Here is a 72,089-nt window from a genome sequence, read left to right as displayed (position 1 = left end):
GCCGAGTTTGAGAGGCTTGGGAGAAAGGAAAACGAGGCCTTACAAGGGAGAGAGGCCCATAAAGAAGAAGAAAGGAAAACCCACAAGGAAAAGGAAGGAAGGGAGAAGATTCACGTGAGCGTTTGGTGAAGGAAGGAAGTCGCTTTCACCAAGTTGAATTGAGAACGTCCCTATCACCTTCTTCTTCTCTCTTTGTGTCTAACGGTCATATGACCTTCTTCTCCTATATTAATGTATAATCTCTCATATGTAAAACAATCACAATATTATCTAAAAGAAGAGAAACCGTTTTCCCTCTCTACTTGTGTTCTTGTTCATATCAACAATGTAGAGTGTTTAGGAGATTAGCGGTTAGAGGCTGCCCTTAAGGCAGCCTATTCTCTTCTCAAATCCACCTAAACTCTTCTTATTTACTGCTTTACTTAGCCTAGTTTACTGATTCTTAATCCTCCTTCTCCTAAGTACACAAACTCTAAGTGTTGTGATACTAGAAGAGGATAAGTCTCAAACTAGTGCTTCTCCTAGTTAGGATCCGCTTACTCTCTAGTATTTGGGGTCTATCTAGCTTGTTTATGGGGAGTTCATCACAAGTTGATGTTCTCTCCTCCCCCTTGAGAATGAGTTAGTTTGTTGTGGGTAAAGGGGGATTCATTCACCAAGTGTTTGTCTACCCTCTCTTGTGAGCTTTGTCTCATAAATCCCAACATCTTAAACTCTTATAATTAGTTAGTTGCATTGGATTAAGACACATTTTAACCCCATAAACACTAACATAGCTGTTTACAGCTTCTAAGTAATGTTTTCTTGGTTTTAGCCTGTTTTGGGACAAAATGGGTATAAGTGGCTTTTAAACTCTTCACACCTATCTCAAACTCTTATAATTAGTTAGTTGCATTGGATTAAGACACATTTTAACCCCAGAAACACTAACATAGCTGTTTACAACTTCTAAGCAATGTTTTCTTGGTTTTAGCCTGTTTTGGGACAAAATGGTTAAGTGGCTTTTAAACTCTCCACATCTATCTCAAACTCTTATAATTAGATAGTTGCATTGGATTAAGACTCATTTTAACCCCATAAACACTAACATAGCTGTTTACAGCTTCTAAGCAATGTTTTCTTGGTTTTAAGCTGTTTTGGGACAAAATGGTTATAAGTGGCTTTTAAACTCTCCACATCTATCTCAAACTCTTATACTTAGTTAGTTGCATTGGATTAAGACACATTTTAACCCCATAAACACTAACATAGCTGTTTACAGCTACTAAGCAATGTTTTCTTGGCTTTAGCCTGTTTTGGGACAAAATGGGTATAAGTGGCTTTTAAACTCTCCACATCTATCTTAAACTCTTATACTTAGTTAGTTGCATTGGATTAAGACACATTTTAACCCCATAAACACTAACATAGCTGTTTACAGCTACTAAGCAATGTTTTCTTGGCTTTAGCCTGTTTTGGGACAAAATGGGTATAAGTGGCTTTTAAACTCTCCACATCTATCTTAAACTCTTATAATTAGTTAGTTGCATTGGATTAAGACACATTTTAACCCCATAAACACTAACATAGCTGTTTACAGCTTCTAAGTAATGTTTTCTTGGTTTTAGCCTGTTTTGGGACAAAATGGGTATAAGTGGCTTTTAAACTCTCCACATCTATCTCAAACTCTTATAATTAGTTAGTTGCATTGGATTAAGACACATTTTAACCCCATAAACACTAACATAGCTGTTTACAGCTTCTAAGCAATGTTTTCTTGGTTTTAGCCTGTTTTGGGACAAAATGGTTAAGTGGCTTTTAAACTCTCCACATCTATCTCAAACTCTTATAATTAGATAGTTGCATTGGATTAAGACTCATTTTAACCCCATAAACACTAACATAGCTGTTTACAGCTTCTAAGCAATGTTTTCTTGGTTTTAAGCTGTTTTGGGACAAAATGGTTATAAGTGGCTTTTAAACTCTCCACATCTATCTCAAACTCTTATACTTAGTTAGTTGCATTGGATTAAGACACATTTTAACCCCATAAACACTAACATAGCTGTTTACAGCTACTAAGCAATGTTTTCTTGGATTTAGCCTGTTTTGGGACAAAATGGTTATAAGTGGCTTTTAAACTCTACACATCTATCTCAAACTCTTATAATTAGTTAGTTGCATTGGATTAAGACACATTTTAACCCCATAAACACTAACATAGCTGTTTACAGCTACTAAGCAATGTTTTCTTGCTGTTAGCCTGTTTTGGGACAAAATGGGTATAAGTGGCTTTTAAACTCTTCACATCTATCTCAAACTCTTATAATTAGTTAGTTGCATTGGAATAAGACACATTTTAACCACAAAAACACTAACATAGCTGTTTACAACTTCTAAGCAATGTTTTCTTGGTTTTAGCCTGTTTTGGGACAAAATGGGTATAAGTGGCTTTTAAACTCTCCACATCTATCACAAACTCTTATAATTAGTTAGTTGCATTGGATTAAGACACATTTTAACCCCATAAACACTAACATAGCTGTTTACAGCTTCTAAGCAATGTTTTCTTGGTTTTAACCTGTTTTGGGACAAAATGGTTATAAGTGGCTTTTAAACTCTCCACATCTATCTCAAACTCTTATACTTAGTTAGTTGCATTGGATTAAGACACATTTTAACCCCATAAACACTAACATAGCTGTTTACAGCTACTAAGCAATGTTTTCTTGGCTTTAGCCTGTTTTGGGACAAAATGGGTATAAGTGGCTTTTAAACTCTCCACATCTATCTTAAACTCTTATAATTAGTTAGTTGCATTGGATTAAGACACATTTTAACCCCATAAACACTAACATAGCTGTTTACAGCTTCTAAGTAATGTTTTCTTGGTTTTAGCCTGTTTTGGGACAAAATGGGTATAAGTGGCTTTTAAACTCTTCACACCTATCTCAAACTCTTATAATTAGTTAGTTGCATTGGATTAAGACACATTTTAACCCCAGAAACACTAACATAGCTGTTTACAACTTCTAAGCAATGGTTTCTTGGTTTTAACCTGTTTTGGGACAAAATGGTTATAAGTGGCTTTTAAACTCTCCACATCTATCTCAAACTCTTATACTTAGTTAGTTGCACTGGATTAAGACACATTTTAACCCCATAAACACTAACATAGCTGTTTACAGCTACTAAGCAATGTTTTCTTGCTGTTAGCCTGTTTTGGGACAAAATGGGTATAAGTGGCTTTTAAACTCTTCACATCTATCTCAAACTCTTATAATTAGTTAGTTGCATTGGATTACAGACACATTTTAACCCCATAAACACTAACATAGCTGTTTACAGGTACTAAGCAATGTTTTCTTGCTGTTAGCCTGTTTTGGGACAAAATGGGTATAAGTGGCTTTTAAACTCTTCACATCTATCTGAAACTCTTATAATTAGTTAGTTGCATTGGATTAAGATACATTTTAACCCCAGAAACACTAACATAGCTGTTTACAGCTACTAAGCAATGTTTTCTTGCTGTTAGCCTGTTTTGGGACAAAATGGGTATAAGTGGCTTTAAACTCTTCACATCTATCTAAAACATTCTTGAAATCAGTTTTTGATATTAAAGATCTTGGAGAGTTGAAATACTTTCTTGGGATAGAAGTTTATAGATCAAATGAAGGGTTATTGTTGTCTCAAAGAAAGTATGCTCTAGACTTATTGAGTGAAACAGGAAAACTAGGAGCTAAGGCAGTAACAACGCCCCTAGAAGAGAATTACAAGGATGGAGGACAGGGGGAGCTTGACACCGCTCCATTCGAGGACGTTAGCCTCTACCGGCGGCTTGTCGGTAAGCTCATTTATTTAACTATCACACGGCCTGACATTTGCTTTGCCGTGAACCAGGTAAGCCAGCATATGAAGAACCCCACCGTGCACCATTGGAACATGCTGACACGGATCCTCAAGTACATCAAGGGCTCACCCGGCCAAGGCATATGGATGGGACGCAACAAGAGCACTGAGTTGGTAGGCTACTGCGACGTTGACTATGCCGGAGATCGTGGGGACCGACGCTCAACCACAGGCTATTGCACGTTCCTTGGAGGGAACCTGGTCACATGGAAGAGCAAGAAGCAAACGGTCGTCTCACTCTCAAGTGCCGAATCCGAGTATAGAGCTATGAGGAAGCTAACGACGGAGCTAATGTGGCTGAAGATGTTACTCAAGGATCTTGGAATAGAATCAACAAAGCCGATCACCATGCACTGTGATAACGAAGCAGCCATTCATATAGCAACCAATTCAGTGTTCCATGAGCGGACCAAGCACATTGAAGTGGATTGCCATAAGGTCCGAGAACAAATCAAGCTTGGAGTTGTCTTACCTTGCCATACCGAAAGCAAAGAACAACTTGCAGACGTCCTGACTAAAGCTGCGAGCCCCCAAGTGTGTGAATACATCCATCCTAAGCTTGGCCTCCTAAACCTCACTCGGCCATGACTTGCTTTGTTTTGGCGCCTACACTCTTTTTCCCTTAAGTATAGTTTTCCCAAGAGGTTTTTCTATACTAAGGTTTTTAATGAGGTGGGTGCCTATGTTGTCAAGCTTGACTAGTTCCCCAAGTCAAGCTTGAGGGGGAGTATGAACCGGCACACACACTTGTCCGTACGACCGTACGGACGTCCGTACGACCAACCAACGGGCCATCCTCAAATAGAAGCCTTCATGAGCCCAATCCACCAAAGAGATCCTCCAACGGTCGCCATTCATCTCGATCCTTCCTTTGTAGCCGTTGGAGCAAGTTGTAAGAGAGAAGAGGAGATCACATGTTAGAATAAGGAGATGTCGCTTTCTCCTCATATTAGTGTGCATAGGATCCTAAGAGAATATCCTATTTGTATATGTCTTTAAATAGTTTGTAAGTATCATACTAATAGAAGTAAGAAAAGAGTTTAACTCTCTTTCTCCTCTCTACTCTTCTTTACACTCGCATACACTCTACACCTCTCACCCTTGACCGAATTCAAACTCTTTCTCTTTCTCAAATCTTTCTACCTTAAATCTTACACTAAGCAATGTTTTCTTGGTTTTAACCTGTTTTGGGACAAAATGGTTATAAGTGGCTTTTAAACTCTCCACATCTATCTCAAACTCTTATAATTAGTTAGTTGCATTGTATTAAGACACATTTTAACCCCATAAACACTAACATAGCTGTTTACAGCTTCTAAGCAATGTTTTCTTGGTTTTAACCTGTTTTGGGACAAAATGGTTATAAGTGGCTTTTAAACTCTCCACATCTATCTCAAACTCTTATAATTAGTTAGTTGCATTGGATTAAGACACATTTTAACCCCATAAACACTAACATAGCTGTTTACAACTTCTAAGCAATGTTTTCTTGGTTTTAGCCTGTTTTGGGACAAAATGGGTATAAGTGGCTTTTAAACTCTCCACATCTATCTCAAACTCTTATAATTAGTTAGTTGCATTAGATTAAGACACATTTTAACCCCATAAACACTAACATAGCTGTTTACAGCTACTAAGCAATGTTTTCTTGCTGTTAGCCTGTTTTGGGACAAAATGGGTATAAGTGGCTTTTAAACTCTTCACATCTATCTCAAACTCTTATAATTAGTTAGTTGCATTGGATTAAGACACATTTTAACCCCAGAAACACTAACATAGCTGTTTACAACTTCTAAGCAATGTTTTCTTGGTTTTAGCCTGTTTTGGGACAAAATGGGTATAAGTGGCTTTTAAACTCTCCACATCTATCTCAAACTCTTATAATTAGTTAGTTGCATTGGATTAAGACACATTTTAACCCCATAAACACTAATATAGCTGTTAACAGCTTCTAAGCAATGTTTTCTTGGTTTTAACCTGTTTTGGGACAAAATGGTTATAAGTGGCTTTTAAACTCTCCACATCTATCTCAAACTCTTATAATTAGTTAGTTGCATTGTATTAAGACACATTTTAACCCCATAAACACTAACATAGCTGTTTACAGCTTCTAAGCAATGTTTTCTTGGTTTTAACCTGTTTTGGGACAAAATGGTTATAAGTGGCTTTTAAACTCTCCACATCTATCTCAAACTCTTATAATTAGTTAGTTGCATTGTATTAAGACACATTTTAACCCCATAAACACTAACATAGCTGTTTACAGCTTCTAAGCAATGTTTTCTTGGTTTTAACCTGTTTTGGGACAAAATGGTTATAAGTGGCTTTTAAACTCTCCACATCTATCTCAAACTCTTATAATTAGTTAGTTGCATTAGATTAAGACACATTTTAACCCCATAAACACTAACATAGCTGTTTACAGCTACTAAGCAATGTTTTCTTGCTGTTAGCCTGTTTTGGGACAAAATGGGTATAAGTGGCTTTTAAACTCTTCACATCTATCTCAAACTCTTATAATTAGTTAGTTGCATTGGATTAAGACACATTTTAACCCCAGAAACACTAACATAGCTGTTTACAACTTCTAAGCAATGTTTTCTTGGTTTTAGCCTGTTTTGGGACAAAATGGGTATAAGTGGCTTTTAAACTCTCCACATCTATCTCAAACTCTTATAATTAGTTAGTTGCATTGGATTAAGACACATTTTAACCCCATAAACACTAATATAGCTGTTAACAGCTTCTAAGCAATGTTTTCTTGGTTTTAACCTGTTTTGGGACAAAATGGTTATAAGTGGCTTTTAAACTCTCCACATCTATCTCAAACTCTTATAATTAGTTAGTTGCATTGTATTAAGACACATTTTAACCCCATAAACACTAACATAGCTGTTTACAGCTTCTAAGCAATGTTTTCTTGGTTTTAACCTGTTTTGGGACAAAATGGTTATAAGTGGCTTTTAAACTCTCCACATCTATCTCAAACTCTTATAATTAGTTAGTTGCATTGGATTAAGACACATTTTAACCCCAGAAACACTAACATAGCTGTTTACAACTTCTAAGCAATGTTTTCTTGGTTTTAGCCTGTTTTGGGACAAAATGGGTATAAGTGGCTTTTAAACTCTCCACATCTATCTCAAACTCTTATAATTAGTTAGTTGCTTTGGATTAAGACACATTTTAACCCCATAAACACTAACATAGCTGTTAACAGCTTCTAAGCAATGTTTTCTTGGTTTTAACCTGTTTTGGGACAAAATGGTTATAAGTGGCTTTTAAACTCTCCACATCTATCTCAAACTCTTATAATTAGTTAGTTGCATTGTATTAAGACACATTTTAACCCCATAAACACTAACATAGCTGTTTACAGCTTCTAAGCAATGTTTTCTTGGTTTTAACCTGTTTTGGGACAAAATGGTTATAAGTGGCTTTTAAACTCTCCACATCTATCTCAAACTCTTATAATTAGTTAGTTGCATTGGATTAAGACACATTTTAACCCCATAAACACTAACATAGCTGTTTACAACTTCTAAGCAATGTTTTCTTGGTTTTAGCCTGTTTTGGGACAAAATGGGTATAAGTGGCTTTTAAACTCTCCACATCTATCTCAAACTCTTATAATTAGTTAGTTGCATTGGATTAAGACACATTTTAACCCCATAAACACTAACATAGCTGTTTACAGCTACTAAGCAATGTTTTCTTGCTGTTAGCTTGTTTTGGGACAAAATGGGTATAAGTGGCTTTTAAACTCTCCACATCTATCTCAAACTCTTATAATTAGTTCGTTGCATTGTATTAAGACACATTTTAACCCCAGAAACACTAACATAGCGGTTTACAACTTCTAAGCAATGTTTTCTTGGTTTTAGCCTCTTTTCGGACAAAATGGTTATAAGTGGCTTTTAAACTCTCCACATCTATCTCAAACTCTTATACTTAGTTAGTTGCATTGGATTAAGACACATTTTAACCCCATAAACACTAACATAGTTGTTTACAGCTTCTAAGCAATGTTTTCTTGGTTTTAGCCTGTTTTGGGACAAAATGGGTATAAGTGGCTTTTAAACTCTCCACATCTATCTCAAACTATCTCAAACTCTTATCATTAGTTAGTTGCATTGGATTAAGACACATTTTAATCCCAAAAACACTAACATAGCTGTTTACAGCTACTAAGCAATGTTTTCTTTGTTTTAGCCTCTATTGGGTTTAAAATGGGTATAAGTGGCTTTTAAACTCTCCACATCTATCTCAAACTCTTATAATTAGTTAGTTGCATTGGATTAAGACAAATTTTAACCCCATAAACACTAACATAGCTGTTTACAGCTTCTAAGCAATGTTTTCTTGATTTTAGCCTATTTTGGGACAAAATGGGTATAAGTGGCTTTTAAACTCTCCACATCTATCTCAAACTCTTATAATTAGTTAGTTGCATTGGATTAAGACACATTTTAACCCCATAAACACTAACATAGCTGTTTACAGCTTCTAAGCAATGTTTTCTTGGTTTTAACCTGTTTTGGGACAAAATGGTTATAAGTGGCTTTTAAACTCTCCACATCTATCTCAAACTCCTATACTTAGTTAGTTGCATTGGATTAAGACACATTTTAACCCCATAAACACTAACATAGCTGTTTACAGCTACTAAGCAATGTTTTCTTGCTGTTAGCCTGTTTTGGGACAAAATGGGTATAAGTGGCTTTTAAACTCTCCACATCTATCTCAAACTCTTATAATTAGTTAGTTGCATTGGATTAAGATACATTTTAACCCCATAAACACTAACATAGCTGTTTACAGCTACTAAGCAATGTTTTCTTGCTGTTAGCCTGTTTTGGGACAAAATGGGTATAAGTGGCTTTTAAACTCTCCACATCTATCTCAAACTCTTATAATTAGTTAGTTGCATTGGATTAAGATACATTTTAACCCCATAAACACTAACATAGCTGTTTACATCTACTAAGCAATGTTTTCTTGCTGTTAGCCTGTTTTGGGACAAAATGGGTATAAGTGGCTTTTAAACTCTCCACATCTATCTCAAACTCTTATAATTAGTTAGTTGCATTGGATTAAGACACATTTTAACCCCATAAACACTAACATAGCTGTTTACAACTTCTAAGCAATGTTTTCTTGGTTTTAGCCTGTTTTGGGACAAAATGGGTATAAGTGGCTTTTAAACTCTCCACATCTATCTCAAACTCTTATAATTAGTTAGTTGCATTGGATTAAGATACATTTTAACCCCATAAACACTAACATAGCTGTTAACAGCTTCTAAGCAATGTTTTCTTGGTTTTAACCTGTTTTGGGACAAAATGGTTATAAGTGGCTTTTAAACTCTCCACATTTATCTCAAACTCTTATAATTAGTTAGTTGCATTGTATTAAGACACATTTTAACCCCATAAACACTAACATAGCTGTTTACAGCTTCTAAGCAATGTTTTCTTGGTTTTAGCCTGTTTTGGGACAAAATGGTTATAAGTGGCCTTTAAACTCTCCACATCTATCTCAAACTCTTATAATTAGTTAGTTGCATTGGATTAAGATACATTTTAACCCCATAAACACTAACATAGCTGTTAACAGCTTCTAAGCAATGTTTTCTTGGTTTTAACCTGTTTTGGGACAAAATGGGTATAAGTGGCTTTTAAACTCTCCACATCTATCTCAAACTCTAATAATTAGTTAGTTGCATTGGATTAAGATACATTTTAACCCCATAAACACTAACATAGCTGTTTACAGCTACTAAGCAATGTTTTCTTGCTGTTAGCCTGTTTTGGGACAAAATGGGTATAAGTGGCTTTTAAACTCTTCACATCTATCTCAAACTCTTATAATTAGTTAGTTGCATTGGATTAAGACACATTTTAACCCCAGAAACACTAACATAGCTGTTTACAACTTCTAAGCAATGTTTTCTTGGTTTTAGCCTGTTTTGGGACAAAATGGGTATAAGTGGCTTTTAAACTCTCCACATCTATCTCAAACTCTTATAATTAGTTAGTTGCATTGGATTAAGACACATTTTAACCCCATAAACACTAATATAGCTGTTAACAGCTTCTAAGCAATGTTTTCTTGGTTTTAACCTGTTTTGGGACAAAATGGTTATAAGTGGCTTTTAAACTCTCCACATCTATCTCAAACTCTTATAATTAGTTAGTTGCATTGTATTAAGACACATTTTAACCCCATAAACACTAACTTAGCTGTTTACAGCTTCTAAGCAATGTTTTCTTGGTTTTAACCTGTTTTGGGACAAAATGGTTATAAGTGGCTTTTAAACTCTCCACATCTATCTCAAACTCTTATAATTAGTTAGTTGCATTGGATTAAGACACATTTTAACCCCAGAAACACTAACATAGCTGTTTACAACTTCTAAGCAATGTTTTCTTGGTTTTAGCCTGTTTTGGGACAAAATGGGTATAAGTGGCTTTTAAACTCTCCACATCTATCTCAAACTCTTATAATTAGTTAGTTGCTTTGGATTAAGACACATTTTAACCCCATAAACACTAACATAGCTGTTAACAGCTTCTAAGCAATGTTTTCTTGGTTTTAACCTGTTTTGGGACAAAATGGTTATAAGTGGCTTTTAAACTCTCCACATCTATCTCAAACTCTTATAATTAGTTAGTTGCATTGTATTAAGACACATTTTAACCCCATAAACACTAACATAGCTGTTTACAGCTTCTAAGCAATGTTTTCTTGGTTTTAACCTGTTTTGGGACAAAATGGTTATAAGTGGCTTTTAAACTCTCCACATCTATCTCAAACTCTTATAATTAGTTAGTTGCATTGGATTAAGACACATTTTAACCCCATAAACACTAACATAGCTGTTTACAACTTCTAAGCAATGTTTTCTTGGTTTTAGCCTGTTTTGGGACAAAATGGGTATAAGTGGCTTTTAAACTCTCCACATCTATCTCAAACTCTTATAATTAGTTAGTTGCATTGGATTAAGACACATTTTAACCCCATAAACACTAACATAGCTGTTTACAGCTACTAAGCAATGTTTTCTTGCTGTTAGCCTGTTTTGGGACAAAATGGGTATAAGTGGCTTTTAAACTCTCCACATCTATCTCAAACTCTTATAATTAGTTCGTTGCATTGTATTAAGACACATTTTAACCCCAGAAACACTAACATAGCGGTTTACAACTTCTAAGCAATGTTTTCTTGGTTTTAGCCTCTTTTCGGACAAAATGGTTATAAGTGGCTTTTAAACTCTCCACATCTATCTCAAACTCTTATACTTAGTTAGTTGCATTGGATTAAGACACATTTTAACCCCATAAACACTAACATAGTTGTTTACAGCTTCTAAGCAATGTTTTCTTGGTTTTAGCCTGTTTTGGGACAAAATGGGTATAAGTGGCTTTTAAACTCTCCACATCTATCTCAAACTATCTCAAACTCTTATCATTAGTTAGTTGCATTGGATTAAGACACATTTTAATCCCAAAAACACTAACATAGCTGTTTACAGCTACTAAGCAATGTTTTCTTTGTTTTAGCCTCTATTGGGTTTAAAATGGGTATAAGTGGCTTTTAAACTCTCCACATCTATCTCAAACTCTTATAATTAGTTAGTTGCATTGGATTAAGACACATTTTAACCCCATAAACACTAACATAGCTGTTTACATCTACTAAGCAATGTTTTCTTGCTGTTAGCCTGTTTTGGGACAAAATGGGTATAAGTGGCTTTTAAACTCTCCACATCTATCTCAAACTCTTATAATTAGTTAGTTGCATTGGATTAAGACACATTTTAACCCCATAAACACTAACATAGCTGTTTACAACTTCTAAGCAATGTTTTCTTGGTTTTAGCCTGTTTTGGGACAAAATGGGTATAAGTGGCTTTTAAACTCTCCACATCTATCTCAAACTCTTATAATTAGTTAGTTGCATTGGATTAAGATACATTTTAACCCCATAAACACTAACATAGCTGTTAACAGCTTCTAAGCAATGTTTTCTTGGTTTTAACCTGTTTTGGGACAAAATGGTTATAAGTGGCTTTTAAACTCTCCACATTTATCTCAAACTCTTATAATTAGTTAGTTGCATTGTATTAAGACACATTTTAACCCCATAAACACTAACATAGCTGTTTACAGCTTCTAAGCAATGTTTTCTTGGTTTTAGCCTGTTTTGGGACAAAATGGTTATAAGTGGCCTTTAAACTCTCCACATCTATCTCAAACTCTTATAATTAGTTAGTTGCATTGGATTAAGACACATTTTAACCCCATAAACACTAACATAGCTGTTTACAACTTCTAAGCAATGTTTTCTTGGTTTTAGCCTGTTTTGGGACAAAATGGGTATAAGTGGCTTTTAAACTCTCCACATCTATCTCAAACTATCTCAAACTCTTATCATTAGTTAGTTGCATTGGATTAAGACACATTTTAATCCCATAAACACTAACATAGCTGTTTACAGCTACTAAGCAATGTTTTCTTTGTTTTAGCCTCTATTGGGTTTAAAATGGGAATAAGTGGCTTTTAAACTCTCCACATCTATCTCAAACTCTTATAATTAGTTAGTTGCATTGGATTAAGACAAATTTTAACCCCATAAACACTAACATAGCTGTTTACAGCTTCTAAGCAATGTTTTCTTGATTTTAGCCTATTTTGGGACAAAATGGGTATAAGTGGCTTTTAAACTCTCCACATCTATCTCAAACTCTTATAATTAGTTAGTTGCATTGGATTAAGACACATTTTAACCCCATAAACACTAACATAGCTGTTTACAGCTTCTAAGCAATGTTTTCTTGGTTTTAACCTGTTTTGGGACAAAATGGTTATAAGTGGCTTTTAAACTCTCCACATCTATCTCAAACTCCTATACTTAGTTAGTTGCATTGGATTAAGACACATTTTAACCCCATAAACACTAACATAGCTGTTTACAGATACTAAGCAATGTTTTCTTGCTGTTAGCCTGTTTTGGGACAAAATGGGTATAAGTGGCTTTTAAACTCTCCACATCTATCTCAAACTCTTATAATTAGTTAGTTGCATTGGATTAAGATACATTTTAACCCCATAAACACTAACATAGCTGTTTACATCTACTAAGCAATGTTTTCTTGCTGTTAGCCTGTTTTGGGACAAAATGGGTATAAGTGGCTTTTAAACTCTCCACATCTATCTCAAACTCTTATAATTAGTTAGTTGCATTGGATTAAGACACATTTTAACCCCATAAACACTAACATAGCTGTTTACAACTTCTAAGCAATGTTTTCTTGGTTTTAGCCTATTTTGGGACAAAATGGGTATAAGTGGCTTTTAAACTCTCCACATCTATCTCAAACTCTTATAATTAGTTAGTTGCATTGGATTAAGATACATTTTAACCCCATAAACACTAACATAGCTGTTTACAACTTCTAAGCAATGTTTTCTTGGTTTTAGCCTGTTTTGGGACAAAATGGGTATACGTGGCTTTTAAACTCTCCACATCTATCTCAAACTCTTATAATTAGTTAGTTGCATTGGATTAAGACACATTTTAACCCCATAATCACTAACATAGCTGTTTACAGCTTCTAAGCAATGTTTTCTTGGTTTTAGCCTGTTTTGGGACAAAATGGTTATAAGTGGCTTTTAAACTCTCCACATCTATCTCAAACTCTTATAATTAGTTAGTTGCATTGTATTAAGACACATTTTAACCCCATAAACACTAACATAGCTGTTTACAGCTTCTAAGCAATGTTTTCTTGGTTTTACCCTGTTTTGGGACAAAATGGGTATAAGTGGCTTTTAAACTCTTCACATCTATCTCAAACTCTTATAATTAGTTAGTTGCATTGGATTAAGACACATTTTAACCCCAGAAACACTAACATAGCTGTTTACAACTTCTAAGCAATGTTTTCTTAGTTTTAGCCTGTTTTGGGACAAAATGGGTATAAGTGGCTTTTAAACTCTCCACATCTATCTCAAACTCTTATAATTAGTTAGTTGCATTGGATTAAGACACATTTTAACCCCATAAACACTAACATAGCTGTTTACAGATACTAAGCAATGTTTTCTTGCTGTTAGCCTGTTTTGGGACAAAATGGGTATAAGTGGCTTTTAAACTCTCCACATCTATCTCAAACTCTTATAATTAGTTAGTTGCATTGGATTAAGACACATTTTAACCCCATAAACACTAACATAGCTGTTTACAACTTCTAAGCAATGTTTTCTTGGTTTTAACCTGTTTTGGGACAAAATGGGTATAAGTGGCTTTTAAACTCTCCACATCTATCTCAAACTATCTCAAACTCTTATCATTAGTTAGTTGCATTGGATTAAGACACATTTTAATCCCATAAACACTAACATAGCTGTTTACAGCTACTAAGCAATGTTTTCTTTGTTTTAGCCTCTATTGGGTTTAAAATGGGAATAAGTGTTGGGATTTATGAGACAAAGCTCACAAGAGAGGGTAGACAAACACTTGGTGAATGAATCCCCCTTTACCCACAACAAACTAACTCATTCTCAAGGGGGAGGAGAGAACATCAACTTGTGATGAACTCCCCATAAACAAGCTAGATAGAACCCAAATACTAGAGAGTAAGCGGATCCTAACTAGGAGAAGCACTAGTTTGAGACTTATCCTCTTCTAGTATCACAACACTTAGAGTTTGTGTACTTAGGAGAAGGAGGATTAAGAATCAGTAATCTAGGCTAAGTAAAGCAGTAAATAAGAAGAGTTTAGGTGGATTTGGGAAGAGAATAGGCTGCCTTAAGGGCAGCCCCTAACCGCTAATCCTAAACTCTCTACATTGTTAATATGAAACAATAACACAAGTATAGAGAGGAAATCGGTTTCTCTTCTATTAGATAATATTGTGATTGTTTTACATATGAGAGATTATACATTAATATAGGAGAAGAAGGTCATATGACCGTTAGACACAAAGAGAGAAGAAGAAGGTGATAGGGACGTTCTCAATTCAACTTGGTGAAAGCGACTTCCTTCCTTCACCAAACGCTCACGTGAATCTTCTCCCTTCCTTCCTTTTCCTTGTGGGTTTTCCTTTCTTCTTCTTTATGGGCCTCTCTCCCTTGTAAGGCCTCGTTTTCCTTTCTCCCAAGCCTTTCAAACTCGGCCTCTCTATCTACTGGACCGAGCGTAGGCCTAAGGGCCGAGACCGTACGGACGGGCCTTCTCTTCATTGTACGGACGGGCCTGTACGGACGGGCCTGTACGGACGGGCCTTCTCTTCAATGTGTTCACGGCCTAACTGGCCGCTCACCGGACATGGGTCCGTTCACGGACACGGTACATGGTACCGGACACGGTACATGGCCTTACCGGCCTTTACATGGCCTTTCCGGCCTTTCTTCTCTTCTTCCAAGGCTCGGCCTTACCGGCCTCTCCTCTCTCTTCCTCCTTACTCTCTAATACTCCCCCGCACGCTTGATCTGCAGGGCACCATGGGGACCAAAGATCAAGGGTGGACTAGTGTCATCTACCTCATTAAAAACCTCAACAAAGAAAACCTCTTGGGATAAAACTTTGTTAAGGGAAAAAGAGTATAGACTCCACTATCCATGATGTCCCATTGATCTTGGTTTGTCAAGAACCAGCTCTCTCCTCTTCAGGCCTTTGAACCGCTACACTCCTTAGCCCTTCTTGCCTTGAACTCACTTCATATGATCTCTCCAAGCTTGCACTTCTCGAATTTTCTTTTGAGGCTCTCATAGTCTCCTTCACCCTTGAAACAAGTGATAAAGAAGAAAAGAATAAGTGTTTGCTATGAGGAATATCAAAGAAAATTCTAAAGAAAACTTTAAAAGAACATATTAAAGAGTAAAGACTAGTAATAGAGCTAAGATAATGAATTTAAGAAATTTAAATAGAGTAGAGTTTAGAGCACAGCCTTTATGGTGTTTTAATGGATAGGAAGGAGAGAGTTGATCACTGATGCGGTTTGGAATTCCTCCTTGAGACCGCTTCTCTAACCATGGTTTTAAACCCGGCTAGCTTTATTCGTCAGACTGACATATGCCCACTGAATCGGGCATAACTTTCGAACGGCTGCTCGGATTGGTATGATTCCACTTCCACTGGCAAGATGACTCTGTGGTCTCGAACTTTAATGAAGAACGCGGAAGCCGAATCGCAGTGGAAGGGTTTCTTCCGAGTCGATCTTTGAGACGCTTCGGCTGAGCTTTAAGTAAAGACTTTTGCTTGTGGCCGAGCAGAATCTGTGAGGTACGGTCTGAAGTCACTTGATCTCCCCCGTAACCTTTACTTGATGATGGGCTGAAACCTCATCACCTCAGTTGAAGCCTTGTGCATCACCGTTCTTGTGCACATCCAATCAACAGTTGAAACCTTGTGCATCACCTTTCCTAAAGACCATTGTGCACATCCGATCAACAACTTGGCACTAACACACATGCTCTTGGACTGATTCATCACCTTCCACCAGCTTAACAAAGACTTGGTGGCCCTTGGTTCTAACTCCAGGCATTGTGCTGCGCTCTCCTCATGGCTATCTTGTAGCCTTCAACCTCGCCACTTCTTCTCCTTGAGATAGTGAGCGAGCTCCACACAATCTTCAATGCTGAAACTGAAACCAAAAATCAATGGAACAGATTCTAAACAAGAGATTGTTAGAGATTAGAGTATAGAGAATAATACTGAAATTAAATAGAGAATTTAGAGAATTAATAAGAGTATATATGGAGAATAGAAAGTGAGAGTATAAGGGAGAGTAGAATAGAGAATCTGCTCAAGAGTTCTTATGGACAGAGTTTAACTCTGTTTTCTTGAGTTGAAAGAAGCTTTGACAGCCAAGAACATCCAAGAAGACAATCTCTTTTGGTGCTTTAATGGCTGAAACACAATGGACCTTATGGAAAATTAGTTTCTCCAAAGGTTTAACAACAAAACTCCTTGTAGAATCACTTAAACAAGTGTTCTTCAAGAGATTAAGGCTTTAGATCCACGAAGATAACATATAGAAGATGTTTTTCGTGGTCCCAAGCAAAGAAGAAACAACAAAAGCCTTTGGAACAGCCTATTGTCCAACGGTTAAAAGAATGCATCTTGGAACAGCTTTAGTCTAGTTGACCAAGCGGACATGAGATGCGAAAATTAAGATCTCTCTCTTCTTCAAGCTTGAATCTGGACACACCATAGGGCCAGAAACAAAACTTTCTCAACATTGAGAAGAAGAAGTAGCGATTTAGTAATTAAGCCTTTAAAGGAAATTTAACAAAAGCAAAATTAAACCTTTAGAGGAAAATTAACTAAATCCTAAGAGAACTAAATCCTAAGAATTTTGTGGCTCATACAAGCACACAAAAACGTGAATCCTTACCAAGAACAAAACCGATTTGCTCCTTGGTTCATCACCACCTCATTTAAACCCAAGCTTTCACCAAATCGGTAAGCCTAAAGATGAGGTTTTAAAATCGATTTCTTTCACACACTTGGTCTACAAATTCTAACAAGACAAGAGACCAAGCTTACTCAACAATGAGCTGCTAGAGAATCGATTTAACAACAAAAGCAAAATTAAAGCTTTAAAGAACTAAGCTAAGCGAATTAACACCTAAGCTAGGATTAAAACTTTAACTAAGCTAACTCCTAAGAAAACGACATTGAGAATGAGTTTGAATCACCAAGAACAGAACCTGCTCTGATACCAAGAACAGAAGCTGCTCTTTTAAACTCTCCACATCTATCTCAAACTCTTATAATTAGTTAGTTGCATTGGATTAAGACACATTTTAACCCCATAAACACTAACATAGCTGTTTACAGATACTAAGCAATGTTTTCTTGCTGTTAGCCTGTTTTGGGACAAAATGGGTATAAGTGGCTTTTAAACTCTCCACATCTATCTCAAACTCTTATAATTAGTTAGTTGCATTGGATTAAGACACATTTTAACCCCATAAACACTAACATAGCTGTTTACAACTTCTAAGCAATGTTTTCTTGGTTTTAACCTGTTTTGGGACAAAATGGGTATAAGTGGCTTTTAAACTCTCCACATCTATCTCAAACTATCTCAAACTCTTATCATTAGTTAGTTGCATTGGATTAAGACACATTTTAATCCCATAAACACTAACATAGCTGTTTACAGCTACTAAGCAATGTTTTCTTTGTTTTAGCCTCTATTGGGTTTAAAATGGGAATAAGTGTTGGGATTTATGAGACAAAGCTCACAAGAGAGGGTAGACAAACACTTGGTGAATGAATCCCCCTTTACCCACAACAAACTAACTCATTCTCAAGGGGGAGGAGAGAACATCAACTTGTGATGAACTCCCCATAAACAAGCTAGATAGAACCCAAATACTAGAGAGTAAGCGGATCCTAACTAGGAGAAGCACTAGTTTGAGACTTATCCTCTTCTAGTATCACAACACTTAGAGTTTGTGTACTTAGGAGAAGGAGGATTAAGAATCAGTAATCTAGGCTAAGTAAAGCAGTAAATAAGAAGAGTTTAGGTGGATTTGGGAAGAGAATAGGCTGCCTTAAGGGCAGCCCCTAACCGCTAATCCTAAACTCTCTACATTGTTAATATGAAACAATAACACAAGTATAGAGAGGAAATCGGTTTCTCTTCTATTAGATAATATTGTGATTGTTTTACATATGAGAGATTATACATTAATATAGGAGAAGAAGGTCATATGACCGTTAGACACAAAGAGAGAAGAAGAAGGTGATAGGGACGTTCTCAATTCAACTTGGTGAAAGCGACTTCCTTCCTTCACCAAACGCTCACGTGAATCTTCTCCCTTCCTTCCTTTTCCTTGTGGGTTTTCCTTTCTTCTTCTTTATGGGCCTCTCTCCCTTGTAAGGCCTCGTTTTCCTTTCTCCCAAGCCTTTCAAACTCGGCCTCTCTATCTACTGGACCGAGCGTAGGCCTAAGGGCCGAGACCGTACGGACGGGCCTTCTCTTCATTGTACGGACGGGCCTGTACGGACGGGCCTGTACGGACGGGCCTTCTCTTCAATGTGTTCACGGCCTAACTGGCCGCTCACCGGACATGGGTCCGTTCACGGACACGGTACATGGTACCGGACACGGTACATGGCCTTACCGGCCTTTACATGGCCTTTCCGGCCTTTCTTCTCTTCTTCCAAGGCTCGGCCTTACCGGCCTCTCCTCTCTCTTCCTCCTTACTCTCTAATAATAAGTGGCTTTTAAACTCTCCACATCTATCTCAAACTCTTATAATTAGTTAGTTGCATTGGATTAAGACAAATTTTAACCCCATAAACACTAACATAGCTGTTTACAGCTTCTAAGCAATGTTTTCTTGATTTTAGCCTATTTTGGGACAAAATGGGTATAAGTGGCTTTTAAACTCTCCACATCTATCTCAAACTCTTATAATTAGTTAGTTGCATTGGATTAAGACACATTTTAACCCCATAAACACTAACATAGCTGTTTACAGCTTCTAAGCAATGTTTTCTTGGTTTTAACCTGTTTTGGGACAAAATGGTTATAAGTGGCTTTTAAACTCTCCACATCTATCTCAAACTCCTATACTTAGTTAGTTGCATTGGATTAAGACACATTTTAACCCCATAAACACTAATATAGCTGTTTACAGATACTAAGCAATGTTTTCTTGCTGTTAGCCTGTTTTGGGACAAAATGGGTATAAGTGGCTTTTAAACTCTCCACATCTATCTCAAACTCTTATAATTAGTTAGTTGCATTGGATTAAGATACATTTTAACCCCATAAACACTAACATAGCTGTTTACATCTACTAAGCAATGTTTTCTTGCTGTTAGCCTGTTTTGGGACAAAATGGGTATAAGTGGCTTTTAAACTCTCCACATCTATCTCAAACTCTTATAATTAGTTAGTTGCATTGGATTAAGACACATTTTAACCCCATAAACACTAACATAGCTGTTTACAACTTCTAAGCAATGTTTTCTTGGTTTTAGCCTGTTTTGGGACAAAATGGGTATAAGTGGCTTTTAAACTCTCCACATCTATCTCAAACTCTTATAATTAGTTAGTTGCATTGGATTAAGATACATTTTAACCCCATAAACACTAACATAGCTGTTTACAACTTCTAAGCAATGTTTTCTTGGTTTTAGCCTGTTTTGGGACAAAATGGGTATAAGTGGCTTTTAAACTCTCCACATCTATCTCAAACTCTTATAATTAGTTAGTTGCATTGGATTAAGACACATTTTAACCCCATAATCACTAACATAGCTGTTTACAGCTTCTAAGCAATGTTTTCTTGGTTTTAGCCTGTTTTGGGACAAAATGGTTATAAGTGGCTTTTAAACTCTCCACATCTATCTCAAACTCTTATAATTAGTTAGTTGCATTGTATTAAGACACATTTTAACCCCATAAACACTAACATAGCTGTTTACAGCTTCTAAGCAATGTTTTCTTGGTTTTACCCTGTTTTGGGACAAAATGGTTATAAGTGGCTTTTAAACTCTCCACATCTATCTCAAACTCTTATAATTAGTTAGTTGCATTGGATTAAGACACATTTTAACCCCATAAACACTAACATAGCTGTTTACAGCTACTAAGCAATGTTTTCTTGCTGTTAGCCTGTTCTGGGACAAAATGGGTATAAGTGGCTTTTAAACTCTTCACATCTATCTCAAACTCTTATAATTAGTTAGTTGCATTGGATTAAGACACATTTTAACCCCAGAAACACTAACATAGCTGTTTACAACTTCTAAGCAATGTTTTCTTAGTTTTAGCCTGTTTTGGGACAAAATGGGTATAAGTGGCTTTTAAACTCTCCACATCTATCTCAAACTCTTATAATTAGTTAGTTGCATTGGATTAAGACACATTTTAACCCCATAAACACTAACATAGCTGTTTACAGCTACTAAGCAATGTTTTCTTGCTGTTAGCCTGTTTTGGGACAAAATGGGTATAAGTGGCTTTTAAGCTCTCCACATCTATCTCAAACTCTTATAATTAGTTCGTTGCATTGGATTAAGACACATTTTAACCCCAGAAACACTAACATAGCTGTTTACAACTTCTAAGCAATGTTTTCTTGGTTTTAGCCTGTTTTCGGACAAAATGGGTATAAGTGGCTTTTAAACTCTCCACATCTATCTCAAACTATCTCAAACTCTTATCATTAGTTAGTTGCATTGGATTAAGACATATTTTAACCCCATAAACACTAACATAGCTGTTTACAGCTTCTAAGCAATGTTTTCTTGGTTTTAACCTGTTTTGGGACAAAATGGTTATAAGTGGCTTTTAAACTCTCCACATCTATCTCAAACTCTTATACTTAGTTAGTTGCATTGGATTAAGACACATTTTAACCCCATAAACACTAACATAGCTGTTTACAGCTTCTAAGCAATGTTTTCTTGGTTTTAGCCTGTTTTGGGACAAAATAGTTATAAGTGGCTTTTAAACTCTCCACATCTATCTTAAACTCTTATACTTAGTTAGTTGCATTGGATTAAGACACATTTTAACCCCATAAACACTAACATAGCTGTTTACAGCTACTAAGCAATGTTTTCTTGCTGTTAGCCTGTTTTGGGAGAAAATGGGTATAAGTGGCTTTTAAACTCTTCACATCTATCTCAAACTCTTATAATTAGTTAGTTGCATTGGATTAAGATACATTTTAACCCCAGAAACACTAACATAGCTGTTTACAGCTTCTAAGCAATGTTTTCTTGATTTTAGCCTATTTTGGGACAAAATGGGTATAAGTGGCTTTTAAACTCTCCACATCTATCTCAAACTCTTATAATTAGTTAGTTGCATTGGATTAAGACACATTTTAACCCCATAAACACTAACATAGCTGTTTACAGCTTCTAAGCAATGTTTTCTTGGTTTTAGCCTGTTTTGGGACAAAATGGGTATAAGTGGCTTTTAAACTCTCCACATCTATCTCAAACTCTTATATTTAGTTAGTTGCATTGGATTAAGACACATTTTAATCCCATAAACACTAACATAGCTGTTTACAGCTACTAAGCAATGTTTTCTTTGTTTTAGCCTCTATTGGGTTTAAAATGGGAATAAGTGGCTTTTAAACTCTCCACATCTATCTCAAACTCTTATAATTAGTTAGTTGCATTGTATTAAGACACATTTTAACCCCATAAACACTAACATAGCTGTTTACAGCTTCTAAGCAATGTTTTCTTGGTTTTACCCTGTTTTGGGACAAAATGGTTATAAGTGGCTTTTAAACTCTCCACATCTATCTCAAACTCTTATAATTAGTTAGTTGCATTGGATTAAGACACATTTTAACCCCATAAACGCTAACATAGCTGTTTACAGCTACTAAGCAATGTTTTCTTGCTGTTAGCCTGTTCTGGGACAAAATGGGTATAAGTGGCTTTTAAACTCTTCACATCTATCTCAAACTCTTATAATTAGTTAGTTGCATTGGATTAAGACACATTTTAACCCCAGAAACACTAACATAGCTGTTTACAACTTCTAAGCAATGTTTTCTTAGTTTTAGCCTGTTTTGGGACAAAATGGGTATAAGTGGCTTTTAAACTCTCCACATCTATCTCAAACTCTTATAATTAGTTAGTTGCATTAGATTAAGATACATTTTAACCCCATAAACACTAACATAGCTGTTTACAACTTCTAAGCAATGTTTTCTTGGTTTTAGCCTGTTTTGGGACAAAATGGGTATAAGTGGCTTTTAAACTCTCCACATCTATCTCAAACTCTTATAATTAGTTAGTTGCATTGGATTAAGACACATTTTAACCCCATAATCACTAACATAGCTGTTTACAGCTTCTAAGCAATGTTTTCTTGGTTTTAGCCTGTTTTGGGACAAAATGGTTATAAGTGGCTTTTAAACTCTCCACATCTATCTCAAACTCTTATAATTAGTTAGTTGCATTGTATTAAGACACATTTTAACCCCATACACACTAACATAGCTGTTTACAGCTTCTAAGCAATGTTTTCTTGGTTTTACCCTGTTTTGGGACAAAATGGTTATAAGTGGCTTTTAAACTCTCCACATCTATCTCAAACTCTTATAATTAGTTAGTTGCATTGGATTAAGACACATTTTAACCCCATAAACACTAACATAGCTGTTTACAGCTACTAAGCAATGTTTTCTTGCTGTTAGCCTGTTCTGGGACAAAATGGGTATAAATGGCTTTTAAACTCTTCACATCTATCTCAAACTCTTATAATTAGTTAGTTGCATTGGATTAAGACACATTTTAACCCCAGAAACACTAACATAGCTGTTTACAACTTCTAAGCAATGTTTTCTTAGTTTTAGCCTGTTTTGGGACAAAATGGGTATAAGTGGCTTTTAAACTCTCCACATCTATCTCAAACTCTTATAATTAGTTAGTTGCATTGGATTAAGACACATTTTAACCCCATAAACACTAACATAGCTGTTTACAGCTACTAAGCAATGTTTTCTTGCTGTTAGCCTGTTTTGGGACAAAATGGGTATAAGTGGCTTTTAAACTCTCCACATCTATCTCAAACTCTTATAATTAGTTCGTTGCATTGGATTAAGACACATTTTAACCCCAGAAACACTAACATAGCTGTTTACAACTTCTAAGCAATGTTTTCTTGGTTTTAGCCTGTTTTCGGACAAAATGGGTATAAGTGGCTTTTAAACTCTCCACATCTATCTCAAACTATCTCAAACTCTTATCATTAGTTAGTTGCATTGGATTAAGACACATTTTAACCCCATAAACACTAACATAGCTGTTTAAAGCTTCTAAGCAATGTTTTATTTGTTTTAGCCTGTTTTGGGACAAAATGGTTATAAGTGGCTTTTAAACTCTCCACATCTATCTCAAACTCTTATACTTAGTTAGTTGCATTGGATTAAGACACATTTTAACCCCATAAACACTAACATAGCTGTTTACAGCTTCTAAGCAATGTTTTCTTGGTTTTAACCTGTTTTGGGACAAAATGGTTATAAGTGGCTTTTAAACTCTCCACATCTATCTCAAACTCTTATACTTAGTTAGTTGCATTGGATTAAGACACATTTTAACCCCATAAACACTAACATAGCTGTTTACAGCTTCTAAGCAATGTTTTCTTGGTTTTAGCCTGTTTTGGGACAAAATGGTTATAAGTGGCTTTTAAACTCTCCACATCTATCTTAAACTCTTATACTTAGTTAGTTGCATTGGATTAAGACACATTTTAACCCCATAAACACTAACATAGCTGTTTACAGCTACTAAGCAATGTTTTCTTGCTGTTAGCCTGTTTTGGGAGAAAATGGGTATAAGTGGCTTTTAAACTCTTCACATCTATCTCAAACTCTTATAATTAGTTAGTTGCATTGGATTAAGATACATTTTAACCCCAGAAACACTAACATAGCTGTTTACAGCTTCTAAGCAATGTTTTCTTGATTTTAGCCTATTTTGGGACAAAATGGGTATAAGTGGCTTTTAAACTCTCCACATCTATCTCAAACTCTTATAATTAGTTAGTTGCATTGGATTAAGACACATTTTAACCCCATAAACACTAACATAGCTGTTTACAGCTTCTAAGCAATGTTTTCTTGGTTTTAGCCTGTTTTGGGACAAAATGGGTATAAGTGGCTTTTAAACTCTCCACATCTATCTCAAACTCTTATATTTAGTTAGTTGCATTGGATTAAGACACATTTTAACCCCATAAACACTAACATAGCTGTTTACAGCTACTAAGCAATGTTTTCTTGCTGTTAGCCTGTTTTGGGACAAAATGGGTATAAGTGGCTTTTAAACTCTCCACATCTATCTCAAACTCTTATACTTAGTTAGTTGCATTGGATTAAGATACATTTTTACCCCATAAACACTAACATAGCTGTTTACAGCTTCTAAGCAATTTTTTCTTGGTTTTAGCCTGTTTTGGGACAAAATGGGTATAAGTGGCTTTTTAAACTTTCCACATCTATCTCAAACTCTTATAATTAGTTAGTTGCATTGGATTAAGACAAATTTTAACCCCATAAACACTAACATAGCTGTTTACAGCTTCTAAGCAATGTTTTCTTGATTTTAGCCTATTTTGGCACAAAATGGGTATAAGTGGCTTTTAAACTCTCCACATCTATCTCAAACTCTTATAATTAGTTAGTTGCATTGGATTAAGACACATTTTAACCCCATAAACACTAACATAGCTGTTTACAGCTTCTAAGCAATGTTTTCTTGGTTTTAGCCTGTTTTGGGACAAAATGGTTATAAGTGGCTTTTAAACTCTCCACATCTATCTTAAACTCTTATACTTAGTTAGTTGCATTGGATTAAGACACATTTTAACCCCATAAACACTAACATAGCTGTTTACAGCTACTAAGCAATGTTTTCTTGCTGTTAGCCTGTTTTGGGAGAAAATGGGTATAAGTGGCTTTTAAACTCTTCACATCTATCTCAAACTCTTATAATTAGTTAGTTGCATTGGATTAAGATACATTTTAACCCCAGAAACACTAACATAGCTGTTTACAGCTTCTAAGCAATGTTTTCTTGATTTTAGCCTATTTTGGGACAAAATGGGTATAAGTGGCTTTTAAACTCTCCACATCTATCTCAAACTCTTATAATTAGTTAGTTGCATTGGATTAAGACACATTTTAACCCCATAAACACTAACATAGCTGTTTACAGCTTCTAAGCAATGTTTTCTTGGTTTTAGCCTGTTTTGGGACAAAATGGGTATAAGTGGCTTTTAAACTCTCCACATCTATCTCAAACTCTTATATTTAGTTAGTTGCATTGGATTAAGACACATTTTAACCCCATAAACACTAACATAGCTGTTTACAGCTACTAAGCAATGTTTTCTTGCTGTTAGCCTGTTTTGGGACAAAATGGGTATAAGTGGCTTTTAAACTCTCCACATCTATCTCAAACTCTTATACTTAGTTAGTTGCATTGGATTAAGATACATTTTTACCCCATAAACACTAACATAGCTGTTTACAGCTTCTAAGCAATTTTTTCTTGGTTTTAGCCTGTTTTGGGACAAAATGGGTATAAGTGGCTTTTTAAACTTTCCACATCTATCTCAAACTCTTATAATTAGTTAGTTGCATTGGATTAAGACAAATTTTAACCCCATAAACACTAACATAGCTGTTTACAGCTTCTAAGCAATGTTTTCTTGATTTTAGCCTATTTTGGCACAAAATGGGTATAAGTGGCTTTTAAACTCTCCACATCTATCTCAAACTCTTATAATTAGTTAGTTGCATTGGATTAAGACACATTTTAACCCCATAAACACTAACATAGCTGTTTACAGCTTCTAAGCAATGTTTTCTTGGTTTTAACCTGTTTTGGGACAAAATGGTTATAAGTGGCTTTTAAACTCTCCACATCTATCTCAAACTCTTATACTTAGTTAGTTGCATTGGATTAAGACACATTTTAACCCCATAAACACTAACATAGCTATTTACAGCTACTAAGCAATGTTTTCTTGGTTTTAGCCTGTTTTGGGACAAAATGGTTATTAGTGGCTTTTAAACTCTCCACATCTATCTCAAACTCTTATAATTAGTTAGTTGCATTGGATTAAGACACATTTTAACCCCAGAAACACTAACATAGCTGTTTACAGCTTCTAAGCAATGTTTTCTTGGTTTTAACCTGTTTTGGGACAAAATGTTTATAAGTGGCTTTTAAACTCTCCACATCTATCTCAAACTCTTATACTTAGTTAGTTGCATTGGATTAAGACACATTTTAACCCCATAAACACTAACATAGCTGTTTACAGCTAGTAAGCAATGTTTTCTTGCTGTTAGCCTGTTTTGGGACAAAATGGGTATAAGTGGCTTTTAAACTCTTCACATCTATCTCAAACTCTTATAATTAGTTAGTTGCATTGGATTAAGACACATTTTAACCCCATAAACACTAACATAGCTGTTTACAGCTTCTAAGCAATGTTTTCTTGGTTTTAACCTGTTTTGGGACAAAATGGTTATAAGTGGCTTTTAAACTCTCCACATCTCTCTCAAACTCTTATACTTAGATAGTTGCATTGGATTAAGACACATTTTAACCCCATAAACACTAACATAGCTGTTTACAGCTACTAAGCAATGTTTTCTTGCTGTTAGCCTGTTTTGGGACGAAATGGGTATAAGTGGCTTGTAAACTCTTCACATCTATCTCAAACTCTTATAATTAGTTAGTTGCATTGGATTAAGACACATTTTAACCCCTGAAACACTAACATAGCTGTTTACAACTTCTAAGCAATGTTTTCTTGGTTTTAGCCTAATTTGGGACAAAATGGGTATAAGTGGCTTTTAAACTCTCCACATATATCTCAAACTCATATAATTAGTTAGTTGCAATGGATTAAGACACATTTTAACCCCATAAACACTAACATAGCTGTTTACAGCTTCTAAGCAATGTTTTCTTGGTTTTAACCTGTTTTGGGACAAAATGGTTATAAGTGGCTTTTAAACTCTCCACATCTATCTCAAACTCTTATACTTAGTTAGTTGCATTGGATTAAGACCCATTTTAACCCCATAAACACTAACATAGCTATTTACAGCTACTAAGCAATGTTTTCTTGGTTTTAGCCTGTTTTGGGACAAAATGGTTATTAGTGGCTTTTAAACTCTCCACATCTATCTCAAACTCTTATAATTAGTTAGTTGCATTGGATTAAGACACATTTTAACCCCATAAACACTAACATAGCTGTTTACAGCTTCTAAGCAATGTTTTCTTGGTTTTAGCCTGTTTTGGGACAAAATGGGTATAAGTGGCTTTTAAACTCTCCACATCTATCTCAAACTCTTATAATTAGTTAGTTGCATTGGATTAAGACACATTTTAACCCCATAAACACTAACATAGCTTTTTACAGCTACTAAGCAATGTTTTCTTGCTGTTAGCCTGTTTTGGGACAAAATGGGTATAAGTGGCTTTTAAACTCTCCACATCTATCTCAAACTCTTATAATTAGTTAGTTGCATTGGATTAAGACACATTTTAACCCCATAAACACTAACATAGCTGTTTACAGCTTCTAAGCAATCTTTTCTTGGTTTTAACCTATTTTGGGACAAAATGGTTATAAGTGGATTTTAAACTCTCCACATCTATCTCAAACTCTTATACTTAGTTAGTTGCATTGGATTAAGACACATTTTAACCCCATAAACACTAACATAGCTTTTTACAGCTTCTAAGCAATGTTTTCTTGGTTTTAGCCTGTTTTGGGACAAAATGGTTATAAGTGGCTTTTAAACTCTCCACATCTATCTCAAACTCTTATACTTAGTTAGTTGCATTGGATTAAGACACATTTTAACCCCATAAACACTAACATAGCTGTTTACAGCTACTAAGCAATGTTTTCTTGCTGTTAGCCTGTTTTGGGACAAAATGGGTATAAGTGGCTTTTAAACTCTTCACATCAATCTAAAACTCTTATAATTAGTTAGTTGCATTGGATTAAGACACATTTTAACCCCAGAAACACTAACATAGCTGCTTACAACTTCTAAGCAATGTTTTCTTGGTTTTAGCCTGTTTTGGGACAAAATGGGTATAAGTGGCTTTTAAACTCTCCACATCTATCTCAAACTCTTATAATTAGTTAGTTGCATTGGATTAAGACACATTTTAACCCCATAAACACTAACATAGCTGTTTACAGCTTCTAAGCAATGTTTTCTTGGTTTTAACCTGTTTTGGGACAAAATGGGTATAAGTGGCTTTTAAACTCTCCACATCTATCTCAAACTCTTATAATTAGTTAGTTGCATTGGATTAAGACACATTTTAACCCCATAAACACTAACATAGCTGTTTACAGCTACTAAGCAATGTTTTCTTGCTCTTAGCCTGTTTTGGGACAAAATGGGTATAAGTGGCTTTTAAACTCTTCACATCTATCTCAAACTCTTATAATTAGTTAGTTGCATTGGATTAAGACACATTTTAACCCCAGAAACACTAACATAGCTGTTTACAACTTCTAAGCAATGTTTTCTTGGTTTTAGCCTGTTTTGGGACAAAATGGGTATAAGTGGCTTTTAAACTCTCCACATCTATCACAAACTCTTATAATTAGTTAGTTGCATTGGATTAAGACACATTTTAACCCCATAAACACTAACATAGCTATTTACAGCTTCTAAGCAATGTTTTCTTGGTTTTAGCCTGTTTTGGGACAAAATGGGTATAAGTGGCTTTTAAACTCTCCACATCTATCACAAACTCTTATAATTAGTTAGTTGCATTGGATTAAGACACATTTTAACCCCCTAAACACTAACATAGCTGTTTACAGCTTCTAAGCAATGTTTTCTTGGTTTTAACCTGTTTTGGGACAAAATGGGTATAAGTGGCTTTTAAACTCTCCACATCTATCTCAAACTCTTATAATTAGTTAGTTGCATTGGATTAAGACACATTTTAACCCCATAAACACTAACATAGCTGTTTACAGCTTCTAAGCAATGTTTTCTTGGTTTTAGCCTGTTTTGGGACAAAATGGGTATAAGTGGCTTTTAAACTCTTCACATCGATCTTAAACTCTTATAATTAGTTAGTTGCATTGGATTAAGACACATTTTAACCCCATAAACACTAACATAGCTGTTTACAACTTCTAAGCAATGTTTTCTTGGTTTTAGCCTGTTTTGGGACAAAATGGGTATAAGTGGCTTTTAAACTCTTCACATCTATCTCAAACTCTTATAATTAGTTAGTTGCATTGGATTAAGACACATTTTAACCCCAGAAACACTAACATAGCTGTTTACAACTTCTAAGCAAGTTTTTCTTGGTTTTAACCTGTTTTGGGACAAAATGGTTATAAGTGGCTTTTAAACTCTCCACGTCTATCTCAAACTCTTATACTTAGTTAGTTGCATTGGATTAAGACACAGTTTAACCCCATAAACACTAAAATAGCTGTTTACAGCTACTAAGCAATGTTTTCTTGCTGTTAGCCTGTTTTGGGACAAAATGGGTATAAGTGGCTTTTAAACTCTTCACATCAATCTCAAACTCTTATAATTAGTTAGTTGCATTGGATTAAGACACATTTTAACCCCAGAAAGACTAACATAGCTGTTTACAACTTCTAAGCAATGTTTTCTTGGTTTTAGCCTGTTTTGGGACAAAATGGGTATAAGTGGCTTTTAAATTCTCCACATCTATCTCAAACTCTTATAATTAGTTAGTTGCATTGGATTAAGACACATTTTAACCCCATAAACACTAACATAGCTGTTTACAGCTTCTAAGCAATGTTTTCTTGCTGTTAGCCTGTTTTGGGACAAAATTGGTATAAGTGGCTTTTAAACTCTCCACATCTATCTCAAACTCTTATACTTAGTTAGTTGCATTGGATTAAGACACATTTTAACCCCATAAACACTAACATAGCTGTTTACAGCTACTAAGCAATGTTTTCTTGCTGTTAGCCTGTTTTGGGACAAAATGGGTATAAAACATTGCTTAGTAGTTAGTTGTGGAGAGTTTAAGATAGATGTGGAGAGTTTAAAAGCCACTTATAACCATTTTGTCCCAAAACAGGCTAAAACCAAGAAAACATTGCTTAGAAGCTGTAAACAGCTATGTTAGTGTTTATGGGGTTAAAATGTGTCTTAATCCAATGCAACTAACTAATTATAAGAGTTTGAGATAGATGTGGAGAGTTTAAAAGCCACTTATACCCATTTTGTCCCAAAACAGGCTAAAACCAAGAAAACATTGCTTAGAAGTTGTAAACAGCTATGTTAGTGTTTCTGGGGTTATAATGTGTCTTAATCCAATGCAACTAACTAATTATAAGAGTTTGAGATAGATGTGAAGAGTTTAAAAGCCACTTATACCCATTTTGTCCCAAAACAGGCTAACAGCAAGAAAACATTGCTTAGTAGCTGTAAACAGCTATGTTAGTGTTTATGGGGTTAAAATGTGTCTTAATCCAATGCAACTAACTAATTATAAGAGTTTGAGATAGATGTGGAGAGTTTAAAAGCCACTTATACCCATTTTGTCCCAAAACAGGCTAACAGCAAGAAAACATTGCTTAGTAGCTGTAAACAGCTATGTTAGTGTTTATGGGGTTAAAATGTGTCTTAATCCAATGCAACTAACTAAGTATAAGACTTTGAGATAGATGTGGAGAGTTTAAAAGCCACTTATAACCATTTTGTCCCAAAACAGGCTAAAACCAAGAAAACATTGCTTAGAAGCTGTAAAAAGCTATGTTAGTGTTTATGGGGTTAAAATGTGTCTTAATCCAATGCAACTAACTAAGTATAAGAGTTTGAGATAGATGTGGAGAGTTTAAAAGCCACTTATAACCATTTTGTCCCAAAATAGGTTAAAACCAAGAAAACATTGCTTAGAAGCTGTAAACAGCTATGTTAGTGTTTATGGGGTTAAAATGTGTCTTAATCCAATGCAACTAACTAATTATAAGAGTTTGAGATAGATGTGGAGAGTTTAAAAGCCACTTATACCCATTTTGTCCCAAAACAGGCTAACGGCAAGAAAACATTGCTTAGTAGCTGTAAAAAGCTATGATAGTGTTTATGGGGGTTAAAATGTGTCTTAATCCAATGCAACTAACTAATTATAAGAGTTTGAGATAGATGTGGAGAGTTTAAAAGCCACTTATACCCATTTTGTCCCAAAACAGGCTAAAACCAAGAAAACATTGCTTAGAAGCTGTAAACAGCTATGTTAGTGTTTATGGGGTTAAAATGTGTCTTAATCCAATGCAACTAACTAATTATAAGAGTTTGAGATAGATGTGGAGAGTTTAAAAGCCACTAATAACCATTTTGTCCCAAAACAGGCTAAAACCAAGAAAACATTGCTTAGTAGCTGTAAATAGCTATGTTAGTGTTTATGGGGTTAAAATGTGTCTTAATCCAATGCAACTAACTAAGTATAAGAGTTTGAGATAGATGTGGAGAGTTTAAAAGCCACTTATAACCATTTTGTCCCAAAACAGGTTAAAACCAAGAAAACATTGCTTAGAAGCTGTAAACAGCTATGTTAGTGTTTATGGGGTTAAAATGTGTCTTAATCCAATGCAACTAACTAATTATAAGAGTTTGAGATAGATGTGGAGAGTTTAAAAGCCACTTATACCCATTTTGTCCCAAAACAGGCTAAAACCAAGAAAACATTGCTTAGAAGCTGTAAACAGCTATGTTAGTGTTTATGGGGTTAAAATGTGTCTTAATCCAATGCAACTAACTAATTATAAGAGTTTGAGATAGATGTGGAGAGTTTAAAAGCCACTAATAACCATTTTGTCCCAAAACAGGCTAAAACCAAGAAAACATTGCTTAGTAGCTGTAAATAGCTATGTTAGTGTTTATGGGGTTAAAATGTGTCTTAATCCAATGCAACTAACTAAGTATAAGAGTTTGAGATAGATGTGGAGAGTTTAAAAGCCACTTATAACCATTTTGTCCCAAAACAGGTTAAAACCAAGAAAACATTGCTTAGAAGCTGTAAACAGCTATGTTAGTGTTTATGGGGTTAAAATGTGTCTTAATCCAATGCAACTAACTAATTATAAGAGTTTGAGATAGATGTGGAGAGTTTAAAAGCCACTTATACCCATTTTGTGCCAAAATAGGCTAAAATCAAGAAAACATTGCTTAGAAGCTGTAAACAGCTATGTTAGTGTTTATGGGGTTAAAATTTGTCTTAATCCAATGCAACTAACTAATTATAAGAGTTTGAGATAGATGTGGAAAGTTTAAAAAGCCACTTATACCCATTTTGTCCCAAAACAGGCTAAAACCAAGAAAAAATTGCTTAGAAGCTGTAAACAGCTATGTTAGTGTTTATGGGGTAAAAATGTATCTTAATCCAATGCAACTAACTAAGTATAAGAGTTTGAGATAGATGTGGAGAGTTTAAAAGCCACTTATACCCATTTTGTCCCAAAACAGGCTAACAGCAAGAAAACATTGCTTAGTAGCTGTAAACAGCTATGTTAGTGTTTATGGGGTTAAAATGTGTCTTAATCCAATGCAACTAACTAAATATAAGAGTTTGAGATAGATGTGGAGAGTTTAAAAGCCACTTATACCCATTTTGTCCCAAAACAGGCTAAAACCAAGAAAACATTGCTTAGAAGCTGTAAACAGCTATGTTAGTGTTTATGGGGTTAAAATGTGTCTTAATCCAATGCAACTAACTAATTATAAGAGTTTGAGATAGATGTGGAGAGTTTAAAAGCCACTTATACCCATTTTGTCCCAAAATAGGCTAAAATCAAGAAAACATTGCTTAGAAGCTGTAAACAGCTATGTTAGTGTTTCTGGGGTTAAAATGTATCTTAATCCAATGCAACTAACTAATTATAAGAGTTTGAGATAGATGTGAAGAGTTTAAAAGCCACTTATACCCATTTTCTCCCAAAACAGGCTAACAGCAAGAAAACATTGCTTAGTAGCTGTAAACAGCTATGTTAGTGTTTATGGGGTTAAAATGTGTCTTAATCCAATGCAACTAACTAATTATAAGAGTTTAAGATAGATGTGGAGAGTTTAAAAGCCACTTATACCCATTTTGTCCCAAAACAGGCTAAAACTAAGAAAACATTGCTTAGAAGTTGTAAACAGCTATGTTAGTGTTTCTGGGGTTAAAATGTGTCTTAATCCAATGCAACTAACTAATTATAAGAGTTTGAGATAGATGTGAAGAGTTTAAAAGCCACTTATACCCATTTTGTCCCAGAACAGGCTAACAGCAAGAAAACATTGCTTAGTAGCTGTAAACAGCTATGTTAGTGTTTATGGGGTTAAAATGTGTCTTAATCCAATGCAACTAACTAATTATAAGAGTTTGAGATAGATGTGGAGAGTTTAAAAGCCACTTATAACCATTTTGTCCCAAAACAGGGTAAAACCAAGAAAACAGTGCTTAGAAGCTGTAAACAGCTATGTTAGTGTTTATGGGGTTAAAATGTGTCTTAATCCAATGCAACTAACTAAGTATAAGAGTTTGAGATAGATGTGGAGAGTTTAAAAGCCACTTATAACCATTTTGTCCCAAAACAGGTTAAAACCAAGAAAACATTGCTTAGAAGCTGTAAACAGCTATGTTAGTGTTTATGGGGTTAAAATGTGTCTTAATCCAATGCAACTAACTAATTATAAGAGTTTGAGATAGATGTGGAGAGTTTAAAAGCCACTTATACCCATTTTGTCCCAAAATAGGCTAAAATCAAGAAAACATTGCTTAGAAGCTGTAAACAGCTATGTTAGTGTTTCTGGGGTTAAAATGTATCTTAATCCAATGCAACTAACTAATTATAAGAGTTTGAGATAGATGTGAAGAGTTTAAAAGCCACTTATACCCATTTTCTCCCAAAACAGGCTAACAGCAAGAAAACATTGCTTAGTAGCTGTAAACAGCTATGTTAGTGTTTATGGGGTTAAAATGTGTCTTAATCCAATGCAACTAACTAAGTATAAGAGTTTAAGATAGATGTGGAGAGTTTAAAAGCCACTTATAACCATTTTGTCCCAAAACAGGCTAAAACCAAGAAAACATTGCTTAGAAGCTGTAAACAGCTATGTTAGTGTTTATGGGGTTAAAATGTGTCTTAATCCAATGCAACTAACTAAGTATAAGAGTTTGAGATAGATGTGGAGAGTTTAAAAGCCACTTATAACCATTTTGTCCCAAAACAGGTTAAAACCAAGAAAACATTGCTTAGAAGCTGTAAACAGCTATGTTAGTGTTTATGGGGTTAAAATGTGTCTTAATCCAATGCAACTAACTAAGTATAAGAGTTTGAGATAGATGTGGAGAGTTTAAAAGCCACTTATAACCATTTTGTCCCAAAACAGGCTAAAACCAAGAAAACATTGCTTAGTAGCTGTAAATAGCTATGTTAGTGTTTATGGGGTTAAAATGTGTCTTAATCCAATGCAACTAACTAAGTATAAGAGTTTGAGATAGATGTTGAGAGTTTAAAAGCCACTTATAACCATTTTGTCCCAAAACAGGTTAAAACCAAGAAAACATTGCTTAGTAGCTGTAAATAGCTATGTTAGTGTTTATGGGGTTAAAATGTGTCTTAATCCAATGCAACTAACTAAGTATAAGAGTTTGAGATAGATGTGGAGAGTTTAAAAGCCACTTATAACCATTTTGTCCCAAAACAGGCTAAAACAAATAAAACATTGCTTAGAAGCTTTAAACAGCTATGTTAGTGTTTATGGGGTTAAAATGTGTCTTAATCCAATGCAACTAACTAATGATAAGAGTTTGAGATAGTTTGAGATAGATGTGGAGAGTTTAAAAGCCACTTATACCCATTTTGTCCGAAAACAGGCTAAAACCAAAGAAACATTGCTTAGAAGTTGTAAACAGCTATGTTAGTGTTTCTGGGGTTAAAATGTGTCTTAATCCAATGCAACGAACTAATTATAAGAGTTTGAGATAGCTGTGGAGAGTTTAAAAGCCACTTATACCCATTTTGTCCCAAAACAGGCTAACAGCAAGAAAACATTGCTTAGTAGCTGTAAACAGCTATGTTAGTGTTTATGGGGTTAAAATGTGTCTTAATCCAATGCAACTAACTAATTATAAGAGTTTGAGATAGATGTGGAGAGTTTAAAAGCCACTTATACCCATTTTGTCCCAAAACAGGCTAAAACTAAGAAAACATTGCTTAGAAGTTGTAAACAGCTATGTTAGTGTTTCTGGGGTTAAAATGTGTCTTAATCCAATGCAACTAACTAATTATAAGAGTTTGAGATAGATGTGAAGAGTTTAAAAGCCACTTATACCCATTTTGTCCCAGAACAGGCTAACAGCAAGAAAACATTGCTTAGTAGCTGTAAACAGCTATGTTAGTGTTTATGGGGTTAAAATGTGTCTTAATCCAATGCAACTAACTAATTATAAGAGTTTGAGATAGATGTGGAGAGTTTAAAAGCCACTTATAACCATTTTGTCCCAAAACAGGGTAAAACCAAGAAAACAGTGCTTAGAAGCTGTAAACAGCTATGTTAGTGTTTATGGGGTTAAAATGTGTCTTAATCCAATGCAACTAACTAAGTATAAGAGTTTGAGATAGATGTGGAGAGTTTAAAAGCCACTTATAACCATTTTGTCCCAAAACAGGTTAAAACCAAGAAAACATTGCTTAGAAGCTGTAAACAGCTATGTTAGTGTTTATGGGGTTAAAATGTGTCTTAATCCAATGCAACTAACTAAGTATAAGAGTTTGAGATAGATGTGGAGAGTTTAAAAGCCACTTATAACCATTTTGTCCCAAAACAGGCTAAAACAAATAAAACATTGCTTAGAAGCTTTAAACAGCTATGTTAGTGTTTATGGGGTTAAAATGTGTCTTAATCCAATGCAACTAACTAATGATAAGAGTTTGAGATAGTTTGAGATAGATGTGGAGAGTTTAAAAGCCACTTATACCCATTTTGTCCGAAAACAGGCTAAAACCAAAGAAACATTGCTTAGAAGTTGTAAACAGCTATGTTAGTGTTTCTGGGGTTAAAATGTGTCTTAATCCAATGCAACGAACTAATTATAAGAGTTTGAGATAGATGTGGAGAGTTTAAAAGCCACTTATAACCATTTTGTCCCAAAACAGGGTAAAACCAAGAAAACAGTGCTTAGAAGCTGTAAACAGCTATGTTAGTGTTTATGGGGTTAAAATGTGTCTTAATCCAATGCAACTAACTAAGTATAAGAGTTTGAGATAGATGTGGAGAGTTTAAAAGCCACTTATAACCATTTTGTCCCAAAACAGGTTAAAACCAAGAAAACATTGCTTAGAAGCTGTAAACAGCTATGTTAGTGTTTATGGGGTTAAAATGTGTCTTAATCCAATGCAACTAACTAAGTATAAGAGTTTGAGATAGATGTGGAGAGTTTAAAAGCCACTTATAACCATTTTGTCCCAAAACAGGCTAAAACAAATAAAACATTGCTTAGAAGCTTTAAACAGCTATGTTAGTGTTTATGGGGTTAAAATGTGTCTTAATCCAATGCAACTAACTAATGATAAGAGTTTGAGATAGTTTGAGATAGATGTGGAGAGTTTAAAAGCCACTTATACCCATTTTGTCCGAAAACAGGCTAAAACCAAAGAAACATTGCTTAGAAGTTGTAAACAGCTATGTTAGTGTTTCTGGGGTTAAAATGTGTCTTAATCCAATGCAACGAACTAATTATAAGAGTTTGAGATAGCTGTGGAGAGTTTAAAAGCCACTTATACCCATTTTGTCCCAAAATAGGCTAAAACCAAGAAAACATTGCTTAGTAGTTGTAAACAGCTATGTTAGTGTTTATGGGGTTAAAATGTGTCTTAATCCAATGCAACTAACTAATTATAAGAGTTTGAGATAGATGTGGAGAGTTTAAAAGCCACTTATAACCATTTTGTCCCAAAACAGGCTAAAACTAAGAAAACATTGCTTAGAAGTTGTAAACAGCTATGTTAGTGTTTCTGGGGTTAAAATGTGTCTTAATCCAATGCAACTAACTAATTATAAGAGTTTGAGATAGATGTGAAGAGTTTAAAAGCCACTTATACCCATTTTGTCCCAGAACAGGCTAACAGCAAGAAAACATTGCTTAGTAGCTGTAAACAGCTATGTTAGTGTTTATGGGGTTAAAATGTGTCTTAATCCAATGCAACTAACTAATTATAAGAGTTTGAGATAGATGTGGAGAGTTTAAAAGCCACTTATAACCATTTTGTCCCAAAACAGGGTAAAACCAAGAAAACAGTGCTTAGAAGCTGTAAACAGCTATGTTAGTGTTTATGGGGTTAAAATGTGTCTTAATCCAATGCAACTAACTAAGTATAAGAGTTTGAGATAGATGTTAAAAGCCACTTATAACCATTTTGTCCCAAAACAGGGTAAAACCAAGAAAACAGCTAACTAATTATAAGCCACTTAGCTGTGGAGAGTTTGAGATAGATGTGGAGAGTTTAAAAGCCACTTATAACCATTTTGTCCCAAAACAGGGTAAAACCAAGAAAACAGTGCTTAGAAGCTGTAAACAGCTATGTTAGTGTTTATGGGGTTAAAATGTGTCTTAATCCAATGCAACTAACTAATTATAAGAGTTTGAGATAGATGTGGAGAGTTTAAAAGCCACTTATAACCATTTTGTCCCAAAACAGGGTAAAACCAAGAAAACAGTGCTTAGAAGCTGTAAACAGCTATGTTAGTGTTTATGGGGTTAAAATGTGTCTTAATCCAATGCAACTAACTAAGTATAAGAGTTTGAGATAGATGTGGAGAGTTTAAAAGCCACTTATAACCATTTTGTCCCAAAACAGGTTAAAACCAAGAAAACATTGCTTAGAAGCTGTAAACAGCTATGTTAGTGTTTATGGGGTTAAAATGTGTCTTAATCCAATGCAACTAACTAAGTATAAGAGTTTGAGATAGATGTGGAGAGTTTAAAAGCCACTTATAACCATTTTGTCCCAAAACAGGCTAAAACAAATAAAACATTGCTTAGAAGCTTTAAACAGCTATGTTAGTGTTTATGGGGTTAAAATGTGTCTTAATCCAATGCAACTAACTAATGATAAGAGTTTGAGATAGATGTGAAGAGTTTAAAAGCCACTTATACCCATTTTGTCCCAGAACAGGCTAACAGCAAGAAAACATTGCTTAGTAGCTGTAAACAGCTATGTTAGTGTTTATGGGGTTAAAATGTGTCTTAATCCAATGCAACTAACTAATTATAAGAGTTTGAGATAGATGTGGAGAGTTTAAAAGCCACTTATAACCATTTTGTCCCAAAACAGGGTAAAACCAAGAAAACATTGCTTAGAAGCTGTAAACAGCTATGTTAGTGTTTATGGGGTTAAAATGTGTCTTAATACAATGCAACTAACTAATTATAAGAGTTTGAGATAGATGTGGAGAGTTTAAAAGCCACTTATTCCCATTTTAAACCCAATAGAGGCTAAAACAAAGAAAACATTGCTTAGTAGCTGTAAACAGCTATGTTAGTGTTTATGGGATTAAAATGTGTCTTAATCCAATGCAACTAACTAAATATAAGAGTTTGAGATAGATGTGGAGAGTTTAAAAGCCACTTATACCCATTTTGTCCCAAAACAGGCTAAAACCAAGAAAACATTGCTTAGAAGCTGTAAACAGCTATGTTAGTGTTTATGGGGTTAAAATGTGTCTTAATCCAATGCAACTAACTAATTATAAGAGTTTGAGATAGATGTGGAGAGTTTAAAAGCCACTTATACCCATTTTGTCCCAAAATAGGCTAAAATCAAGAAAACATTGCTTAGAAGCTGTAAACAGCTATGTTAGTGTTTCTGGGGTTAAAATGTATCTTAATCCAATGCAACTAACTAATTATAAGAGTTTGAGATAGATGTGAAGAGTTTAAAAGCCACTTATACCCATTTTCTCCCAAAACAGGCTAACAGCAAGAAAACATTGCTTAGTAGCTGTAAACAGCTATGTTAGTGTTTATGGGGTTAAAATGTGTCTTAATCCAATGCAACTAACTAAGTATAAGAGTTTAAGATAGATGTGGAGAGTTTAAAAGCCACTTATAACCATTTTGTCCCAAAACAGGCTAAAACCAAGAAAACATTGCTTAGAAGCTGTAAACAGCTATGTTAGTGTTTATGGGGTTAAAATGTGTCTTAATCCAATGCAACTAACTAAGTATAAGAGTTTGAGATAGATGTGGAGAGTTTAAAAGCCACTTATAACCATTTTGTCCCAAAACAGGTTAAAACCAAGAAAACATTGCTTAGAAGCTGTAAACAGCTATGTTAGTGTTTATGGGGTTAAAATATGTCTTAATCCAATGCAACTAACTAATGATAAGAGTTTGAGATAGTTTGAGATAGATGTGGAGAGTTTAAAAGCCACTTATACCCATTTTGTCCGAAAACAGGCTAAAACCAAGAAAACATTGCTTAGAAGTTGTAAACAGCTATGTTAGTGTTTCTGGGGTTAAAATGTGTCTTAATCCAATGCAACGAACTAATTATAAGAGTTTGAGATAGATGTGGAGAGTTTAAAAGCCACTTATACCCATTTTGTCCCAAAACAGGCTAACAGCAAGAAAACATTGCTTAGTAGCTGTAAACAGCTATGTTAGTGTTTATGGGGTTAAAATGTGTCTTAATCCAATGCAACTAACTAATTATAAGAGTTTGAGATAGATGTGGAGAGTTTAAAAGCCACTTATACCCATTTTGTCCCAAAACAGGCTAAAACTAAGAAAACATTGCTTAGAAGTTGTAAACAGCTATGTTAGTGTTTCTGGGGTTAAAATGTGTCTTAATCCAATGCAACTAACTAATTATAAGAGTTTGAGATAGATGTGAAGAGTTTAAAAGCCACTTATACCCATTTTGTCCCAGAACAGGCTAACAGCAAGAAAACATTGCTTAGTAGCTGTAAACAGCTATGTTAGTGTTTATGGGGTTAAAATGTGTCTTAATCCAATGCAACTAACTAATTATAAGAGTTTGAGATAGATGTGGAGAGTTTAAAAGCCACTTATAACCATTTTGTCCCAAAACAGGGTAAAACCAAGAAAACATTGCTTAGAATCTGTAAACAGCTATGTTAGTGTTTATGGGGTTAAAATGTGTCTTAATACAATGCAACTAACTAATTATAAGAGTTTGAGATAGATGTGGAGAGTTTAAAAGCCACTTATAACCATTTTGTCCCAAAACAGGCTAAAACCAAGAAAACATTGCTTAGAAGCTGTAAACAGCTATGTTAGTGATTATGGGGTTAAAATGTGTCTTAATCCAATGCAACTAACTAATTATAAGAGTTTGAGATAGATGTGGAGAGTTTAAAAGCCACTTATACCCATTTTGTCCCAAAACAGGCTAAAACCAAGAAAACATTGCTTAGAAGTTGTAAACAGCTATGTTAGTGTTTATGGGGTTAAAATGTATCTTAATCCAATGCAACTAACTAATTATAAGAGTTTGAGATAGATGTGGAGAGTTTAAAAGCCACTTATACCCATTTTGTCCCAAAACAGGCTAAAACCAAGAAAACATTGCTTAGAAGTTGTAAACAGCTATGTTAGTGTTTATGGGGTTAAAATGTGTCTTAATCCAATGCAACTAACTAATTATAAGAGTTTGAGATAGATGTGGAGAGTTTAAAAGCCACTTATACCCATTTTGTCCCAAAACAGGCTAACAGCAAGAAAACATTGCTTAGTAGATGTAAACAGCTATGTTAGTGTTTATGGGGTTAAAATGTATCTTAATCCAATGCAACTAACTAATTATAAGAGTTTGAGATAGATGTGGAGAGTTTAAAAGCCACTTATACCCATTTTGTCCCAAAACAGGCTAACAGCAAGAAAACATTGCTTAGTATCTGTAAACAGCTATGTTAGTGTTTATGGGGTTAAAATGTGTCTTAATCCAATGCAACTAACTAAGTATAGGAGTTTGAGATAGATGTGGAGAGTTTAAAAGCCACTTATAACCATTTTGTCCCAAAACAGGTTAAAACCAAGAAAACATTGCTTAGAAGCTGTAAACAGCTATGTTAGTGTTTATGGGGTTAAAATGTGTCTTAATCCAATGCAACTAACTAATTATAAGAGTTTGAGATAGATGTGGAGAGTTTAAAAGCCACTTATACCCATTTTGTCCCAAAATAGGCTAAAATCAAGAAAACATTGCTTAGAAGCTGTAAACAGCTATGTTAGTGTTTATGGGGTTAAAATTTGTCTTAATCCAATGCAACTAACTAATTATAAGAGTTTGAGATAGATGTGGAGAGTTTAAAAGCCACTTATTCCCATTTTAAACCCAATAGAGGCTAAAACAAAGAAAACATTGCTTAGTAGCTGTAAACAGCTATGTTAGTGTTTATGGGATTAAAATGTGTCTTAATCCAATGCAACTAACTAATGATAAGAGTTTGAGATAGTTTGAGATAGATGTGGAGAGTTTAAAAGCCACTTATACCCATTTTGTCCCAAAACAGGCTAAAACCAAGAAAACATTGCTTAGAAGTTGTAAACAACTATGTTAGTGTTTCTGGGGTTAAAATGTGTCTTAATCCAATGCAACTAACTAATTATAAGAGTTTGAGATAGATGTGGAGAGTTTAAAAGCCACTTATACCCATTTTGTCCCAAAACAGGCTAACAGCAAGAAAACATTGCTTAGTAGCTGTAAACAGCTATGTTAGTGTTTATGGGGTTAAAATGTGTCTTAATCCAATGCAACTAACTAATTATAAGAGTTTGAGATAGATGTGGAGAGTTTAAAAGCCACTTATACCCATTTTGTCCCAAAACAGGCTAAAACTAAGAAAACATTGCTTAGACGTTGTAAACAGCTATGTTAGTGTTTCTGGGGTTAAAATGTGTCTTAATCCAATGCAACTAACTAATTATAAGAGTTTGAGATAGATGTGAAGAGTTTAAAAGCCACTTATACCCATTTTGTCCCAGAACAGGCTAACAGCAAGAAAACATTGCTTAGTAGCTGTAAACAGCTATGTTAGTGTTTATGGGGTTAAAATGTGTCTTAATCCAATGCAACTAACTAATTATAAGAGTTTGAGATAGATGTGGAGAGTTTAAAAGCCACTTATAACCATTTTGTCCCAAAACAGGGTAAAACCAAGAAAACATTGCTTAGAAGCTGTAAACAGCTATGTTAGTGTTTATGGGGTTAAAATGTGTCTTAATACAATGCAACTAACTAATTATAAGAGTTTGAGATAGATGTGGAGAGTTTAAAAGCCACTTATAACCATTTTGTCCCAAAACAGGCTAAAACCAAGAAAACATTGCTTAGAAGCTGTAAACAGCTATGTTAGTGATTATGGGGTTAAAATGTGTCTTAATCCAATGCAACTAACTAATTATAAGAGTTTGAGATAGATGTGGAGAGTTTAAAAGCCACTTATACCCATTTTGTCCCAAAACAGGCTAAAACCAAGAAAACATTGCTTAGAAGTTGTAAACAGCTATGTTAGTGTTTATGGGGTTAAAATGTATCTTAATCCAATGCAACTAACTAATTATAAGAGTTTGAGATAGATGTGGAGAGTTTAAAAGCCACTTATACCCATTTTGTCCCAAAACAGGCTAAAACTAAGAAAACATTGCTTAGAAGTTGTAAACAGCTATGTTAGTGTTTCTGGGGTTAAAATGTGTCTTAATCCAATGCAACTAACTAATTATAAGAGTTTGAGATAGATGTGAAGAGTTTAAAAGCCACTTATACCCATTTTGTCCCAGAACAGGCTAACAGCAAGAAAACATTGCTTAGTAGCTGTAAACAGCTATGTTAGTGTTTATGGGGTTAAAATGTGTCTTAATCCAATGCAACTAACTAATTATAAGAGTTTGAGATAGATGTGGAGAGTTTAAAAGCCACTTATAACCATTTTGTCCCAAAACAGGGTAAAACCAAGAAAACATTGCTTAGAAGCTGTAAACAGCTATGTTAGTGTTTATGGGGTTAAAATGTGTCTTAATACAATGCAACTAACTAATTATAAGAGTTTGAGATAGATGTGGAGAGTTTAAAAGCCACTTATTCCCATTTTAAACCCAATAGAGGCTAAAACAAAGAAAACATTGCTTAGTAGCTGTAAACAGCTATGTTAGTGTTTATGGGATTAAAATGTGTCTTAATCCAATGCAACTAACTAAATATAAGAGTTTGAGATAGATGTGGAGAGTTTAAAAGCCACTTATACCCATTTTGTCCCAAAACAGGCTAAAACCAAGAAAACATTGCTTAGAAGCTGTAAACAGCTATGTTAGTGTTTATGGGGTTAAAATGTATCTTAATCCAATGCAACTAACTAATTATAAGAGTTTGAGATAGATGTGAAGAGTTTAAAAGCCACTTATACCCATTTTCTCCCAAAACAGGCTAACAGCAAGAAAACATTGCTTAGTAGCTGTAAACAGCTATGTTAGTGTTTATGGGGTTAAAATGTGTCTTAATCCAATGCAACTAACTAAGTATAAGAGTTTAAGATAGATGTGGAGAGTTTAAAAGCCACTTATAACCATTTTGTCCCAAAACAGGCTAAAACCAAGAAAACATTGCTTAGAAGCTGTAAACAGCTATGTTAGTGTTTATGGGGTTAAAATGTGTCTTAATCCAATGCAACTAACTAAGTATAAGAGTTTGAGATAGATGTGGAGAGTTTAAAAGCCACTTATAACCATTTTGTCCCAAAACAGGTTAAAACCAAGAAAACATTGCTTAGAAGCTGTAAACAGCTATGTTAGTGTTTATGGGGTTAAAATATGTCTTAATCCAATGCAACTAACTAATGATAAGAGTTTGAGATAGTTTGAGATAGATGTGGAGAGTTTAAAAGCCACTTATACCCATTTTGTCCGAAAACAGGCTAAAACCAAGAAAACATTGCTTAGAAGTTGTAAACAGCTATGTTAGTGTTTCTGGGGTTAAAATGTGTCTTAATCCAATGCAACGAACTAATTATAAGAGTTTGAGATAGATGTGGAGAGTTTAAAAGCCACTTATACCCATTTTGTCCCAAAACAGGCTAACAGCAAGAAAACATTGCTTAGTAGCTGTAAACAGCTATGTTAGTGTTTATGGGGTTAAAATGTGTCTTAATCCAATGCAACTAACTAATTATAAGAGTTTGAGATAGATGTGGAGAGTTTAAAAGCCACTTATACCCATTTTGTCCCAAAACAGGCTAAAACTAAGAAAACATTGCTTAGAAGTTGTAAACAGCTATGTTAGTGTTTCTGGGGTTAAAATGTGTCTTAATCCAATGCAACTAACTAATTATAAGAGTTTGAGATAGATGTGAAGAGTTTAAAAGCCACTTATACCCATTTTGTCCCAGAACAGGCTAACAGCAAGAAAACATTGCTTAGTAGCTGTAAACAGCTATGTTAGTGTTTATGGGGTTAAAATGTGTCTTAATCCAATGCAACTAACTAATTATAAGAGTTTGAGATAGATGTGGAGAGTTTAAAAGCCACTTATAACCATTTTGTCCCAAAACAGGGTAAAACCAAGAAAACATTGCTTAGAAGCTGTAAACAGCTATGTTAGTGTTTATGGGGTTAAAATGTGTCTTAATACAATGCAACTAACTAATTATAAGAGTTTGAGATAGATGTGGAGAGTTTAAAAGCCACTTATACCCATTTTGTCCCAAAACAGACTAACCGCAAGAAAACATTGCTTAGTAGCTGTAAACAGCTATGTTAGTGTTTATGGGGTTAAAATGTGTCTTAATCCAATGCAACTAACTAAGTATAAGAGTTTGAGATAGATGTGGAGAGTTTAAAAGCCACTTATTCCCATTTTAAACCCAATAGAGGCTAAAACAAAGAAAACATTGCTTAGTAGCTGTAAACAGCTATGTTAGTGTTTATGGGATTAAAATGTGTCTTAATCCAATGCAACTAACTAAATATAAGAGTTTGAGATAGATGTGGAGAGTTTAAAAGCCACTTATACCCATTTTGTCCCAAAACAGGCTAAAACCAAGAAAACATTGCTTAGAAGCTGTAAACAGCTATGTTAGTGTTTATGGGGTTAAAATGTGTCTTAATCCAATGCAACTAACTAATTATAAGAGTTTGAGATAGATGTGGAGAGTTTAAAAGCCACTTATACCCATTTTGTCCCAAAATAGGCTAAAATCAAGAAAACATTGCTTAGAAGCTGTAAACAGCTATGTTAGTGTTTCTGGGGTTAAAATGTATCTTAATCCAATGCAACTAACTAATTATAAGAGTTTGAGATAGATGTGAAGAGTTTAAAAGCCACTTATACCCATTTTCTCCCAAAACAGGCTAACAGCAAGAAAACATTGCTTAGTAGCTGTAAACAGCTATGTTAGTGTTTATGGGGTTAAAATGTGTCTTAATCCAATGCAACTAACTAAGTATAAGAGTTTAAGATAGATGTGGAGAGTTTAAAAGCCACTTATAACCATTTTGTCCCAAAACAGGCTAAAACCAAGAAAACATTGCTTAGAAGCTGTAAACAGCTATGTTAGTGTTTATGGGGTTAAAATGTGTCTTAATCCAATGCAACTAACTAAGTATAAGAGTTTAAGATAGATGTGGAGAGTTTAAAAGCCACTTATAACCATTTTGTCCCAAAACAGGCTAAAACCAAGAAAACATTGCTTAGAAGCTGTAAACAGCTATGTTAGTGTTTATGGGGTTAAAATGTGTCTTAATCCAATGCAACTAACTAAGTATAAGAGTTTGAGATAGATGTGGAGAGTTTAAAAGCCACTTATAACCATTTTGTCCCAAAACAGGGTAAAACCAAGAAAACATTGCTTAGAAGCTGTAAACAGCTATGTTAGTGTTTATGGGGTTAAAATGTGTCTTAATACAATGCAACTAACTAATTATAAGAGTTTGAGATAGATGTGGAGAGTTTAAAAGCCACTTATTCCCATTTTAAACCCAATAGAGGCTAAAACAAAGAAAACATTGCTTAGTAGCTGTAAACAGCTATGTTAGTGTTTATGGGATTAAAATGTGTCTTAATCCAATGCAACTAACTAAATATAAGAGTTTGAGATAGATGTGGAGAGTTTAAAAGCCACTTATACCCATTTTGTCCCAAAACAGGCTAAAACCAAGAAAACATTGCTTAGAAGCTGTAAACAGCTATGTTAGTGTTTATGGGGTTAAAATGTGTCTTAATCCAATGCAACTAACTAATTATAAGAGTTTGAGATAGATGTGGAGAGTTTAAAAGCCACTTATACCCATTTTGTCCCAAAATAGGCTAAAATCAAGAAAACATTGCTTAGAAGCTGTAAACAGCTATGTTAGTGTTTCTGGGGTTAAAATGTATCTTAATCCAATGCAACTAACTAATTATAAGAGTTTGAGATAGATGTGAAGAGTTTAAAAGCCACTTATACCCATTTTCTCCCAAAACAGGCTAACAGCAAGAAAACATTGCTTAGTAGCTGTAAACAGCTATGTTAGTGTTTATGGGGTTAAAATGTGTCTTAATCCAATGCAACTAACTAAGTATAAGAGTTTAAGATAGATGTGGAGAGTTTAAAAGCCACTTATAACCATTTTGTCCCAAAACAGGCTAAAACCAAGAAAACATTGCTTAGAAGCTGTAAACAGCTATGTTAGTGTTTATGGGGTTAAAATGTGTCTTAATCCAATGCAACTAACTAAGTATAAGAGTTTGAGATAGATGTGGAGAGTTTAAAAGCCACTTATAACCATTTTGTCCCAAAACAGGTTAAAACCAAGAAAACATTGCTTAGAAGCTGTAAACAGCTATGTTAGTGTTTATGGGGTTAAAATATGTCTTAATCCAATGCAACTAACTAATGATAAGAGTTTGAGATAGTTTGAGATAGATGTGGAGAGTTTAAAAGCCACTTATACCCATTTTGTCCGAAAACAGGCTAAAACCAAGAAAACATTGCTTAGAAGTTGTAAACAGCTATGTTAGTGTTTCTGGGGTTAAAATGTGTCTTAATCCAATGCAACGAACTAATTATAAGAGTTTGAGATAGATGTGGAGAGTTTAAAAGCCACTTATACCCATTTTGTCCCAAAACAGGCTAACAGCAAGAAAACATTGCTTAGTAGCTGTAAACAGCTATGTTAGTGTTTATGGGGTTAAAATGTGTCTTAATCCAATGCAACTAACTAATTATAAGAGTTTGAGATAGATGTGGAGAGTTTAAAAGCCACTTATACCCATTTTGTCCCAAAACAGGCTAAAACTAAGAAAACATTGCTTAGAAGTTGTAAACAGCTATGTTAGTGTTTCTGGGGTTAAAATGTGTCTTAATCCAATGCAACTAACTAATTATAAGAGTTTGAGATAGATGTGAAGAGTTTAAAAGCCACTTATACCCATTTTGTCCCAGAACAGGCTAACAGCAAGAAAACATTGCTTAGTAGCTGTAAACAGCTATGTTAGTGTTTCTGGGGTTAAAATGTATCTTAATCCAATGCAACTAACTAATTATAAGAGTTTGAGATAGATGTGAAGAGTTTAAAAGCCACTTATACCCATTTTCTCCCAAAACAGGCTAACAGCAAGAAAACATTGCTTAGTAGCTGTAAACAGCTATGTTAGTGTTTATGGGGTTAAAATGTGTCTTAATCCAATGCAACTAACTAAGTATAAGAGTTTAAGATAGATGTGGAGAGTTTAAAAGCCACTTATAACCATTTTGTCCCAAAACAGGCTAAAACCAAGAAAACATTGCTTAGAAGCTGTAAACAGCTATGTTAGTGTTTATGGGGTTAAAATGTGTCTTAATCCAATGCAACTAACTAAGTATAAGAGTTTGAGATAGATGTGGAGAGTTTAAAAGCCACTTATAACCATTTTGTCCCAAAACAGGTTAAAACCAAGAAAACATTGCTTAGAAGCTGTAAACAGCTATGTTAGTGTTTATGGGGTTAAAATATGTCTTAATCCAATGCAACTAACTAATGATAAGAGTTTGAGATAGTTTGAGATAGATGTGGAGAGTTTAAAAGCCACTTATACCCATTTTGTCCGAAAACAGGCTAAAACCAAGAAAACATTGCTTAGAAGTTGTAAACAGCTATGTTAGTGTTTCTGGGGTTAAAATGTGTCTTAATCCAATGCAACGAACTAATTATAAGAGTTTGAGATAGATGTGGAGAGTTTAAAAGCCACTTATACCCATTTTGTCCCAAAACAGGCTAACAGCAAGAAAACATTGCTTAGTAGCTGTAAACAGCTATGTTAGTGTTTATGGGGTTAAAATGTGTCTTAATCCAATGCAACTAACTAAGTATAAGAGTTTGAGATAGATGTGGAGAGTTTAAAAGCCACTTATACCCATTTTGTCCCAAAACAGGCTAAAACTAAGAAAACATTGCTTAGAAGTTGTAAACAGCTATGTTAGTGTTTCTGGGGTTAAAATGTGTCTTAATCCAATGCAACTAACTAATTATAAGAGTTTGAGATAGATGTGAAGAGTTTAAAAGCCACTTATACCCATTTTGTCCCAGAACAGGCTAACAGCAAGAAAACATTGCTTAGTAGCTGTAAACAGCTATGTTAGTGTTTATGGGGTTAAAATGTGTCTTAATCCAATGCAACTAACTAATTATAAGAGTTTGAGATAGATGTGGAGAGTTTAAAAGCCACTTATAACTATTTTGTCCCAAAACAGGGTAAAACCAAGAAAACATTGCTTAGAAGCTGTAAACAGCTATGTTAGTGTTTATGGGGTTAAAATGTGTCTTAATACAATGCAACTAACTAATTATAAGAGTTTGAGATAGATGTGGAGAGTTTAAAAGCCACTTATACCCATTTTGTCCCAAAACAGACTAACCGCAAGAAAACATTGCTTAGTAGCTGTAAACAGCTATGTTAGTGTTTATGGGGTTAAAATGTGTCTTAATCCAATGCAACTAACTAAGTATAAGAGTTTGAGATAGATGTGGAGAGTTTAAAAGCCACTTATAACCATTTTGTCCCAAAACAGGGTAAAACCAAGAAAACATTGCTTAGAAGCTGTAAACAGCTATGTTAGTGTTTATGGGGTTAAAATGTGTCTTAATACAATGCAACTAACTAATTATAAGAGTTTGAGATAGATGTGGAGAGTTTAAAAGCCACTTATTCCCATTTTAAACCCAATAGAGGCTAAAACAAAGAAAACATTGCTTAGTAGCTGTAAACAGCTATGTTAGTGTTTATGGGATTAAAATGTGTCTTAATCCAATGCAACTAACTAAATATAAGAGTTTGAGATAGATGTGGAGAGTTTAAAAGCCACTTATACCCATTTTGTCCCAAAACAGGCTAAAACCAAGAAAACATTGCTTAGAAGCTGTAAACAGCTATGTTAGTGTTTATGGGGTTAAAATGTGTCTTAATCCAATGCAACTAACTAATTATAAGAGTTTGAGATAGATGTGGAGAGTTTAAAAGCCACTTATACCCATTTTGTCCCAAAATAGGCTAAAATCAAGAAAACATTGCTTAGAAGCTGTAAACAGCTATGTTAGTGTTTCTGGGGTTAAAATGTATCTTAATCCAATGCAACTAACTAATTATAAGAGTTTGAGATAGATGTGAAGAGTTTAAAAGCCACTTATACCCATTTTCTCCCAAAACAGGCTAACAGCAAGAAAACATTGCTTAGTAGCTGTAAACAGCTATGTTAGTGTTTATGGGGTTAAAATGTGTCTTAATCCAATGCAACTAACTAAGTATAAGAGTTTAAGATAGATGTGGAGAGTTTAAAAGCCACTTATAACCATTTTGTCCCAAAACAGGCTAAAACCAAGAAAACATTGCTTAGAAGCTGTAAACAGCTATGTTAGTGTTTATGGGGTTAAAATGTGTCTTAATCCAATGCAACTAACTAAGTATAAGAGTTTGAGATAGATGTGGAGAGTTTAAAAGCCACTTATAACCATTTTGTCCCAAAACAGGTTAAAACCAAGAAAACATTGCTTAGAAGCTGTAAACAGCTATGTTAGTGTTTATGGGGTTAAAATATGTCTTAATCCAATGCAACTAACTAATGATAAGAGTTTGAGATAGTTTGAGATAGATGTGGAGAGTTTAAAAGCCACTTATACCCATTTTGTCCGAAAACAGGCTAAAACCAAGAAAACATTGCTTAGAAGTTGTAAACAGCTATGTTAGTGTTTCTGGGGTTAAAATGTGTCTTAATCCAATGCAACGAACTAATTATAAGAGTTTGAGATAGATGTGGAGAGTTTAAAAGCCACTTATACCCATTTTGTCCCAAAACAGGCTAACAGCAAGAAAACATTGCTTAGTAGCTGTAAACAGCTATGTTAGTGTTTATGGGGTTAAAATGTGTCTTAATCCAATGCAACTAACTAATTATAAGAGTTTGAGATAGATGTGGAGAGTTTAAAAGCCACTTATACCCATTTTGTCCCAAAACAGGCTAAAACTAAGAAAACATTGCTTAGAAGTTGTAAACAGCTATGTTAGTGTTTCTGGGGTTAAAATGTGTCTTAATCCAATGCAACTAACTAATTATAAGAGTTTGAGATAGATGTGAAGAGTTTAAAAGCCACTTATACCCATTTTGTCCCAGAACAGGCTAACAGCAAGAAAACATTGCTTAGTAGCTGTAAACAGCTATGTTAGTGTTTATGGGGTTAAAATGTGTCTTAATCCAATGCAACTAACTAATTATAAGAGTTTGAGATAGATGTGGAGAGTTTAAAAGCCACTTATAACCATTTTGTCCCAAAACAGGGTAAAACCAAGAAAACATTGCTTAGAAGCTGTAAACAGCTATGTTAGTGTTTATGGGGTTAAAATGTGTCTTAATACAATGCAACTAACTAATTATAAGAGTTTGAGATAGATGTGGAGAGTTTAAAAGCCACTTATAACCATTTTGTCCGAAAACAGGCTAAAACCAAGAAAACATTGCTTAGAAGCTGTAAACAGCTATGTTAGTGATTATGGGGTTAAAATGTGTCTTAATCCAATGCAACTAACTAATTATAAGAGTTTGAGATAGATGTGGAGAGTTTAAAAGCCACTTATACCCATTTTGTCCCAAAACAGGCTAAAACCAAGAAAACATTGCTTAGAAGTTGTAAACAGCTATGTTAGTGTTTATGGGGTTAAAATGTATCTTAATCCAATGCAACTAACTAATTATAAGAGTTTGAGATAGATGTGGAGAGTTTAAAAGCCACTTATACCCATTTTGTCCCAAAACAGGCTAAAACCAAGAAAACATTGCTTAGAAGTTGTAAACAGCTATGTTAGTGTTTATGGGGTTAAAATGTGTCTTAATCCAATGCAACTAACTAATTATAAGAGTTTGAGATAGATGTGGAGAGTTTAAAAGCCACTTATACCCATTTTGTCCCAAAACAGGCTAACAGCAAGAAAACATTGCTTAGTAGATGTAAACAGCTATGTTAGTGTTTATGGGGTTAAAATGTATCTTAATCCAATGCAACTAACTAATTATAAGAGTTTGAGATAGATGTGGAGAGTTTAAAAGCCACTTATACCCATTTTGTCCCAAAACAGGCTAACAGCAAGAAAACATTGCTTAGTAGCTGTAAACAGCTATGTTAGTGTTTATGGGGTTAAAATGTGTCTTAATCCAATGCAACTAACTAAGTATAAGAGTTTAAGATAGATGTGGAGAGTTTAAAAGCCACTTATTCCCATTTTAAACCCAATAGAGGCTAAAACAAAGAAAACATTGCTTAGTAGCTGTAAACAGCTATGTTAGTGTTTATGGGATTAAAATGTGTCTTAATCCAATGCAACTAACTAATGATAAGAGTTTGAGATAGTTTGAGATAGATGTGGAGAGTTTAAAAGCCACTTATACCCATTTTGTCCCAAAACAGGCTAAAACCAAGAAAACATTGCTTAGAAGTTGTAAACAGCTATGTTAGTGTTTATGGGGTTAAAATGTGTCTTAATCCAATGCAACTAACTAATTATAAGAGTTTGAGATAGATGTGGAGAGTTTAAAGGCCACTTATAACCATTTTGTCCCAAAACAGGGTAAAACCAAGAAAACATTGCTTAGAAGCTGTAAACAGCTATGTTAGTGTTTATGGGGTTAAAATGTGTCTTAATACAATGCAACTAACTAATTATAAGAGTTTGAGATAGATGTGGAGAGTTTAAAAGCCACTTATAACCATTTTGTCCGAAAACAGGCTAAAACCAAGAAAACATTGCTTAGAAGCTGTAAACAGCTATGTTAGTGATTATGGGGTTAAAATGTGTCTTAATCCAATGCAACTAACTAATTATAAGAGTTTGAGATAGATGTGGAGAGTTTAAAAGCCACTTATACCCATTTTGTCCCAAAACAGGCTAAAACCAAGAAAACATTGCTTAGAAGTTGTAAACAGCTATGTTAGTGTTTATGGGGTTAAAATGTATCTTAATCCAATGCAACTAACTAATTATAAGAGTTTGAGATAGATGTGGAGAGTTTAAAAGCCACTTATACCCATTTTGTCCCAAAACAGGCTAAAACCAAGAAAACATTGCTTAGAAGTTGTAAACAGCTATGTTAGTGTTTATGGGGTTAAAATGTGTCTTAATCCAATGCAACTAACTAATTATAAGAGTTTGAGATAGATGTGGAGAGTTTAAAAGCCACTTATACCCATTTTGTCCCAAAACAGGCTAACAGCAAGAAAACATTGCTTAGTAGATGTAAACAGCTATGTTAGTGTTTATGGGGTTAAAATGTATCTTAATCCAATGCAACTAACTAATTATAAGAGTTTGAGATAGATGTGGAGAGTTTAAAAGCCACTTATACCCATTTTGTCCCAAAACAGGCTAACAGCAAGAAAACATTGCTTAGTAGCTGTAAACAGCTATGTTAGTGTTTATGGGGTTAAAATGTGTCTTAATCCAATGCAACTAACTAAGTATAAGAGTTTAAGATAGATGTGGAGAGTTTAAAAGCCACTTATTCCCATTTTAAACCCAATAGAGGCTAAAACAAAGAAAACATTGCTTAGTAGCTGTAAACAGCTATGTTAGTGTTTATGGGATTAAAATGTGTCTTAATCCAATGCAACTAACTAATGATAAGAGTTTGAGATAGTTTGAGATAGATGTGGAGAGTTTAAAAGCCACTTATACCCATTTTGTCCCAAAACAGGCTAAAACCAAGAAAACATTGCTTAGAAGTTGTAAACAGCTATGTTAGTGTTTATGGGGTTAAAATGTGTCTTAATCCAATGCAACTAACTAATTATAAGAGTTTGAGATAGATGTGGAGAGTTTAAAGGCCACTTATAACCATTTTGTCCCAAAACAGGGTAAAACCAAGAAAACATTGCTTAGAAGCTGTAAACAGCTATGTTAGTGTTTATGGGGTTAAAATGTGTCTTAATACAATGCAACTAACTAATTATAAGAGTTTGAGATAAATGTGGAGAGTTTAAAAGCCACTTATAACCATTTTGTCCCAAAACAGGTTAAAACCAAGAAAACATTGCTTAGAAGCTGTTAACAGCTATGTTAGTGTTTATGGGGTTAAAATGTATCTTAATCCAATGCAACTAACTAAGTATAAGAGTTTGAGATAGATGTGGAGAGTTTAAAAGCCACTTATACCCATTTTGTCCGAAAACAGGCTAAAACCAAGAAAACATTGCTTAGAAGTTGTAAACAGCTATGTTAGTGTTTCTGGGGTTAAAATGTGTCTTAATCCAATGCAACGAACTAATTATAAGAGTTTGAGATAGATGTGGAGAGTTTAAAAGCCACTTATACCCATTTTGTCCCAAAACAGGCTAACAGCAAGAAAACATTGCTTAGTAGCTGTAAACAGCTATGTTAGTGTTTATGGGGTTAAAATGTGTCTTAATCCAATGCAACTAACTAATTATAAGAGTTTGAGATAGATGTGGAGAGTTTAAAAGCCACTTATACCCATTTTGTCCCAAAACAGGCTAAAACTAAGAAAACATTGCTTAGAAGTTGTAAACAGCTATGTTAGTGTTTCTGGGGTTAAAATGTGTCTTAATCCAATGCAACTAACTAATTATAAGAGTTTGAGATAGATGTGAAGAGTTTAAAAGCCACTTATACCCATTTTGTCCCAGAACAGGCTAACAGCAAGAAAACATTGCTTAGTAGCTGTAAGCAGCTATGTTAGTGTTTATGGGGTTAAAATGTGTCTTAATCCAATGCAACTAACTAATTATAAGAGTTTGAGATAGATGTGGAGAGTTTAAAAGCCACTTATAACCATTTTGTCCCAAAACAGGGTAAAACCAAGAAAACATTGCTTAGAAGCTGTAAACAGCTATGTTAGTGTTTATGGGGTTAAAATGTGTCTTAATACAATGCAACTAACTAATTATAAGAGTTTGAGATAGATGTGGAGAGTTTAAAAGCCACTTATAACCATTTTGTCCCAAAACAGGCTAAAACCAAGAAAACATTGCTTAGAAGCTGTAAACAGCTATGTTAGTGATTATGGGGTTAAAATGTGTCTTAATCCAATGCAACTAACTAATTATAAGAGTTTGAGATAGATGTGGAGAGTTTAAAAGCCACTTATACCCATTTTGTCCCAAAACAGGCTAAAACCAAGAAAACATTGCTTAGAAGTTGTAAACAGCTATGTTAGTGTTTATGGGGTTAAAATGTATCTTAATCCAATGCAACTAACTAATTATAAGAGTTTGAGATAGATGTGGAGAGTTTAAAAGCCACTTATACCCATTTTGTCCCAAAACAGGCTAAAACCAAGAAAACATTGCTTAGAAGTTGTAAACAGCTATGTTAGTGTTTATGGGGTTAAAATGTGTCTTAATCCAATGCAACTAACTAATTATAAGAGTTTGAGATAGATGTGGAGAGTTTAAAAGCCACTTATACCCATTTTGTCCCAAAACAGGCTAACAGCAAGAAAACATTGCTTAGTAGATGTAAACAGCTATGTTAGTGTTTATGGGGTTAAAATGTATCTTAATCCAATGCAACTAACTAATTATAAGAGTTTGAGATAGATGTGGAGAGTTTAAAAGCCACTTATACCCATTTTGTCCCAAAACAGGCTAACAGCAAGAAAACATTGCTTAGTATCTGTAAACAGCTATGTTAGTGTTTATGGGGTTAAAATGTGTCTTAATCCAATGCAACTAACTAAGTATAGGAGTTTGAGATAGATGTGGAGAGTTTAAAAGCCACTTATAACCATTTTGTCCCAAAACAGGTTAAAACCAAGAAAACATTGCTTAGAAGCTGTAAACAGCTATGTTAGTGTTTATGGGGTTAAAATGTGTCTTAATCCAATGCAACTAACAAATTATAAGAGTTTGAGATAGATGTGGAGAGTTTAAAAGCCACTTATACCCATTTTGTCCCAAAATAGGCTAAAATCAAGAAAACATTGCTTAGAAGCTGTAAACAGCTATGTTAGTGTTTATGGGGTTAAAATTTGTCTTAATCCAATGCAACTAACTAATTATAAGAGTTTGAGATAGATGTGGAGAGTTTAAAAGCCACTTATTCCCATTTTAAACCCAATAGAGGCTAAAACAAAGAAAACATTGCTTAGTAGCTGTAAACAGCTATGTTAGTGTTTATGGGATTAAAATGTGTCTTAATCCAATGCAACTAACTAATGATAAGAGTTTGAGATAGTTTGAGATAGATGTGGAGAGTTTAAAAGCCACTTATACCCATTTTGTCCCAAAACAGGCTAAAACCAAGAAAACATTGCTTAGAAGTTGTAAACAGCTATGTTAGTGTTTATGGGGTTAAAATGTGTCTTAATCCAATGCAACTAACTAATTATAAGAGTTTGAGATAGATGTGGAGAGTTTAAAGGCCACTTATAACCATTTTGTCCCAAAACAGGGTAAAACCAAGAAAACATTGCTTAGAAGCTGTAAACAGCTATGTTAGTGTTTATGGGGTTAAAATGTGTCTTAATACAATGCAACTAACTAATTATAAGAGTTTGAGATAAATGTGGAGAGTTTAAAAGCCACTTATAACCATTTTGTCCCAAAACAGGTTAAAACCAAGAAAACATTGCTTAGAAGCTGTTAACAGCTATGTTAGTGTTTATGGGGTTAAAATGTATCTTAATCCAATGCAACTAACTAAGTATAAGAGTTTGAGATAGATGTGGAGAGTTTAAAAGCCACTTATACCCATTTTGTCCGAAAACAGGCTAAAACCAAGAAAACATTGCTTAGAAGTTGTAAACAGCTATGTTAGTGTTTCTGGGGTTAAAATGTGTCTTAATCCAATGCAACGAACTAATTATAAGAGTTTGAGATAGATGTGGAGAGTTTAAAAGCCACTTATACCCATTTTGTCCCAAAACAGGCTAACAGCAAGAAAACATTGCTTAGTAGCTGTAAACAGCTATGTTAGTGTTTATGGGGTTAAAATGTGTCTTAATCCAATGCAACTAACTAATTATAAGAGTTTGAGATAGATGTGGAGAGTTTAAAAGCCACTTATACCCATTTTGTCCCAAAACAGGCTAAAACTAAGAAAACATTGCTTAGAAGTTGTAAACAGCTATGTTAGTGTTTCTGGGGTTAAAATGTGTCTTAATCCAATGCAACTAACTAATTATAAGAGTTTGAGATAGATGTGAAGAGTTTAAAAGCCACTTATACCCATTTTGTCCCAGAACAGGCTAACAGCAAGAAAACATTGCTTAGTAGCTGTAAACAGCTATGTTAGTGTTTATGGGGTTAAAATGTGTCTTAATCCAATGCAACTAACTAATTATAAGAGTTTGAGATAGATGTGGAGAGTTTAAAAGCCACTTATAACCATTTTGTCCCAAAACAGGGTAAAACCAAGAAAACATTGCTTAGAAGCTGTAAACAGCTATGTTAGTGTTTATGGGGTTAAAATGTGTCTTAATACAATGCAACTAACTAATTATAAGAGTTTGAGATAGATGTGGAGAGTTTAAAAGCCACTTATAACCATTTTGTCCCAAAACAGGCTAAAACCAAGAAAACATTGCTTAGAAGCTGTAAACAGCTATGTTAGTGATTATGGGGTTAAAATGTGTCTTAATCCAATGCAACTAACTAATTATAAGAGTTTGAGATAGATGTGGAGAGTTTAAAAGCCACTTATACCCATTTTGTCCCAAAACAGGCTAAAACCAAGAAAACATTGCTTAGAAGTTGTAAACAGCTATGTTAGTGTTTTATGGGGTTAAAATGTATCTTAATCCAATGCAACTAACTAATTATAAGAGTTTGAGATAGATGTGGAGAGTTTAAAAGCCACTTATACCCATTTTGTCCCAAAACAGGCTAAAACCAAGAAAACATTGCTTAGAAGTTGTAAACAGCTATGTTAGTGTTTATGGGGTTAAAATGTGTCTTAATCCAATGCAACTAACTAATTATAAGAGTTTGAGATAGATGTGGACAGTTTAAAAGCCACTTATACCCATTTTGTCCCAAAACAGGCTAACAGCAAGAAAACATTGCTTAGTAGATGTAAACAGCTATGTTAGTGTTTATGGGGTTAAAATGTATCTTAATCCAATGCAACTAACTAATTATAAGAGTTTGAGATAGATGTGGAGAGTTTAAAAGCCACTTATTCCCATTTTAAACCCAATAGAGGCTAAAACAAAGAAAACATTGCTTAGTAGCTGTAAACAGCTATGTTAGTGTTTATGGGATTAAAATGTGTCTTAATCCAATGCAACTAACTAATGATAAGAGTTTGAGATAGTTTGAGATAGATGTGGAGAGTTTAAAAGCCACTTATACCCATTTTGTCCCAAAACAGGCTAAAACCAAGAAAACATTGCTTAGAAGTTGTAAACAGCTATGTTAGTGTTTATGGGGTTAAAATTTGTCTTAATCCAATGCAACTAACTAATTATAAGAGTTTGAGATAGATGTGGAGAGTTTAAAAGCCACTTATTCCCATTTTAAACCCAATAGAGGCTAAAACAAAGAAAACATTGCTTAGTAGCTGTAAACAGCTATGTTAGTGTTTATGGGATTAAAATGTGTCTTAATCCAATGCAACTAACTAATGATAAGAGTTTGAGATAGTTTGAGATAGATGTGGAGAGTTTAAAAGCCACTTATACCCATTTTGTCCCAAAACAGGCTAAAACCAAGAAAACATTGCTTAGAAGTTGTAAACAGCTATGTTAGTGTTTATGGGGTTAAAATGTGTCTTAATCCAATGCAACTAACTAATTATAAGAGTTTGAGATAGATGTGGAGAGTTTAAAGGCCACTTATAACCATTTTGTCCCAAAACAGGGTAAAACCAAGAAAACATTGCTTAGAAGCTGTAAACAGCTATGTTAGTGTTTATGGGGTTAAAATGTGTCTTAATACAATGCAACTAACTAATTATAAGAGTTTGAGATAAATGTGGAGAGTTTAAAAGCCACTTATAACCATTTTGTCCCAAAACAGGTTAAAACCAAGAAAACATTGCTTAGAAGCTGTTAACAGCTATGTTAGTGTTTATGGGGTTAAAATGTATCTTAATCCAATGCAACTAACTAAGTATAAGAGTTTGAGATAGATGTGGAGAGTTTAAAAGCCACTTATACCCATTTTGTCCGAAAACAGGCTAAAACCAAGAAAACATTGCTTAGAAGTTGTAAACAGCTATGTTAGTGTTTCTGGGGTTAAAATGTGTCTTAATCCAATGCAACGAACTAATTATAAGAGTTTGAGATAGATGTGGAGAGTTTAAAAGCCACTTATACCCATTTTGTCCCAAAACAGGCTAACAGCAAGAAAACATTGCTTAGTAGCTGTAAACAGCTATGTTAGTGTTTATGGGGTTAAAATGTGTCTTAATCCAATGCAACTAACTAATTATAAGAGTTTGAGATAGATGTGGAGAGTTTAAAAGCCACTTATACCCATTTTGTCCCAAAACAGGCTAAAACTAAGAAAACATTGCTTAGAAGTTGTAAACAGCTATGTTAGTGTTTCTGGGGTTAAAATGTGTCTTAATCCAATGCAACTAACTAATTATAAGAGTTTGAGATAGATGTGAAGAGTTTAAAAGCCACTTATACCCATTTTGTCCCAGAACAGGCTAACAGCAAGAAAACATTGCTTAGTAGCTGTAAACAGCTATGTTAGTGTTTATGGGGTTAAAATGTGTCTTAATCCAATGCAACTAACTAATTATAAGAGTTTGAGATAGATGTGGAGAGTTTAAAAGCCACTTATAACCATTTTGTCCCAAAACAGGGTAAAACCAAGAAAACATTGCTTAGAAGCTGTAAACAGCTATGTTAGTGTTTATGGGGTTAAAATGTGTCTTAATACAATGCAACTAACTAATTATAAGAGTTTGAGATAGATGTGGAGAGTTTAAAAGCCACTTATAACCATTTTGTCCCAAAACAGGCTAAAACCAAGAAAACATTGCTTAGAAGCTGTAAACAGCTATGTTAGTGATTATGGGGTTAAAATGTGTCTTAATCCAATGCAACTAACTAATTATAAGAGTTTGAGATAGATGTGGAGAGTTTAAAAGCCACTTATACCCATTTTGTCCCAAAACAGGCTAAAACCAAGAAAACATTGCTTAGAAGTTGTAAACAGCTATGTTAGTGTTTATGGGGTTAAAATGTATCTTAATCCAATGCAACTAACTAATTATAAGAGTTTGAGATAGATGTGGAGAGTTTAAAAGCCACTTATACCCATTTTGTCCCAAAACAGGCTAAAACCAAGAAAACATTGCTTAGAAGTTGTAAACAGCTATGTTAGTGTTTATGGGGTTAAAATGTGTCTTAATCCAATGCAACTAACTAATTATAAGAGTTTGAGATAGATGTGGAGAGTTTAAAAGCCACTTATACCCATTTTGTCCCAAAACAGGCTAACAGCAAGAAAACATTGCTTAGTAGATGTAAACAGCTATGTTAGTGTTTATGGGGTTAAAATGTATCTTAATCCAATGCAACTAACTAATTATAAGAGTTTGAGATAGATGTGGAGAGTTTAAAAGCCACTTATACCCATTTTGTCCCAAAACAGGCTAACAGCAAGGAAACATTGCTTAGTATCTGTAAACAGCTATGTTAGTGTTTATGGGGTTAAAATGTGTCTTAATCCAATGCAACTAACTAAGTATAGGAGTTTGAGATAGATGTGGAGAGTTTAAAAGCCACTTATAACCATTTTGTCCCAAAACAGGTTAAAACCAAGAAAACATTGCTTAGAAGCTGTAAACAGCTATGTTAGTGTTTATGGGGTTAAAATGTGTCTTAATCCAATGCAACTAACTAATTATAAGAGTTTGAGATAGATGTGGAGAGTTTAAAAGCCACTTATACCCATTTTGTCCCAAAATAGGCTAAAATCAAGAAAACATTGCTTAGAAGCTGTAAACAGCTATGTTAGTGTTTATGGGGTTAAAATTTGTCTTAATCCAATGCAACTAACTAATTATAAGAGTTTGAGATAGATGTGGAGAGTTTAAAAGCCACTTATTCCCATTTTAAACCCAATAGAGGCTAAAACAAAGAAAACATTGCTTAGTAGCTGTAAACAGCTATGTTAGTGTTTATGGGATTAAAATGTGTCTTAATCCAATGCAACTAACTAATGATAAGAGTTTGAGATAGTTTGAGATAGATGTGGAGAGTTTAAAAGCCACTTATACCCATTTTGTCCCAAAACAGGCTAAAACCAAGAAAACATTGCTTAGAAGTTGTAAACAGCTATGTTAGTGTTTATGGGGTTAAAATGTGTCTTAATCCAATGCAACTAACTAATTATAAGAGTTTGAGATAGATGTGGAGAGTTTAAAGGCCACTTATAACCATTTTGTCCCAAAACAGGCTAAAACCAAGAAAACATTGCTTAGAAGCTGTAAACAGCTATGTTAGTGTTTATGGGGTTAAAATGTGTCTTAATACAATGCAACTAACTAATTATAAGAGTTTGAGATAAATGTGGAGAGTTTAAAAGCCACTTATAACCATTTTGTCCCAAAACAGGTTAAAACCAAGAAAACATTGCTTAGAAGCTGTTAACAGCTATGTTAGTGTTTATGGGGTTAAAATGTATCTTAATCCAATGCAACTAACTAATTATAAGAGTTTGAGATAGATGTGGAGAGTTTAAAAGCCACTTATACCCATTTTGTCCCAAAACAGGCTAAAACCAAGAAAACATTGCTTAGAAGTTGTAAACAGCTATGTTAGTGTTTATGGGGTTAAAATGTGTCTTAATCCAATGCAACTAACTAATTATAAGAGTTTGAGATAGATGTGGAGAGTTTAAAAGCCACTTATACCCATTTTGTCCCAAAACAGGCTAACAGCAAGAAAACATTGCTTAGTAGATGTAAACAGCTATGTTAGTGTTTATGGGGTTAAAATGTATCTTAATCCAATGCAACTAACTAATTATAAGAGTTTGAGATAGATGTGGAGAGTTTAAAAGCCACTTATACCCATTTTGTCCCAAAACAGGCTAACAGCAAGAAAACATTGCTTAGTAGCTGTAAACAGCTATGTTAGTGTTTATGGGGTTAAAATGTATCTTAATCCAATGCAACTAACTAATTATAAGAGTTTGAGATAGATGTGGAGAGTTTAAAAGCCACTTATACCCATTTTGTCCCAAAACAGGCTAACAGCAAGAAAACATTGCTTAGTAGCTGTAAACAGCTATGTTAGTGTTTATGGGGTTAAAATGTGTCTTAATCTAATGCAACTAACTAATTATAAGAGTCTGAGATAGATGTGGAGAGTTTAAAAGCCACTTATACCCATTTTGTCCCAAAACAGGCTAAAACCAAGAAAACATTGCTTAGAAGTTGTAAACAGCTATGTTAGTGTTTATGGGGTTAAAATGTGTCTTAATCCAATGCAACTAACTAATTATAAGAGTTTGAGATAGATGTGGAGAGTTTAAAAGCCACTTATAACCATTTTGTCCCAAAACAGGTTAAAACCAAGAAAACATTGCTTAGAAGCTGTAAACAGCTATGTTAGTGTTTATGGGGTTAAAATGTGTCTTAATCCAATGCAACTAACTAATTATAAGAGTTTGAGATAGATGTGGAGAGTTTAAAAGCCACTTATACCCATTTTGTCCCAAAATAGGCTAAAATCAAGAAAACATTGCTTAGAAGCTGTAAACAGCTATGTTAGTGTTTATGGGGTTAAAATTTGTCTTAATCCAATGCAACTAACTAATTATAAGAGTTTGAGATAGATGTGGAGAGTTTAAAAGCCACTTATTCCCATTTTAAACCCAATAGAGGCTAAAACAAAGAAAACATTGCTTAGTAGCTGTAAACAGCTATGTTAGTGTTTTTGGGATTAAAATGTGTCTTAATCCAATGCAACTAACTAATGATAAGAGTTTGAGATAGTTTGAGATAGATGTGGAGAGTTTAAAAGCCACTTATACCCATTTTGTCCCAAAACAGGCTAAAACCAAGAAAACATTGCTTAGAAGCTGTAAACAACTATGTTAGTGTTTATGGGGTTAAAATGTGTCTTAATCCAATGCAACTAACTAAGTATAAGAGTTTGAGATAGATGTGGAGAGTTTAAAAGCCACTTATAACCATTTTGTCCGAAAAGAGGCTAAAACCAAGAAAACATTGCTTAGAAGTTGTAAACCGCTATGTTAGTGTTTCTGGGGTTAAAATGTGTCTTAATACAATGCAACGAACTAATTATAAGAGTTTGAGATAGATGTGGAGAGTTTAAAAGCCACTTATACCCATTTTGTCCCAAAACAGGCTAACAGCAAGAAAACATTGCTTAGTAGCTGTAAACAGCTATGTTAGTGTTTATGGGGTTAAAATGTGTCTTAATCCAATGCAACTAACTAATTATAAGAGTTTGAGATAGATGTGGAGAGTTTAAAAGCCACTTATACCCATTTTGTCCCAAAACAGGCTAAAACCAAGAAAACATTGCTTAGAAGTTGTAAACAGCTATGTTAGTGTTTATGGGGTTAAAATGTGTCTTAATCCAATGCAACTAACTAATTATAAGAGTTTGAGATAGATGTGGAGAGTTTAAAAGCCACTTATAACCATTTTGTCCCAAAACAGGTTAAAACCAAGAAAACATTGCTTAGAAGCTGTAAACAGCTATGTTAGTGTTTATGGGGTTAAAATGTGTCTTAATACAATGCAACTAACTAATTATAAGAGTTTGAGATAGATGTGGAGAGTTTAAAAGCCACTTATAACCATTTTGTCCCAAAACAGGTTAAAACCAAGAAAACATTGCTTAGAAGCTGTTAACAGCTATGTTAGTGTTTATGGGGTTAAAATGTGTCTTAATCCAAAGCAACTAACTAATTATAAGAGTTTGAGATAGATGTGGAGAGTTTAAAAGCCACTTATACCCATTTTGTCCCAAAACAGGCTAAAACCAAGAAAACATTGCTTAGAAGTTGTAAACAGCTATGTTAGTGTTTCTGGGGTTAAAATGTGTCTTAATCCAATGCAACTAACTAATTATAAGAGTTTGAGATAGATGTGGAGAGTTTAAAAGCCACTTATAACCATTTTGTCCCAAAACAGGTTAAAACCAAGAAAACATTGCTTAGAAGCTGTAAACAGCTATGTTAGTGTTTATGGGGTTAAAATGTGTCTTAATACAATGCAACTAACTAATTATAAGAGTTTGAGATAGATGTGGAGAGTTTAAAAGCCACTTATAACCATTTTGTCCCAAAACAGGTTAAAACCAAGAAAACATTGCTTAGAAGCTGTTAACAGCTATATTAGTGTTTATGGGGTTAAAATGTGTCTTAATCCAATGCAACTAACTAATTATAAGAGTTTGAGATAGATGTGGAGAGTTTAAAAGCCACTTATACCCATTTTGTCCCAAAACAGGCTAAAACCAAGAAAACATTGCTTAGAAGTTGTAAACAGCTATGTTAGTGTTTCTGGGGTTAAAATGTGTCTTAATCCAATGCAACTAACTAATTATAAGAGTTTGAGATAGATGTGAAGAGTTTAAAAGCCACTTATACCCATTTTGTCCCAAAACAGGCAAACAGCAAGAAAACATTGCTTAGTAGCTGTAAACAGCTATGTTAGTGTTTATGGGGTTAAAATGTGTCTTAATCTAATGCAACTAACTAATTATAAGAGTCTGAGATAGATGTGGAGAGTTTAAAAGCCACTTATACCCATTTTGTCCCAAAACAGGCTAAAACCAAGAAAACATTGCTTAGAAGTTGTAAACAGCTATGTTAGTGTTTATGGGGTTAAAATGTGTCTTAATCCAATGCAACTAACTAATTATAAGAGTTTGAGATAGATGTGGAGAGTTTAAAAGCCACTTATAACCATTTTGTCCCAAAACAGGTTAAAACCAAGAAAACATTGCTTAGAAGCTGTAAACAGCTATGTTAGTGTTTATGGGGTTCAAATGTGTCTTAATACAATGCAACTAACTAATTATAAGAGTTTGAGATAGATGTGGAGAGTTTAAAAGCCACTTATAACCATTTTGTCCCAAAACAGGTTAAAACCAAGAAAACATTGCTTAGAAGCTGTTAACAGCTATATTAGTGTTTATGGGGTTAAAATGTGTCTTAATCCAATGCAACTAACTAATTATAAGAGTTTGAGATAGATGTGGAGAGTTTAAAAGCCACTTATACCCATTTTGTCCCAAAACAGGCTAAAACCAAGAAAACATTGCTTAGAAGTTGTAAACAGCTATGTTAGTGTTTCTGGGGTTAAAATGTGTCTTAATCCAATGCAACTAACTAATTATAAGAGTTTGAGATAGATGTGAAGAGTTTAAAAGCCACTTATACCCATTTTGTCCCAAAACAGGCTAACAGCAAGAAAACATTGCTTAGTAGCTGTAAACAGCTATTTTAGTGTTTATGGGGTTAAAATGTGTCTTAATCTAATGCAACTAACTAATTATAAGAGTTTGAGATAGATGTGGAGAGTTTAAAAGCCACTTATACCCATTTTGTCCCAAAACAGGCTAAAACCAAGAAAACATTGCTTAGAAGTTGTAAACAGCTATGTTAGTGTTTATGGGGTTAAAATGTGTCTTAATCCAATGCAACTAACTAATTATAAGAGTTTGAGATAGATGTGGAGAGTTTAAAAGCCACTTATAACCATTTTGTCCCAAAACAGGTTAAAACCAAGAAAACATTGCTTAGAAGCTGTAAACAGCTATGTTAGTGTTTATGGGGTTAAAATGTGTCTTAATACAATGCAACTAACTAATTATAAGAGTTTGAGATAGATGTGGAGAGTTTAAAAGCCACTTATAACCATTTTGTCCCAAAACAGGTTAAAACCAAGAAAACATTGCTTAGTGTAAGATTTAAGGTAGAAAGATTTGAGAAAGAGAAAGAGTTTGAATTCGGTCAAGGGTGAGAGGTGTAGAGTGTATGCGAGTGTAAAGAAGAGTAGAGAGGAGAAAGAGAGTTAAACTCTTTTCTTACTTCTATTAGTATGATACTTACAAACTATTTAAAGACATATACAAATAGGATATTCTCTTAGGATCCTATGCACACTAATATGAGGAGAAAGCGACATCTCCTTATTCTAACATGTGATCTCCTCTTCTCTCTTACAACTTGCTCCAACGGCTACAAAGGAAGGATCGAGATGAATGGCGACCGTTGGAGGATCTCTTTGGTGGATTGGGCTCATGAAGGCTTCTATTTGAGGATGGCCCGTTGGTTGGTCGTACGGACGTCCGTACGGTCGTACGGACAAGTGTGTGTGCCGGTTCATACTCCCCCTCAAGCTTGACTTGGGGAACTAGTCAAGCTTGACAACATAGGCACCCACCTCATTAAAAACCTTAGTATAGAAAAACCTCTTGGGAAAACTATACTTAAGGGAAAAAGAGTGTAGGCGCCAAAACAAAGCAAGTCATGGCCGAGTGAGGTTTAGGAGGCCAAGCTTAGGATGGATGTATTCACACACTTGGGGGCTCGCAGCTTTAGTCAGGACGTCTGCAAGTTGTTCTTTGCTTTCGGTATGGCAAGGTAAGACAACTCCAAGCTTGATTTGTTCTCGGACCTTATGGCAATCCACTTCAATGTGCTTGGTCCGCTCATGGAACACTGAATTGGTTGCTATATGAATGGCTGCTTCGTTATCACAGTGCATGGTGATCGGCTTTGTTGATTCTATTCCAAGATCCTTGAGTAACATCTTCAGCCACATTAGCTCCGTCGTTAGCTTCCTCATAGCTCTATACTCGGATTCGGCACTTGAGAGTGAGACGACCATTTGCTTCTTGCTCTTCCATGTGACCAGGTTCCCTCCAAGGAACGTGCAATAGCCTGTGGTTGAGCGTCGGTCCCCACGATCTCCGGCATAGTCAACGTCGCAGTAGCCTACCAACTCAGTGCTCTTGTTGCGTCCCATCCATATGCCTTGGCCGGGTGAGCCCTTGATGTACTTGAGGATCCGTGTCAGCATGTTCCAATGGTGCACGGTGGGGTTCTTCATATGCTGGCTTACCTGGTTCACGGCAAAGCAAATGTCAGGCCGTGTGATAGTTAAATAAATGAGCTTACCGACAAGCCGCCGGTAGAGGCTAACGTCCTCGAATGGAGCGGTGTCAAGCTCCCCCTGTCCTCCATCCTTGTAATTCTCTTCTAGGGGCGTTGTTACTGCCTTAGCTCCTAGTTTTCCTGTTTCACTCAATAAGTCTAGAGCATACTTTCTTTGAGACAACAATAACCCTTCATTTGATCTATAAACTTCTATCCCAAGAAAGTATTTCAACTCTCCAAGATCTTTAATATCAAAAACTGATTTCAAGAATGTTTTAGAGTCTTGAATACCTACCGAGTCACTTCCAGTGATGATGATATCATCAACATACACTAGAATGACTACTATACCTTTGGCGCTTGGTAAGGTGAACAAGGTGTGGTCAGCTTCGGATTTGCGAAAGCCTTTGTCAAGGAGTGTGGTGCTAAGCTTGTGATACCAAGCCCTTGGTGACTGCTTCAAGCCATAGATAGCTTTGTTGAGTTTCAAGACCTTTCCCGGACCAATAGTATCCTCCAAACCCGGTGGTGGTCGCATATACACTTCATCCTCCAGTTCTCCTTGCAAGAAGGCGTTCTTCACGTCCATTTGCCAAAGTTCCCAGTCGAGGTTGGTGGCGAGAGAGAGTACAACTCGAACCGTGTGAAGCTTAGCCACCGGAGCAAATGTATCAAGATAGTCCTCCCCATACGTTTGCGTGAAACCTCGTGCGACTAGGCGGGCTTTGTGGCGCTCAATCTCCCCATTGCTCTTATATTTGATTGTGAAGATATACCGAGAGGTGACAGCCTTCTTGCCCTTGGGTAAGTCAGCCTCGTCCCATGTATGATTTTGCACCATGGCCGTATTCTCGGCATCCACTGCATCTCGCCATACTTTGTGCTGCTTAGCCTCATCATAGGTCTTGGGAATCCAATCCTCATCAATATGGCCAAGAAACACTTGATGCTCTATCGGAAAATGAGCCAAGGTGCACACGGCCTGAATCGGATGAGCAACGGCCATGTTGTTGTAGTACACACGGGTGTTCTTCCAATGACTAGGAGGATACTTAATACGTTGGCTGCGCCGAAGAGGAACTATAGCCCCAGCTTCGGAGTTGGCTCGTCCTGGAGTAATGATCTCCTCAAGCTGTTCAGCCGTCTCCTCGGTTGTTTCGGCCGTGTTGTCCGCGAGTGACTCGGGTGCTTCCTCATGCTGCTCAGTATGGTCATCGGCATGAGTAGCAGGCTCAGGCTCAGTAAATGGCTCAGGTTGCTCTGGTGATGCTGGTCTGGCTGACTCGGTAGTGATCCGATCGTTTTCAATACCTAGTCGCTCAAGGATTACTCGGAGGTTGCGCGTCCGATCAGATGGTGAATCAGAGAGGTTACGGAGCTCATCCCAATTCTTCTCATCGTAAAAACCTTGTTTCTCCATGAACTTGACATCACGAGATACTAGAACCCTCCTTGTTGTAGGTTCATAGCACTTATACCCCTTTTGTGTGGTAGAGTAGCCAAGAAACATAGCCTTTGTACTCTTTGCATCAAGCTTGTCTCTTAGCTCACCTGGTCGCAACACATAGCACACACAACCAAACACTCGTAAGTGATCAAATGTAGGTTTGTCATTCGTTAATACCTCAAATGGAGACACATCCTTTAGGATCTTTGTTGGTGTGCGGTTAATAAGATAACAAGCGGCTAGCACAGCATCTCCCCAAAACCTCTTTGGAACCCTTGTGTGAAACATCATAGACCTTGCTACTTCCATGAGATGCCTATTCTTTCTCTCAGCCACTCCATTTTGTTGTGGTGTGTAAGGACAGCTAGTTTGATGAAGAATTCCATGTTTGGCTAGATATTGCTTAAAGGCATGGCTTGTGTACTCTCCACCATTATCTGATCTCAAAATTTTAATCTTGGCATGAAAGTGGTTAGTGACATAATTTTGAAAATTAGTAAAGGCCTCAAGGACTCTATCCTTAGAGGGAAGCAAAGTTATCCAAGTATATTTTGATTTTTCATCAATAAAAGTCACAAAATACTTTTGATTATCTCTAGATAAGCAAGGAGATGTCCAAACATCAGAATGAATTAAATCAAAACATTTTTCATAAATAGTAATAGATTTAGGAAAAACAGCCTTGCAATGTTTACCAAGAATACAAGCCTCACACTCATCATTTTGAAAAGAAACATTAGGAAATATTAAAGATAAAGCTCTTGTGTGAGGGTGTCCTAGCCTAGCATGTAAAATAGAATCACTAGGTTTCATAATAACCGAATTAAAACAAGATGCATTAGAAGATAAGTTCAAGTCCTCAAGCACATAGAGGTCATCCTTGGATCCTCCTTGACCAAGAACCTTACTTGTCTCAATATCCTGAAAATGAACATTGTTAGGACCATATATAGCATAACAATTTAAATCAGTAGTGGCTCTCTTAACTGATAGCAAGTTAGAAGTAAAGTTTGGCATATAAAATGCCTTAGTCTCCTTATCAAATATTTTCAAGTTTCCAATGCCTTTAACTGGTACTTTCTCACCATTTGCTATTATCACATTACCATTAGCAGGTTTAATATCACTAATTAGCCTAGAATCACTAATCATGTGATGGGATGCACCAGAATCAACTATGAGGGGTTTAATTTTGTTTGCGGCAAGAAACGCCTTACCGGTGGCCTCTTTGATGGCTTTGATGAGCGCATCAAGGTCGGACCGCCTTACCAGCTCGGACGATGCTGCAGCAAGAGCAGTTCCACTGGTCACTTGTTGAGGCTGCTCAGAGATTGGTGACTCCCCCATGGCTACTGCTTGATGAGCTCTCGGTGGTCCTCCGCGGTTTGGTCGTCCACCTCGGATGGTACCCGGCGGTGGTGCTAGATGAGGGTGTAGAATCCAGCAGCGGCTCTTGAAGTGACCAAGCTTCTTACAATGCTCACAAAATGGCGGGTTGTTCTTGTCCTCCGGCTTGTAGTAGCCCTTGTTTGCTGATGCCGTCTCAGCTTTGTTAGCGGTCACAAGTTCTCCCTTGCCGCCAAACAATCCCATGGAGCCATGCTCCTTTTGAATTTGGTTACAGACATCATCAAGGCTAGGGAGCTTGTCCGACCGTAGAATATGCTTGATAAGGTCATTGTAGGAGGGGTTCAAGGTCAAGAGAAGGCCGAACACCTTATCTTGTTCACGCCTCTCATTCAGAATGGCCGGATCTATAGTCGCCGGCCGGAGCATCTCTAGTTCAGCCCAAAGGGACCTAAACTTCCCAAAGTGCTTGGTGAACTCCATGTCTTCTTGGTTGAGGTTGTTGATGGCCCTCTTAATCTCAAAAATTCGGTTTACATTTGTAACATTCCCAAAAACATTCTTGAGAGTGTCCCACAACTCTTTTGCTGTCTCGCAATAAGAGTAAGCTTCAAGTATAGGTGCATCTAGGGAGTTTTGAATGATAGCTAGGACTCCCTGATCTTCTTGAAACCACTTGTTCTTCTCATCGACAAGATCCTTGCCGTCTTTGGTGGTCTCGCCACTAGGAGCTTCGCTCGTCTCAACATGGGACCAAAGTCCTCGGCCGCATAGGGCTGTCTTTGTGGTTCTAGCCCACAGTAAGTAATTCTCTCCCTTGAGAGTAACTGGAACAATGAGAGTTTTGATAGTTTCCATGGAAAAGGATGAAGAGACCGTTGGTTAAAGCTATTGTCCAACGGTTAAAGAAAGAAGATTCAAGAACAAGAAATTTCAAGAACAAGAAAGAGAATGCGGAAGGGAGTGATGGAGATTTGAGGCAAGAACAGAATCAAATCTGCTCTGATACCATGTAAGATTTAAGGTAGAAAGATTTGAGAAAGAGAAAGAGTTTGAATTCGGTCAAGGGTGAGAGGTGTAGAGTGTATGCGAGTGTAAAGAAGAGTAGAGAGGAGAAAGAGAGTTAAACTCTTTTCTTACTTCTATTAGTATGATACTTACAAACTATTTAAAGACATATACAAATAGGATATTCTCTTAGGATCCTATGCACACTAATATGAGGAGAAAGCGACATCTCCTTATTCTAACATGTGATCTCCTCTTCTCTCTTACAACTTGCTCCAACGGCTACAAAGGAAGGATCGAGATGAATGGCGACCGTTGGAGGATCTCTTTGGTGGATTGGGCTCATGAAGGCTTCTATTTGAGGATGGCCCGTTGGTTGGTCGTACGGACGTCCGTACGGTCGTACGGACAAGTGTGTGTGCCGGTTCATTGCTTAGAAGCTGTAAACAGCTATGTTAGTGTTTATGGGGTTAAAATGTGCCTTAATACAATGCAACTAACTAATTATAAGAGTTTGAGATAGATGTGGAGAGTTTAAAAGCCACTTATACCCATTTTGTCCCAAAACAGGCTAAAACTAAGAAAACATTGCTTAGAAGTTGTAAACAGCTATGTTAGTGTTTCTGGGGTTAAAATGTGTCTTAATCCAATGCAACTAACTAATTATAAGAGTTTGAGATAGATGTGAAGAGTTTAAAAGCCACTTATACCCATTTTGTCCCAGAACAGGCTAACAGCAAGAAAACATTGCTTAGTAGCTGTAAACAGCTATGTTAGTGTTTATGGGGTTAAAATGTGTCTTAATCCAATGCAACTAACTAATTATAAGAGTTTGAGATAGATGTGGAGAGTTTAAAAGCCACTTATACCCATTTTGTCCCAAAACAGGCTAAAACCAAGAAAACATTGCTTAGAAGTTCTAAACAGCTATGTTAGTGTTTATGGGGTTAAAATGTGTCTTAATCCAATGCAACTAACTAATTATAAGAGTTTGAGATAGATGTGGAGAGTTTAAAAGCCACTTATAACCATTTTGTCCCAAAACAGGTTAAAACCAAGAAAACATTGCTTAGAAGCTGTAAACAGCTATGTTAGTGTTTATGGGGTTAAAATGTGTCTTAATACAATGCAACTAACTAATTATAAGAGTTTGAGATAGATGTGGAGAGTTTAAAAGCCACTTATAACCATTTTGTCCCAAAACAGGTTAAAACCAAGAAAACATTGCTTAGAAGCTGTTAACAGCTATGTTAGTGTTTATGGGGTTAAAATGTGTCTT

Source organism: Camelina sativa, chromosome 12 (genome assembly GCF_030686135.1).
Source record: "Camelina sativa cultivar CO46 ecotype springtype chromosome 12, ASM3068613v1".
NCBI lineage: Eukaryota > Viridiplantae > Streptophyta > Magnoliopsida > Brassicales > Brassicaceae > Camelina > Camelina sativa.
This window is presented reverse-complemented; position numbering follows the sequence as displayed.